This window comes from Hyperoodon ampullatus, assembly GCF_949752795.1.
Source record: "Hyperoodon ampullatus genome assembly, chromosome: 5".
Classification (NCBI taxonomy): Eukaryota; Metazoa; Chordata; class Mammalia; order Artiodactyla; family Ziphiidae; genus Hyperoodon; species Hyperoodon ampullatus.
The window spans coordinates 62,522,022-62,594,110 of record NC_136918.1 but is presented as its reverse complement, the minus strand read 5'-3'; the positions used below and the strand labels follow the sequence as shown (position 1 = coordinate 62,594,110).

Genomic DNA, 72,089 nt, shown 5'->3' with positions numbered 1-72,089 from the left:
GTGTTGGGACCTCAGCAGTGCCCCTTGGGTTATTAAAAATTCATCTGATGGAGAATGATGCAGTGAGGCCGGTTTCACCGAGACACACAAAGCCAGATCACCCAGGCCAGAACACCTGCTTCTCAGATGTTATAGGGAAGGACCTTCAAGGTGGTGGAGGAGTAAGACATGGAGAACAACTTCCTTCCAATGGACAAATACATCAAAAATACATATATATGTGGAAAATTACAAAACAACACTGAAAGAAGACCTGAGACTTCCCAAAAGGCAAGAAACTCCCCACGTACCTGGCCATGTGGCTGACAGGGCCTTGGTGCTACAGCCAGGGGTCAGGCCTGAGGCTCTGAGGTGGGAGAGCTGAGTTCAAGACATTGGACCACCAGAGACCTCCCAGCCCCATGTAATATCAATCAGCAAAAGCTCCTCCAGAGTTCTCCATCTCAAAGTTAAGACCCAACTCCACTCAACATTGGAGTTGGAAAGAACCCATAAGTTTAACAGCTGATCTTAAAGCAGAAACTCTGTAAGCCAGAGGGGAGTGGCTAGACATATTTAAAGTGATGAAGGGGAAGAACCTACAACCAAGATTACTCTATCCAGCAAGGATCTTATTCAGATTTGAAAGATAAATTAAAATATTTACAGACAAGCAAAAGCTAAGAGAATTCGGCACCACCAAACCAGCTTTACAACAAATGCTAAAGGAACTTCTCTAGGTAGGAAACACAAAAGAAGAAAAAGACCTACAAAAACAAACCCAAACAATTAAGAAAATGGTAATAGGAACATAGATATTGATAGTTACCTTAACTGTAAATGGATACAAAAACAAGAACCACATATATATATATATATGCTGTCTACAAGAGACCCACTTCAGACCTAGGGACACATACAGACTGAAAGTGAGGGGATGGAAAAAGATATTCCATGCAAATGGAAGTCAAAAGAAAGCTGGAGAGCCAATTCTCATATCAAACAAAATAGACTAAAATAAAGACTATTACAAGAGGCAAAGAAGGACATTACATAATGATCATTGGATCAATCCAAGAAAATATAACAATTGTAAATATTTATGCATACAACATAGGAGCACCTCAATACATAAGGCAAATGCCAACAGCCATAAAAGGGGAAGTTGACAGTAACGCAATAATAGTAGGGGATTTTAACACCCCATTTTCACCAATGGACAGATCATCAAAAATGAAAATACATAAGGAAACACAAGCTTTAAAGGACACATTAAACAAGATGGACTTAATTGCTATTTATAGGACATCCCATACAAAAAAACAGAATACACATTCTTCGCAAGTGCTCATGGAACATGCTCCAGGATAGATCATATCTGGGGTAACAAATAAAGCCTTGGTAAATTAAAGAAAATTGAAATCATATCAAGTATCATTTCTGACCATAGTGCTACAAGACTAGATATCAATTACAGGAAAAAAAATCTGTAAAAATTACAAACACATGGAGGCTAAACAATACACTACTAAATAACCAAGAGATCACTGAAGAAATCAAAGAGGAAATCAAAAAATACCTAGAAAGAAATGACAATGAAAACACAACAACCCAAAACCTATAGGATGCAGCAAAAGCAGTTCTAAGAGGGAAGTTTACAGCAATACAATCTTACCTCAAGAAACAACAAACATCTCAAATAAACAACCTAACCTTACACCTAAAGCAATTAGAGAAAGAGAGACAAACACACCCCAAAGTTAGCAGCAGGAAAGAAATAAAGATCAGATCAGAAATAAATGAAAAAGAAATGAAGGAAATGATAGCAAAGATCAATAAAACTAAAAGCTGGTTCTTTGAGAAGATAAAAAAATTGATAAACCATTAGCCAGTCTCATCAAGAAAAAAGGGAAAAGACTCAAGTCATTAGAATTAGAAAGGAAAAGGAGAAGTGACAACTGACACTGCAGAAATACAAAGGATCACGAGAGATTACCACAAGGAACTATATGCCAGTAAAATGGACAACATGGGAGAAATAGACAAATTCTTAGAAAAGCAGAACCTTCTGAGACTGAACCAGGAAGAAATAGGAAATATAAACAGACCAATCAGAAGCACTGAAACTGAAACTGTGATTAAAAATCTTCCAACAAAAACACCCAGGACCAGATGGCTTCATAGGCAATTTCTATCAAACATTAGAGAAGAGCTAACACCTATCACTCTCAAACTCTTCCAAAATATAGCAGAGGGAGGAACACTCCCAAACTCATTCCTCAAGGCCAACAACACCCTGATACAAAAACCGGACAAAGATGTCACAAAAAAGAAAACTACAGGCCAATATCATTGATGAATATAGATGTAAAAATCCTCAACAAAATACTAGCAAACAGAATCCAACAGCACATTAAAAGGATCATACACCATGATGAAGTGGGGTTTATTCCAGGAATGCAAGGATTCTTAAATATACACAAATCAACCCATGTGATAAACCATAGTAAAAAATTGAAGGAGAAACACCATATGATCATCTCAGTGGATGCAGAAAAAGCTTTTGACAAAATTCAATACCAATTTATGAAAAAAACCCTCCAGAAAGTGGGCATAGAGGGAGCTTACTTCAACATAATAAAGACCATATATGACAAACCCACAGCCAACATCGTTCTCATTGGTGAAAACTGCAATCATTTCCACTAAGATCAGGAACAAGACAAGGTTCCCCACTCTCACCACTATTACTAAACATAGTTTTGGAAGTTTTAGCCACAAGTATCAGAGAAGAAAAAGGAATAAAAGGAATCCAAATCAGCAAAGAAGTAAAACTGTCTCTGTTTTCAGATGAAATGATACTATACATAGAGAATCCTAAATATGCTACCAGAACTACTAGAGCTAATCAATGAATGTGGTAAAGTAGCAGGTGACAAAATTAATGCACAGAAATCTCGTGCAGTTGTATATGATAATGATGAAAATTCTGAAAGAGAAATGAATGAAACAATCCCATTTCCCATTACAACAAAAAGATTAAATACCCAGGAATAAACCTACCTAAGGAGATGAAAGACCTGTATGCAGAAAACTACAAGATACTGAGGAAAGTAATTAAAGATGATAAAAAGGGATGGAGAGATATACCATGTTCTTGAATTGGAAGAATCAACATTGTGAATATGACTATACTTCCCAAAGCAATCTACAGTTCCAGTGCAATCCCTATCAAACTATAAATGACACTTTTCACAGAACTAGAACAAAAAAATTCACAGTTTTTATGGAAACACAAAAGACCCCGAATAGCCAAAGCAATCTTGAGAAAGAAATTGGAGCTATACGAATCAGGCTCCCTGGCTTCAAACTATACTACAAAGCTACAGTAATCAAGACAGTATGGTGCTGGCACATAAATAGAATTATATATCAATGGAACAGGATAGAAAGCCCAGAGTTAAACCCACACAATATGGTCACCTTATCTTTGATAAAGGATGCAAGAATATACAATGGAGAAAAGACAGCCTCTTCAGTAAGTGGTGTGGGGAAAACTGGAAAGCTACATGTAAAAGAATGAAATTAGAACACTCCCTAACACCATACACAATAATAAACTCAAAATGGATTAAAGACATAAGTGTAATGCCAGAAACTATCAAACTCTTAGAGGAAAACATAGGCAGGACACTCTATGACATAAATCACAGCAAGATCCTTTGTGGCCCTCCTCCTAGAGAAATGGAAATAAAAACAAAAATAAACAAATGGGACCTAATGAAACTTAAAAGCTTTTGCACAGCAAAGGAAACCATAAACAAGACCAAAAGACAACCCTCAGAATGGGAGAAAATATTTTCAAATGAAGCAACTGACAAAGGGTTAATCACCAAAATATACAAGCAGCTCATGCAACTCAATATCAACAAAACAAACAATCCAATCCAAAAATGTACAGAAGAAATCAATGGACATTTCTCCAAGGAAGATATACAGATTGCCAACAAGCACATGAATGGATGCTCAACATCACTAATCATTAGAGAAATGCGAATCAAAACTTCAGTGAGGTATCACCTCACACCGGTCAGAATGGCCATCATCAAAAAATCTATAAACAATAAATGCTGGAGAAGGTGTGGAGCAAAGGGAACCCTCTTGCACTCTTGGTGGGAATGTAAATTGATACAGCCACTATGGAGAACAGTATGGAGGTTCCTTAAAAAACTGAAAATAGAACTACCATATGAGAAAGCAATCCCACTGCTGGGCATATACCCTGAGAAAACCATGATTCAAAATGAGTCATGTACCACAATGTTCACTGCAGCTCTATTTACAATAGCCAGGACATGGAAGCAACCTAAGTGTCCATTGAGAACTTAATGGATAAAGAAGATGTGGCACATATATACAATGGAATATTACTCAGCGATAAAAAGAAACAAAATTGAGTTATTTTTAGTGAGGTGGATGGACCTAGAGTCTGTCATACAGAGTGAAGTAAGTCAGAAAGACAAAAACAAATACTGTATGCTAACACATACATATGGAATCTAAAAAAAAAAAAATGGTTATGAAGAACCTAGGGGCAGGACAGGAATAAAGATGCTGACATGGAGAATGGACTTGAGGACACGGGGAGGGGGAAGGGTAAGCTGAGACAAAGTGAGAGAATGGCATGAATATATATACACTACCAAATGTAAAATAGATAGGTAGTGGGAAGCAGCCACATAGCACAGGGAGTTCAGCTCGGTGCTTTGTGACCACCTAGAGGGGTGGGATAGGGAGGGTGGGAGGTAGATGGAAGAGCCAGGGAATATGGAGATATAGGTGTACATATAGCTGATTCACTTTGTTATACAGCAGACTCTAACACAACATTGTAAAGCAATTAAACCCCAATAAAGTTGTTAATAATTAATAAATAAATAAATAAATAAAATAAATCTCCCCAATTAAAAGAAAAAAAATGATTCTGAGTATAAAATGCCTATGGTTTCATGTTGTTTTGTCCTGCAATGTTACTTTACAATCCTTGAGGGTAGTCGAGCATAAATTATATTCCATGGATACTATGGATATTCAAAAATGCACCATAACATAACAGCCAGGTTTTTTTTTTTTTTTTTTTTTTGATACACAGGCCTCTCACTGTTATGGCCTCTCCTATTGTGGAGCACAGGCATGGACACGCAGGCTCAGTGGCCATGGCTCACGGGCCTAGCTGCTCTGCGGCATGTGGGATCCTCCCAGACCGGGGCACGAACCCGTGTCCCCTGCATCGGCAGGCGAACTCTCAACAACTGCACCAGCAGGGAGGCCCCCAAGAGCCAGGTTTTTAACTTTCCCTGACACCATGATGGATATTCTCCTCTTGCCTCTCCAGATGCATTCTTCATATTCTTCGCATGCTGTGTGTCTCTGACTCTGCACCGTATTGAATGTATCAGTGACTTCCCCTGCCCTCTGGAAGAGTATCAGAGTCAAGGAAGAGAATACAGCCAGGGTATGTATTCTCCATTCCCCTAGAGCCATATTGGTATTGATCAACATTGGTTGGCTGCATCCAGTGTCTGAAGTGCACAGCTCTTGGACCTTCCATCAGGTATCCTTTCCATACAGTTACTTTTTCTTATTTCCAAAAGGTATTATTTCCTTGGCTACTCTGACCTAGGGCTGCTAATATTCTACCATTGTTTTTAGTTCTGGGAATAGCAACATCCTGTATTGGTCAAACCAGCCGCCATTTGAAAATGTCTCTTTATTGAAGGCTCCTTAATTGCTGTATTTGAATGTGCCTTCTTTTCCTGTCAGAACACTGGTGCAGTTCCAAGTGATTTAAATATTCATAGACTGTTGTTGGAGAATAAAAGGAGAGAAATAATCTAGGTGTAAATATATTTTGGAAGACATTGCTCAAATAAATCCAGGCTCTTCCTTTGTGCTGAGTTTAATTCCACCCTGGAATTGGCCTGCTCTGTTTGCTGAATTACCTGCAGGGCACTGAATGCTGATCGAGGCATGAAACATATTGATTAAATAGTGTTGGTTGGTAGCCATAGGTCTATGGAGTTTGGAGATGGTTTGTATCAGCTTGTCAGCATTCTTCTATTGATAACAGTGAGATTGATGATTTGCACCTGCTGTCTGTGAGGTTTCTGGGACAATTTTCAGTTGGGTCTGATTAGGTAGAATATGCTTACATGACCATCAGAAACCTCAAGGGAGTCCCCATTTTGGGTTCTGTTTCTGAGGTATTTTGTATACATATAATGGTCCCGATCTGAGAGGGAAAATCTGTTTGATAAACCCCACAGAAGCAGGGCAATTGTGGCTCACACCTGGCTTCTTTGGACACTTTCCTATGAGGTATCCTTCATCTGTGATACATATCCTTACTTTAATGCTGTCATCATATTGTATTTTTTCCTGCAATAGACTATGAGTATGTAAGTATTTTTATTTTGGGTCATATGATTCTTCTTTATCAATCAAACCTTTCTAACTGACACTGTTAATGTAGCCTTGCTTTCTTTATGTTGCCTGAGAAGTTGGCACACCTCACTGCATTTATGGCATCCAGCATAGTTCAGACGTCATAGGATAGAAACACTAGCAAGAGCTCTTTAGTCAGAGGGGCCTGAGAAGGTGTTGTTAGGTTTTTATGTACCAGTATGAGTAACATTATGTTTCAGTTGTGCCCAAGAAAGGTGTGGACATGGTGTTGGCAACCAGGTTTAGAGAAGTCTTGTGATTGGGAGAAGGAGGCCTCAACAACACTTTATATGGTCTGACTCTGTGAGACTTGGTGAGGATGGAGATGACTCAGCAGATGCCAGTGGGGTGAGGTGACTATACCCAAAGAACTTATAATCTCACCCTCCACGTAGGTTACTACCTAAGCCCCAGATAACAGAACTCACTATGGGGTGAAAGAGCCCTGTTTTGACTGGGGAAACACATAATGGGTTGAGATTTTCATTATTGATTGAATAATGTTTCTCTATCATGTAATGTAATAAAGCTCATTTATAAATTAAGTTCTTTAATAGAAAAGTGAAGTTATATTTGTAATACCTGAGGTTATAGCCTGAGATTGATATCCATTTAGAATACTGACTTTTTCCCCCAGGCCACACAGAACACTCATAAATTAACAGCCTCCAGAGAATCTTACCCAGTACACCATATTTAACAAATATTTATAGAATGTGTGGTAGGAAATGAATAATATTATGAACAAAATCCAAAAAGAGTGTTGTTGAAAATAACATGACAATCAAATCATTACAAATAAATGTATAATTTATTACTTAATAAATCTTCTGAATTATGAATACAAAGGACATGGTCCTAGGTATCTGTTTAAAGCACGGTCCTAGTATTGGAGGGGTGGGCCAATGAAGCTGTCTCTGCTGAAAAGACATTCGTGTTAAAGTGTGAAAGATCAAAAGAAGATAAATAGGCAAGTTTGAGTGTACTAAGACAGGAAGGATATCTGAGAATGAAAAACATTAAATATACATTAAGGTAATAGATGGGTGTTTCTAAATATCTCTGAAAAGAAATCCTGATACTATCTCACCTGCAACTGAGAATCTCTACACTGAGGGTGTGTATGGGAGTGTGTGTATGTGTTTGTGTGTGTGTAAATGTGTGTTTCAAAAACAACTCCAATTATAATATAATTTTTTACAAGAGTGAAAGAGGCTGTTTTTTTTAAACTTTGACTTTAGCCAAATGTTATAACTTAAATCATACTAGAAAATGGTAAACTGCAGAGCTCATGCTCATCTCGAACGGAGAGTTATTAATAATAGCACTGTTGAATAATCAACCCAGGCTTAGGACGATACCAAGTATGATGTGCTAATAATGGTGCTAAAAACTACAACCGTGCAGGGAGGCGATTAACATCATGTCCCTTCTTTAATGATGAGGAAGTCAAATCTAATAAAGTTAACTCTTTAATATTCATCCAGTTTTTAAAAGTATTGATCTTACACAATGAAACATATGATACCCGTATGAATGTTTATATTTATTGTGCTGTGTAAGTCTGAGATAGGAGCATTTATTTACTTTTACTAAACAGGGTAAGGAGTGAGTCTGTTTGGTATCCATGTTGCTTCTTCTCGGTGTACAAATGCTGCTTTCTCCTTTTGTAAGAGATACCTGATTGATGCACATATGCTTCCTCAAGATCTCAACCCATGTGTTTCAAGGGAAACTGATTGATGTGTTCAAAACAGTCTAATCTAATCCTGGTAAACACATTCCCCCTTGCAAGTATCTGACATACAAAAGGGCAAGCCTAAGCAAATTTGGTCAGTTAACCAGTCTTCATGGAAAGAAGATTCCTTACCATTAAAATACAACCTGAGGAAGACAGGCTCCCTTGCTCACAGCTATGCATGAGGAAGCGTAGCCCAAATAGCTGTTGCAGTTATGAAGGGTCCGGTCTCAGGATGTAGCAAACATGCTGGGGGCAGAGCAAAGCCAGGATTTTAGCAAAACAATTTGTCCTTGCTTTAATCATCTACCTGCCTTCTCTTCAAGACTCTGGTTCTGTAAATTAACGAGTGTATATGTGTGTGTGTGTGCGTGTGTTTTAAGTCAATTTAAGTTTTAATTTACTTCATTTATTTAACTAACTTACTAATAATGTAGGCAATGTCAAAAGTTAAAGAAACAGGGCTTCCCTGGTGGCGCAGCGGTTGAGAGTCTGCCTGCCGATGCAGGGGACACGGGTTCGTGCCCCGGTCTGGGAGGGTCCCGCATGCCGCGGAGCAACTGGGCCCGTGAGCCAAAATTACTGAGCCTGCGCGTCTGGAGCCTGTGCTCCGCAACAGGACAGGCCGCGATAGTGAGAGGCCCGTGCACCGCGATGAAGAGTGGCCCCCGCTCTCCACAACTAGAGAAAGCCCTCGCACAGAAACGAAGACCCAACACAGCCAAAAATAAATAAATAGATAAAGCAAACTGTCAACAAGTAAAAATAAACACTATAAAAAAAAGAAAAAAAAAAAAGTTAAAGAAACAGTATTTGGAAGAGAGTTTTCAAGCACACAGGAAAGGAAAAGGGATTTTAGGAAGATGAAAAGGATGGAAAGGAAAGAAAAGCATGTCAAGTGGCCTGGGAACAAAGGAGTTTCAGTATGATTAAAGCAGAAGTTAAAATTAGGATGGAGATATGTTAAAATTTAGAAAAATAGAAATAAAGTAGAAGAAAATACAAAAATCTCAAATTGCTGCTCGGTTAGGGAATTCTAAGGAAAAGCATTTACAAATGCAAATATACATGTACTTTAATAACTATGTACATTTAAAGAGCAAGGAATAAATAAAATCTAAAGAGTTATAGCAGTTATGAAAATAAAAAGGGAAATATGCATAAATTCCTATAAACAAACACAACACTAAATATTTTATGAGGATGGATATATACCCAAGGACAGAATTGAAATATATTAGAGTATGTGCATTTGGTGAGAGAAGACAATGATACTGGAGGTCAGGGATAATGTGGAGAAGAATATCTCTTTAGGATAATGATTTTATTTCATTGGATATATACCCAGAATTGAAATTGTTGAATCATTTGATAGTCTTATTTTTAAGTTTTTGAGGAAACTCTATACTGTTTTCCATATGGCTGTACCAACTTACATTGCCACCAATGGAGTACAAAAGTTCCTTTTTTTCACATCATCACCAATACTTTTTTTTTTTTTTCACTTTTTGGAAATGACCGTCTACCAGGTGTGAGGTGATATCTCAATGTGGTTCTGATTTGCATTTCTCTGAAATAGTAGTATGTTGAGCATCTTTTCATATACCTTTTGGCCCTTTGTATGTGTTTTGGAAAAATGTCTATTTAGGTTCTTGATGAATTTTTAAGCAGATTGCATTTTTGGTTTTTTTTTTTTTTTTTTTTTTTTTTTTGCTGTTGAGTAAATGTGTTCCTTATATATTTTGGATATTAACCCCTTATCTGATACATCATTTGAAAATATTGTCTCCCATACCATAGGTTACCTCTTCACTTTGTTGATTGCTTCTTTTGCTGTGCAGAAGCTTTATAGTTTGATGCTGTCCCATTTGTCTATTTTTGCTTTTGTTGCCTGTGCTTTCAGTATCAAATTTTTAAAAAATTGCCAAGATCAATGTCAAGGAGTTTGTCCCCTTTGTTTCCTTCTAAAAGTTTTATAGTTTCAGGTCTTACGTTTAAGTCTTTACTTCATTTTAAGTTGGTTTGTGTGTATGATGTAAGATAAGGGTACAATGTAATTATTTTCCATGTTGATATCCAGTTTTCCCAACATCATTTTTGAAGATAATATTCTTTCTTCCCTGGGTCTTCTTGGCTATCTTTGTTGAAGTTTGGTTGGCCGTATATGTGTGGTTTATTTCTGGGCTCTCTATTCTGCTCCATTGATCCATGTGTCTGTTTTTTTGCCAATACCATACTATTTTGATTACTATAGCTTTGTAATATAGTTTGAAATCATGACGTGTGCTGCCTCCAACTTTGTTCATCTTTTTCAAGATTCTCAAGATTAATTCTCAAGATTAATCTGTATATTCAGGATATTTTTTGGTTCTATATGAATTTTAGAATTGCTTTTTGTACTTCTATGAAATATGCCATTGGAATTTTGATAGGGATTGTTTTTACTTTACAAATCACTTTGGGTAGTATGGGTAATTTCCAATAATTTGTCTTTGAGTTTACAGATTCTTTCTTCTGCTTCATGTCTGCTGTTTACACTCTACATTGCAGTTTTAAATTTTTTCATTAATTTTATTATTCAACTCCATAATTTCTGTTTGGTTCTTTGTTATGGTTTTAATTATACTTCTTTTAACAATTGTAAATGACTTATGTCTCTCCTTCTTTAAAATAGAATTATCTCATTGTTTTTCATTAGCCATTTATCCAGATGAATTATGCATGTTTGTCTACATTAATATACCCTAATTGAAGATATCATTTTTGAAATAATTGTTGAGCTTTCTTAAACTACAAAAGCGATAGTGTTCATAAAATAGATGCATTTGGTTCAGAGTCATACAAGTGCATATTTTTCTGTATGAAATATGACAATACTTGTGCTTTCATAGTAAAGGTTATTCTCTGAATTTAACAAGGCATTATTAAATATAAATCAACTTTGCACTTTTTCAAAAGATGAAAATATGACAAAGTATTTTGTCCTATTAATCTAAAGAATGAAAAGATGTGGAACTTCATTCAGAAGAGACTGAATTTGGGGGGAGAAACAAACATGAAAAATAAATAATTCAAATACAGTTCTCTAACTGATATATTAAAAGCAGGTACAAAATGCTGAGAGATGATATAGGAGATAAGAGTTAATAAATGTGCTCATGTATATACATGTTCTTTCATAGGTTCAATTTCTTTCCAAGTTTAATTCTTCCTTAGAATGTGGTGAGTTGTAATCATCAAATCAAATTATTCCCAGTGTCCAAGCAGTTTCATTCATAACAACTCTCAATAGGTCATAAAGGTAATTTTGAAATATAGAATTGGCTTACTATTTTATAACAAAAATAACCTAAAATGTGTATAAAAGCACATTATATATTATAGAATCTATAATTTTAGTCAATTACTATATTTAATTGTCGACTTTAGTATTTTCAGAAGGAAGGGAAAGAAGTAAATAAGTTGTAGTGGTGGTGGTAGTGAGGGTATTATCATTGTATCTTACAACAAACACAAATCCTAGACATATACCATCTCGGGAAAGCAAAACTATGTTCTGTCCATGCTTGCAGTTTTCAGTCTAATGTTTGTCAAGTTCAGTGCCTTTGCTTAAAATCTTTTATCTCCCCTTTTTGTCCCCATATCTATGTGTTCAAGTTTTACTTATTTGTCAAGACCTATTTCTCCTACAAGGATTGCTAGATTGTACAAGTTAAAATTAATTACTCCTTTATAGCATTCTTAAATCCCATGTGTGTATTAATACTATTCATTATAATCTGTAATGTGTTTCTTTTACGGTCTTATCACATTCATCTTTGTAGTGCCCCATGGCAAACATGAGTCACAAATGTTCACTATAAATGGCTGTGACTAGTTTTAAGAATTCATTTTGCCTATGGTAAGAGATAATGACAAATTGTGATTAGATTTCAGATAGATTGCAAAAATATTTAAAAATAGAAATCAAATTAAATCAACCTCAGGTAGCATGACATAATGTGTAAAATAACATGGCTTTGGAACCATACAGCTTTACATTATAGACCTAGCTCACTAACTTAGTTCTGTTATATAGGTCAAGCTATTACCCTTGAACTGTAGTGCCCTTCTTATTTGTATAATAGGGATAATATTTTATAACATTCACAGTAGGTCTGATAATTATAAATCATAAATGTGAATAGCTGGAATAGCATCTCTTACAAATGTTCAAAAATTGGTGGCTAGTACCAGGAGAAGTAATCACAGTCTGTATTATTGGTCATCTAAAGACTGGCTAGACGAAAGCACCAATAAGTCTATCATATTGGAATTAAGATAACTATCAATCTGGTTAAGTCATCAACACAAAATATTTGTGGTAGTGTACTTATAAATCTAAATTAAGTGTCTGATAGAGCTTATATAATGTTTGTCAAACATTAGATCCTACCAGCACAGAAGAAGCTTCAAATAATAGACAGGTGTAGCTTGATCAGATGTTTTGTGGTTTTGAGGTAATGAAAACATTAAAATATGTAGTCACAGTTGATATGAAAATGTATGCTATTAACTGACAATATAAGCTTGTTTCTCTTAATTGATAGAGCTAAAATACTTAATTGTTTGGAAGCTACCCATGTTGCTTTGTATAACTGGAAATGCAATTATATAAATATCCCAAATATCAGATACATGAATATATGTATCCAGCTCTTTGAGTTCTACCTTATTTCTTTATTTGGGAAAAAATCTTTTATATCTCTATGGTGTGTGTGTGTGTGTGTGTGTGTGTGTGTGTGTGTGTGTGTGAAAGAGAGAGAGAGAGAAAAGAAAGGAGAGAATGAGAAAGTGTACCAGGTAGAAATAATTTTTTAAAATAATGAAATAAAATAAAATGAATTGCAGAGACTACATCAGAAAGTTATCACTAAGAAATAGAGTATAATACTAATGGAAAACAACTGTTGTCTTTCCCTGAGATTTACATTTTGGGGGGACTTTTATAAAATATTCTCATAGTAATAGTTCTCAAAACATAGTACATACTTACTTAAAAACTACATAAGTATACTTAAAAATGCTCTGATTTTCATAACTCATTTCTAAAGTAATTGTTTTCTAAAAGCTCCTCTTGTGCTGTCAGAATAGAGTTAGCATTCACACTGTTACATTCAATTCCTCAGAAGCATAAATCCTCCCAAAGGCAAGAGGATCCTAAAAATAGTCACTGGCCAGTAAGGATTAATCAGACTCTGCTCACGTTATCATTATTTATGTACCATTTTCCCAACTGAGCATCCCTACCGCCATAATGACCTGAACGCATGCAGTGCTCAGCTGCCAGATGAGAGCTTACAAGCAGATTTTATTGCTTTAGACACGTTGAACAAAACAAGAGCCCATCAGCACAGGAACATTAGGATGCCAGAAGTGTGTTCCAATCATTTGCAATAGGAAATCACTCTACAGTATGAATATATATCAAACCTTGTGTATTTTTTTTCACAATCTATAACACCCAATAAACTATATCTTAGCAGCAGTGATAAATGCATTCTCCTGATTTGCAAATGATATTTCTTTTTTTTAATTGAAGTATAGTTGATGTACAATGTCGTGTTAGTTTTGTAAATGGTATCTTAATTTGATATTTAAGTTAAATTATCATCACTCCCCACAAATGGTTTTATAGTTAACCTCTTTGCCTTTTTGGCACTACTGAAATTTGGAGGCATATTGAATTGTCTTCTACCAAATAAAAACAATAATCTTCATATCTATGATACAGAATAGTACTTTTATTTTTGGGGTTGGGTCCCAGACCTTGCATAGAGTATTCCTATTCATATACCATAGTAATTTAATTTGTGTTCACTGTGAGTCATTGAATTAGACAGTTATTTATATTTTATTCATCTGTCCTTGAAAAATAAAAGGGTTTTTAAGTGTGTGTATATATATGTATATATATATATATATGTATCTGTAGTATATCCATTCCAGAAGTCAAAGTAAAGATGGGATAATTATGTCTACTTCACAGACTTACATCTAAAGATTTTCCTCTTAGAAATTTCACATATGCCAATTTATAGTCAATACGGTTGATGATTGCATATTGTGAGGCCCTTATCTTATGCAAAATATAACATATATTTAATTCCATACCATACTAGGAGGCTGATAGAATTAGAAACTGTCAAAAAAAGTATCACTGTAAGCAATTATTTTGATATCACTATGTATTTTCTTACAACATAAAATCTCAGATTGGCAAAATCTAAATTACTTATTCATTGTCATAGCTTCATTGCAGATGATAAAACTATAATGAAATTTTAGTTATTTTGAATCAAACAGAACACCTATTGTGTTTAATTTTATGTTGATGACCAGCAAGAATCAAAAGCTTTCAAATATTTGACAAAACAATTGCAAATGAGTAAATCAAAAAATAAATTTTGAAAACGTCAACTTTCTTCCATTTTTTCATTGCCATGATGATAAACACCTCTATATATTTAATTCATGAAATTTGTCTTTGTCCATAGCTTTTTTTCAGATAATAATGTGAAGTTGTTTATTTGAGCCTATTACCATAACTTGATCAATTTACTAATACAAATGCAAATAGTCTCATTTCTATCTTAATTATTTAATATTAAATTGCAAGAAATAACTGATAGAAATAAATATGGTGAACAGTATGGTCTGTTCAAATGCTTGTTTACCTAATAAGGAGTGCAGCTCAAATAAACACATTAAGCATAAATCTGAGTAGTTGTAAATGATAGAGCAATACCTAATTGAGAAATACTCTGAGTCATGAATTGTCAGAGCATCTAGCAGAGTTCATGGCTTATAGCATGTGCTTAATAAAATATTCTTGCTGAATTAACAGTACATTATAAACTGATGTTTAGAACACATTAGAGAAAATACTACATAAATACATTTAAGGGTCTTATGGACTTGTCAAATCAATTACAATTATAATAGTTAATTAACATTTAAATATTTAAGTGTGTTTTTTTTTACCTTGGACTTTTAATAGAATTAAACCAATTTAAAATAGTTCAAAATAATTTAGAGTGAAATAATATTTGGAAGTATTCTCTTAGGCAACAAAATTGTACTAGATGCAGAGATGGAAGTGATGGTATGATTTAGGGAATGGGCAACGAATGTCAGGCAAAGTGAAGTTTGGGGGTAGTGTGCCCAAATCAATAGAATTAAAGGGCCAAAGAATAAAATCATTTGTAAAACCCAATATGCAATTAATTTTAACATTCAGTTTAGAGGATGGTGTGACCAAAGGTGGATGGTAGTTAAATATATTTTCTCACTGTGATCTTGTGTCATGTTGACCAGGACTCTTGGGCATTTCTCTTTTAAAAATCTTGGGTGATCCAGGAGAAAGACCTGAATAGCCTATCACTGCAGAAAACATCAGCTGTTAATTGGATAAATAACAGAGTAACTATAGTTTAAAAAGAGATTAATGATTTTGTCTAAAAAAATAAGATGAACTATTGTATGCAAAACCCCTAATGGAAAAAAATGGTGAAACAATTATATAATCTGTAGGAACTATAAAACAGAGATATTCCCCTGTGGAAACATTAATGAATGTCATTTTGCCATCAGCATTTGGTGAGCGATAGGTAAAAGAGATAGAATGAAATTATAAAAAATATTCAATTAATCCAAAGAGGTTAGAAAAACGAGGGAAAATGAACTAAAGCATATGGGACAAATACAAAGGAAATGTCAAAAGAACAGACCTAAACTGAAAACTATAACATATACATAATAATGTTAAATGTAGAGTATCCAAACACCCCAGTAAATGGCAGAAATTGTCAGACTGGAGCAAAAAGGAAGGCACGACTCTATGCTACCTACTAGAAACCTACTTTAAATATAAATAAACAAATAGATTAAAAGTAAAAGGATATAAAATGACACACATGCTCACACTAATTGAAAGAAAAAGTTGGAGTGACTACATTAATATCAAACAAAGTAGGTTTCAGATGATAAAATAATGATAAAAGCACTAAAGAATCTTATTTCATAATGTTAAAGTATTCAATTTATCAAAACTTATCTTCCTGAATGTATTCTATGTACATAATGGAAATTAACCATAAATAACTTGAATGCATACCTTGCCTCATATATAAATTCAAATGGAAATTCAAAATGGATCGTAGACATAAGTCTATACCTAAAAGTATAGAACTCCAACAATAAAATGAGAAAATATCTGTTACTTTCAGTGACCAAGATTTTTTAGTTTCAGTACAAAAAACACAATCCAAAATAGGAAAAAATTATAAATTTTGAATTTCATCATTGAAAGACATTTTTGATTTTAAATGATGTCAAATGAAAGAAAAGACAAATAATATTCATAGAATGATAGAAAACATATCCAAATCATTTATCTGATAAAGGACTTTGATCCACAATATACAAAATTTCTGAAAAAATCAGTAAAGGAACCAGAAAGCTCAAAAATGAGAAAAGTATTTGATATTTAGATGTCAAATCATATCCTATTTGGATGTCAAGTGATATTTGGGTCTCATAAAAGCTCCTTCAGAGATGCTCAACAAATACTTGTAAGGAAAATGCAAAATAAAGCCACAATAGGATACACGAAAACACCTATTAGAATATTTATAATGAAACGGATTGACCATATTAAGTATTGGTTGAGAATTGGAGAAACTGCTCCAATTGGAAAATAAGCTCCATGCTTATAAAATGGTGGTAGGAAATGTAAAATTACACATTTTGGAAAACAGTTTGTAGTTTCCTTAAAAGTCCATTATTGTCCACACAAAAAACTGCTCAAGGGTGTTTATAGCAGTTTTATTCATAATTGCCCAAACTTGAAAGCAACAAAATGCCATTCAGTAAGTAGGTAAAGAGATAGCCTGTGGAATATCCATAAAATGGAATATTATTCAGCAGTAAAACAGAATGAGCTATCAAGCATGAAAGGAAATTTAAATGCACACATGCTAAGTAAAATAAGCCCATCTGAAAAGGCTACATACTGTGTCATTCCAACTCTGTGACATTCTGGAAAAGGCAAATCTATGGAGACAGTAAAAAGATCAGTGGTTACCAGGGATTAGGGGGAGAGAGAGATGAAGAAGCGGAGCACAGAGGATTTTTAGGGCAGTGAAAATACTCTGTATGATTCTATAATAGTGAGTATATGTCATTATACATTTGTCCAAACCTATAGAATGTGCAACACCAAGAGTGAACCCGAATGTAAACTAAGGTCTTTGGGTGACAAAGGTATGTCAATGTAGATTCGTCATTTGTAACAAATGTACTGCTTTGGTGGAGACTCTTGATAATAGGGAAGGCTATGTTTGTTTGGGGGCGGGAAGTATATGGAAAATCTCTGTACTTTCTGTTCAGTTTTGCTGTGAATGTGAAATTTCTCTAAATATTAAAAAAATATATTTTTGCATGTTTCCCTGCCTAAAAAGGCTGACTGAAAAAAAATTTAAAGTCAATGTTAGTGGTAAAATAAATAGATCGGCAATTATCTTTGGAAATTGTCCTGATTCTGGGCAAGTCACTTACTCTTCTCAGGTATTGAGGTTTTGTTTTGTTTAGTTTTTTTCCCTTTGTAAAATGAGGGATTAGGAATCTGTGATCATCAAGAGTTGTTCTTGCTTTAAATTCTAGGACCCCATGGTCTTGTCTCTTTTTGTATTGTTTTCCTTGCTCATCTGATTCATAACAGATGATAATTCCTATGAAAGCAAGCAGGTATAAAGCTGACTCCTCATTTTAAATCTAAGATTAAAACACAACTAGACACTGAAAAGGAAAGTCAGTCACTCATCTGCTATGAGACCTAGCCATTCCATTTCTAGATATTTATTTATCTGGAAAAATGAATGCTTATATCTACACAAAGACTTTTGCACAGATGTTCATAGAAGCCTAATTTTCTGTTTTAGCCCCAAACTGGAAACAACTCAAATAGCTATAAGTAGAAGGATGGATAAACAAATTGTGGCAAATCTGACAAATGAATTATACTGTTTGGCAATATAGAGGAGGAGACTGTTAATACAACAGTATGGATGAAGCTCAAAACAATTATGGTGAGTGAAAGAATCCAGATGAAAAGAATGCATATTATAGAATTGCACTTATATAAAATCTTATACATGCAAACTAACATATATTAACAGAAAGCAGACCACTTACTACAAGACGTCAACTGTGGAAAAGGTCAGGAAGGAAGGATTAAAATAAGGCATGAGGAATCTTTTGGGGGTGATGGGTATGTTTATTATCTTGATTGAGGTGATAGTTCGCAGTTATATGCATATGTCAAAACATCAAATTTTACACTTTTTCCATGTGGACTTTATAGTATGTCAGTTTTACCTCAATAAAGCTGTTACAAAGTAAGTGTAATTCATTCCAAAAGAAAGAAAGCTGAGACAATTCATTACAACAAATATATTTCTGAGGGTTGAACTACTGGCTAATGTATGGCATAAAAATGAGTAATTTAAATTGGTAGAATCAGTGAAACTCCTGAATAATAAATTATGAGAAGATATAGAAGTCAAAGAAATGTGCTACTGATAAAAAAGAGAGTCAACAACTTAGTGAAATTCATAGCCCCAAATAATCCTTAATATACTTACTATGCATATAAAATTAATTTATGACAAGACGATTTACAAATCAATGAAGAAAGGAAGAATTATCCAACAAATGATGTTCAGATAAGATGTTAACACTTGGATAAATAAATCAATATAGATGCTCAGATCAATTTCAAATTTTATGTAATTAAAATATAATAAATACCAAAAACTGTCTAAAAGTAGAAGAAAATAACTTTTATCAAATACACAAAGTCATTAGAAATTGCTGAAGGAAAGAGAAAAGAGGTAAAGAGAAATTCTCTTGTCTACATGAAAATGAAAAACTATTAATCAAAGAAGAAATACCTTAAAAAATGGCTAAAAATGAAACAGGAAAATATATTTGTAATAAATTATTTAAAAGGATATTTCAGTGAATTTGTCTGTATTTTGTGGTGGAGCTTAACCAATGACTTAGGCCTAAGATTGAGGGAATGAGGGCAATCCATCTTTCAGGCCATACGTATCAATTCACAGATGAATATATTTCTCCAGCCAACCCAAGGGATCATCTTCAGGAAGTATGCTACAACGGCTTTCTAAGAAATGATCTGAGTTTGATGGTATAATTGACTGTGTGGATCATGGAATCCAGAGCTGCTGAGGGCCATTTTTAGTACCACAAAGAGAGAGACTGTTTGAAAATGAACACATAAAAATAAGACTACATTTGAAAGATAAAATGGAAGATTCTTAAAATATCGCTTGAACATTTGAGTCTATGTCTGGAATTTTTAAATGCCTGGCCCTTCTGGCTCTGTGAATTGGTAAGTTCCATTTTAGCTTCAGTCAAGAAACTTTTTGTCATTTGAAAATAACAGTTATGAATCATACTAATATCATATTTTAAAAATGAAGAACTCATACAAATCAATGAGTGGAAATCCCCGTAATGAATATATGATGAACAGATAATACATGCACACTCATATACACTTCTATTTATCAATCAATTGAAAAACTGTTGAAATTCATTTACAATTGAATCTAGAAAACTACACCAAATTTCTTAATTGAGGTATAATTGAAATACAACATTATATAACTTTCAAGTGTACACTATACTGATTTGATATTTGTATACACTGTGAAATGATCACCAAAATAAGTCTAGTTAACATCCGTTACCATTCATAGTTATAAATTTTCTTTTTTTGTTTTGATGAGGACTTTTAAGATCTACTCTCTTAGTAACTTTCAAATATGCAGTGCAGTATTATTAACTATAATCACCATGCTGTACATTACATTGCCATGACTTATTTATAACTGGAAGTTTGTACATTTGACCTCATTTTGTACATCAAATCTTAACTGATTAAAATAAAATCTGTTTTAGTCGTGATTTGGACTGCAGTTTGGAAAGTCCTTGAAAAGGAAAGCTAGGCTCTGCTGCCCCTGGAGCAGCTGGAAGGCTGCTGCTTGCTGTAATCATCTGATGAGTTGTTTACTCATGTGTCTGGGACCTGGACTAGGAGGCTTTAGAGTTGGGCCTCCTTGACCATTTTCCTCTATCTCTGTTCAGTCTTTCCTTGCGTCTGTCCAACATGGAATCTTTAAGGTAGTGGTTTTGTTTTGTTTTGTTTTGTTTTGTTTTTTATGCATTAGCTCATCTATCCTGAGGTGAAACTGCATTGCCTTTTAAGACCTAGAACTCAGCAGCTATGCAGTATCGTTTCTGCTCCATTCTATTCAATGTCAGTTTCAAATACAATAGCAGGTTCAAGGGAGAGGAAATGGACTCTACCTTTTGAGAGAGTGACAAGTTTCTGAAAGATCATGTGAGACTACAAATTCTCTTATGGTCATTTTTGGAAAATATAATGTACCACAAGTAGATCAGTGCTAGAAGCTTTCACTATAAAATCCTCCCAGAGATTCTCTCCTCCCAAAACACTTTGATACATTTCCTTTATGACATGGTCTTATCACTGAATGAATGTGATTTTAGTAATTTTGCATGTATCTGTCTCTCCAGATACACCCATTGTTTCTTGACAATAAAGACCATATCTCATTCATTTATATGTGCACATGTATGACAATAGTTGGAGATTATATCTGTATCTATATCTATATCTATATCTATCTGCCATATTGTGGCAGTTAGAAAATGTACCTTGTGATGGATTAACTATAATTGAACTAAGGTACTACTAGTGCTATGGGTCTTATTTCATTTCCTCTGGGTGCAAGAGTTAGTAGATTGGTAGAGTTAGTGTGCCATGTTGGGTCCTATAAGAAGTAGAAGCATGGAGAGAATTAAACATGAATGGGATTTATTAAGGTTAATGTCTAGGAAAGGTGAAGAGGAGAAGGATCAGGGGTTGGCAAGAAAAACTTTCAACGAACATCTGATAGCTGTGAAACAAGAAGGTGAAGAAAGGGAAAGTAGGTGGTAGGAAGCACTTTAGACTACAGCTATAGTACTTCTAGTACATTTTCCATGCTTAGACATTGGCTGGGGGCAGCCCAGAGAGAATATGGCCTTGGTGCTACAGTGAATCAAAAGAAATATATAGAAGCTGGAGGCTGTTGTCTATAGTTCTCAGATCAGTTTCTCACTTGAAGGGAGATCTGGTTGGCACACTTATTAGCCTGTATAGCTGACTTCTTACACCTCTTGAGCTGCATCAATCCTCCACATTTTTTTTTAGCAGAGAATTCTCCAGGTTTTCTGTAGCCTGTCATCTGAGGAGAAACTTAGAAGAGGGAAGTTAGCTGGACAAATTATAGCTCATGTCACTAGTGATGGTCTTAGGGCTGCAAATGTTAATCATCTTCTTCCCCGCACTATTCATTCTAAATTCCCCTTATTCAGAGCTATCACCTCTGTAGGTCTTTATTAATACTTTCCTGGTAATGTGATCCAAATTTTTATTCACTAATCCTCTGAGCCTTAGATAATATTATGCTTCTAAAGGCCAGGGTTGCTGTATTTGTTTACTCACCGTAGCTATTAGGCAAGAGAGAATCAAATGGCAAACAGGTAAATCACTGGGGTTCTATACTTTCTGGCTCCAACTGTGTCAAAACAGTCGGCTTCTCCTGTTGATAAGAATCAATTATTCCTGCCAAAAGGGTGACTCTTCCCACCCACTAATCAATGGATTCAAAGAATTCAAAGTGCCCAGATAGCAGCTATAATATACATTTCAATAGGATACTTACTATGTCCCCTGGCAAGAGTGTGGCCTTTATGGAAACCAGCACTCCTAATCATTCAGAGCTTAGAGTTTCAGGGACAGGAGGCCAAAGTTCTCTAGTAGGAGGTCATGGGTAGGGATGATAAGTGGGGCTGTTCTTTCTTCCTATTTTGGTTGCCAGAATCATGTATTCTTCCTTTCAGGAATGCATACTAAGGGCCTGCTTTTAGCATATATAATGTACCCTAGAGGATGGTAACCTCTCCTTTTTGAGTATTTCCTCTGGTACTTGAGTATATTCTCTGGCTGATGCTACAGTTTTGTCTCCCATAGGTCATTCCAAAGATTTATCAGGCCGATTGCTTCTTGATAGTGTGTCATATGATACAACCAGCAGATCAAAAAGTCATGTTCCCACTCTGCACCTCCACTGTTGTGAATGGCTCCTAGCTGGATGCTAAGGTCTATAAGATTCTATGGCTATGGGTCAAACACTTGGTAGGGACCCATTCAGTGTTGCTAGATGAAACTCTGCAAATAAGAAAAGGAAACCTATACCCAGAAAATGTATCAGTCCCTGTGAGGATGAACCCCTGGCTCTTCTAGTAGGGAAGAGGCCCAAAGATATCAACTTGCAACCAAGTGGCTGGTTATTCTCCTTGAGGAATAGTGCCATATTGGGGGAATCTGTATTAATCTCTGCCAGACTAAACATTCACATGAGGCGATAGCTAGACTGACCTTGGTAAGGAGGAGTCTATGCTTTGGGGTCCAAATATAGCCTCTATATCTGCCACTGTGATCATTCCATTCCTGTGGTCATCACTCCATTATGGCTAATAACAAAGGCTGGCTGATACTGATTAGCCAGTTCATTTTTGTATTCTTGGTTTTCCAGTGTGTCTTCCATGGTGGATATTTTCTGGTGGGCCTTAACATTAATATATAAATGCTCACACTTTTTGTCTAATCCCATATGTCCATGTACATGATTCTATTCCACCTCTTTGTCTCAGATCTTCTAGACATTGTTATTCTAGAACCTGACCAGCAGTCTACGTCATGAGCCACTGCCCAGAATTCTGTATATATTCTTACCTCAGACCACTTCACCTCTCACGGAAGTGGATGATCAGTGCACTTCTTGAAACTTTTCATTCATTGAATGAACTTTTTGTTCATTGCTAAGAGTTTATCTCAGTATTACCTCTCAAGGAAAACCCTGAATGCCCCTGTAATGTAGCTGCCATCCATTTTTCAGCTACATGCACCCATTGAGCAGACTTATCAACATAGCTCAAGATTTTCTTCCTCATTCAGCTAGCTGAATGGGAACCAGCCCCCTTCTTTGTAGCCATATATGTAAGCTAAGGACCCTTTTTTATACCATGGAGTTTCATGCAAGTCTGAGCTACTTGCTTGTATTGTTTACTCATGCTCTCTGGTCTTCTTGGGGCTTGACACTATATGTACCATTTCCATCATATGATGGACTAATGCTGAGCTGGTCCATCTTCATGTCTTGGGAGGTCCAATAGAATTTAGCTCATAATGAGCAGTTCCAAATGAATGGGCACTTAGTAACCCAGAGTAAAACATTTGTCTCTATCAGAACTACTAACATACTAAAACCTATTTCCTGAAAGGTGTAATACTCCAGTACAGGTGGCATGGCTTTGTTCCAAAGGTCCAGTGGCTCACATTTTGATTCTGCCACTGGGTCTGGCCACCCATTCCATACTGGGTCGTATCCCACCAATGATACCTCTAACAACATAAGGTCTCCAATTGTGTAGCCCAAAGGGGTAAGGCTATTTGTATTGTACCCTAACTTAGAGAAGAGCCCTTTCTTACATTTGACTCCACTGAAATCAGGCAGACTTCCATGTCACAGAGAACAGGGGCAGTTGCAGTATCCCTAGCTGTAAAATGTATTACCTCCAAAATGTAAAGAGGCTTATCATGCACTGTGGCTCCTTTGCAGTATATGATGCAAAATGCAGCAAAGTGACTTTTACTTTGGAGGGAATTTCTTGCTGTATTCCGTCTGATGTATCCTTAAATAATTTACAGAAGTTGCAGATCCTTCAATCTTCAAAATGTTTATCTGTCGCTGTATGGAGTGCATGTAGCTTACAAAAGCCTTCAGCAGGCTAGCTATCTCATGTTTATCTGGCTTGATCAACATGATGCTATTGATATAATGATTCAGAGTGATATTCTATGGGATTTCCAGATGGTCTAGAGCACTTTGAACAGAGGAAAGGAAATATAACATAGGCCTGGGGCAAAACTGTAAATGAATATTGTTGTACAGTCCAGGGGTTATGGAATGATTTGGAACTTCTTCTCTGTTGAGATAAAAATAAATGTATTTTCCAAATCAACAGCTGTATACCATGAATCTGAGGTCTATTTAATCTATGGCAACAATAAATATGTCCAGAATGGCAGCTGCAACTGTGGCTACTATTTGTTTGAGTTGCAATGGCCACCAAGATCTATCAGATTTTGGCAGAGGACACACTGATAAATTGAATGGAATTACATTAGGACCACCAAGTTTGAATACTTTAGAACTTCAAAGATTACACCATTATTTACCATTACTCACTCTCTACCCCCATTCCTTCATGAGATGCATTATTGTTTTGACTTACTCTCTTGCCTGAAAGTGAACAATTTCAGAGGTTTTTATTTGGTCTTTCCCTCTATTACACCTTTACCCTGTAGGTGAAGGACTTAAATTGCTAAGGATGTCAGTTCCAATTATAACACTCAGGGGCTGGGGAAATAATAACACAAGTTTAGTTAATATTTCACTTAATACCTGGTCCCTGCATACCTCCACTTAAATATGGGGCCTTTATGCACTTCAGGTTTCTAGGTATAAATCTCAATTATGACCCTATATCCAACAGTCCTCAAATATCTAGGTGTTTGCCTTCATGTGGTTTGCAGTCACCTGGGTAAATATCCATAGGCTCTTTTGGGGAAGAACTGGAGAAATCATTTCAGTACATACTGACTTAAGTCAACAAGTTCTAGATCTGAAAATTGGTTCATGTCTAAGAACTGAGAAAGGGATCATAAGTATTTTTGGGGAAACCACCTTCAAATTCCTACTGTTCCATTCATGCTTTCTTCTGATTATAGATATTGAAGAGCATCTTCATTCCCTGCTTGATTTGCCCCAGTAATGTTGTGTTCTATTAACTAACTTAACTCCTTCTCAGTAAAGTTCTCTTTATCATTCTCCAACCTTGAACTTTTCAGCAATTTGTGACTCTCTGGCATCAGGTGGTTAAGCAACAACACCTGGCCTCTATTATTCTGAAGACCCATTCTTTCCTTTTTATTAACACACAAGTTTTGTGGCTACATCTTCTACCGTTAGCTCCAGCCTGTGGAGGAGAGCCTCCTCTCAGTGATGCTAGTGTCCCTTTCACCACTGCAGTTATTAAATCTTTGACTAAATGTGAGTTCTCTGGTCCTTCCTATGGCACATGCTCTTTTGTGGGTCCTCTGGTCTTACATTACATAATTATTTTATACACATACCCCTTGAGTGTTTTTATTCCTTTATCTAGCATCTGCCAAGGTAACTCAGGCACTTCAACCTCACTAGGGGTCATCACTTTTTCTAGGTTTTATAATTGCCACCCTAGAAGCTCATTTGCATAATCCCTAGGGTCCTTGCCAGGGAGTTAAATATTCTGTTCCATAAAAGTGCCCCTAAGTCAATGAATTCTTGCTTTTTAGTTCCTATTCCAGGTCCCTTGAAATACAGCAGTAGAGGCCAGTGGTGTTACTTAACCACTGTAAAAATCAGCAAGGTCAAAGGAACAGCCAAGAGGGCTTTACTGACAGGAATCTGATGAGTTAGTTAATAAAACATAGTGTTGCTAGGGACAACATCCAATACCGGGAATACTCCCTTGGATCCTGTTGTTACATGCTAGCTAATTTTTACAGCTCCTTTGGGTTGTAATCTTTTTTCTCTATATTGAAGTTAGCATATTGCCAGCTTGGTTATGCCGAGATTTAACTGCAATTATCATCCTGGGACAGCTCCTGAGGGGAATACCTATTAGTCCACAGTATCTCCTCAAGCAAGGGAAGTGCAAGTTCTTAATACATTAGATGGGCCACCTCTACAAGCGCCGAGTGTTCAGAGAAGTCTGAGGAGCCTCGGTGATCAGGGGAACCCATCTTGATGTCTTCATTCCTTTTTTCCATGTCTTAGGTAAGAGGCCTTCCTTGGCTGGGAATTTAGTCAGCTCTGGATCTCTATGGAGACAACTAAAGATCTGAGTATAACATCTGCATGGCTACCATACTGGATAATAGTATAATAAAAGATTTTTTTCTTGGTTCAGGTGCATTAATGTTGAAGAACCAATATCATTTACCTTACAAATTTATATGCCCACAAAAAATGCACTGATCCATGTTTCTAGGGTTTATGCAAACAATCAGAATTGGTAAGCGTTGGTGAATTTAAATTTGAAAACTATTTGCTCCAGTAATTTTTTCCCCTTCTCCCCAAAGAAGATCAAGATTCCCCAAGACATATGTTTAATTTATCTACTGACCTTTGATTAGAGGGAAAACAGAATTTAGACTAAAAGTTTAATTTTTCAGAAGACCACATTAATAGATGAAGTGAAATAATATCTTCATATTAGAGTTTCATTTTTAAAATTATGTTTTGTCTTCACTTTCCAGTGACATAAATTTAATTTATTAGAAATGATTTATATGAACTGGTTAACCACTTCTTGGTAGAAATTAGGAGTATTTTGAGGTTGAAACTTGGAATGCTTACTGACATTTTGTATGCCAAACTTTCTGAGAGATTAAAGTTTCTATAATTTTCTCCTTTCTTTGGAAGAAAATAAGCTCCCTTTAATTAAAGAAGTTCCCACTGGTTTATTCTTTAATTGTCTATAATATTAATAAATAAACTATATAAATTATTAATATAATTGGATGACACATTTTAAAAGTAGAAAATAAACAAATTTGAAATACTATAGCTAGCAGAGAAAACTGTATTCTTAAATGAACTATTTGATACTTACTATATTATAAGTACAATTCAATTTTAAAGATTCAAAAACTGAACATTTCTTAAACAGAATAGTATAAAATGAAAAATATAGGAACCAAGTGAAAAAACGAATCAGAAAACTTGAATGAATTGGGCTCCATTAATCCATCAATTTGATAGCTTTCTCTGGGAGCCTTGGATTTCATTCCCTTATTCTATCACACTAGAGATGGCTAATTAGATTTTAGTAGAGAAAACCTATACATTATCTATTATGAAACAAATATAATATACATATATATTCTTTTATTTCTAAAAATATTTATCTAAAAATTGATCCTATATCTAGTACAAGACATGATAGGGCATGGGAAAACCAGATTTTTACTAATTAAGCAATAACAATTTCCTCCAATAATATAAAGTATAAAATAAATTTCTATTTATTCAATGACACATAAAATCAAACCTCCCCACCTCATCCACATATAAATAACATTTCTTTGTTTAAGATGATTTTCTATAATGTCAATCACATTCTGGCTAAAGTGAAAAAGACAAGATTTAGATGAATAAAAACATGACTTTTATATATATTCATCTCTAACATTGCTTTGTGTTTATGTATTATAGTGTTCATTTCTATTCTATATTGACTTATAGACCTATCTATAAGTTTATGAAAATTATGTTACAATCAAAATACAAATTGTGTTATATTTTTGAAATTTTAAGTTAATTTCCAAGATAACACAGGTGAAAACAGAATTTGGTTTGCTGTTACATTGTTCAGCTAATATCAATCTCTGATCCACAGAAAAAGGATCATAAGAAATAATGGTTGTTGTCATTATAAAAATGTCAAACGCATGTGGGATTACTTGACTTTTTAGAACCTTCTAAATCATTTGCAGAATCTCCCATTTACAAGCCATTTTGCATATACATATATCTCTCTCTTCATGCAAATGTTTCAAGGCTGATGGCTTACCAGAAAAGTCATAGAAAATGAAATGGTAAAACAAAAATAGAAAATCGTAGTCAAAGAAGAAAATAGCAAAGGTACCAAGCATGCATCTTAATGCCCTTTTTATGTATGAGCTTAGATGTCCCAGAGTTTCATAGAAAACAAAGCACAACAGGAAAACATAAGCAGTTATCTAGTTTTCATTGTTGGAAAAGATGATGAATGCCAATTCTTTAGGAGAAAAGCTCTCTATCACTAAAATTATGAATAATATCCCTCATCTGCAGCATTACAGAAAGGAAAATTGTATAAGAATATAATATATTATTAATATTTCCAGAAATTTTAAGTTCTTTTCACTTAGTATTTTTGTCTTCTATCAATATTAGATCAATGTTGAGGGAATGACATCAGTATGTAAATGAATAAGGACATGCCTTCTGTTAATTCTTATTAATCTATTTTTGGAGCTTAGAGAAACTTAAGGCCCAGAAAACTTATATTTCCATAAATACCAGTTATGTAATTTTATTGAGTGAAAGACCTAGAATATTAAGATGAATTATTTATTTCAGGCTACAGAAAAAGTCAGTGATGGACCATAGTGTCTGCTACAAAGACATATATGACTTTACTCATTGGGTTCCACTTAGTTACACACCTTCCTTACAATCACAGACCAGTAGGAAATTTACCTGATTCACTTTGAAATTCTGTAATTTGTCCTTAAATCACAGGTACAGACATATGAAAGGAGGTGATGGTCCTAATGAAGAGATAGGTACAGCATGAGGAATGAGAAGAATGGAAGGAGTGAAGGATTAAAAATAGGGGAAAAAAGTCAACAAAATAAAGGAAGCATCAAAATGAATGAAGGTCAAGAAAAAAGAAGTAGATCTTGACAGGAAGAAAAGAGACAAACCTAGTAACATCAAAGAAAGGGACAACATGAAACAGATTTTACTCACCACTGCTGCACTTATAGCATGGGACAAACTCTGAGTAAATTTCATATCCTGAGCTTTCTAATATACCTAATTCACTGAAACAGCAGAAACAAATCCAAAATAACTTCAGCTATTTCAATTACCTGAATTAAATATAAAATAAATATGTTTGGTACATTTGCTGCATTAGAAGATAAGACTAAAATTGTAAGCTTGGGAGAAGAATATTTGAAGAAAAAATGAAATGAATATATAATAGGGTAGTTCAAATTTCACCCTCAATGATGGATCAACTAGCAGATTAAACACAGCTAAAGAAACAAAAACTGAAAAACATAAATTGTATAGAATGTAGTCTAGGTAGACAGATGGAAGATATGAGAGAAGGTTAAATAGTATGAAGGATAGTATGAGATTGCTGAACACATACCTGATTAAGCGGAATATAGAGAATGGGAAAGAAGAGATGCTCAAATAATGGCTGATTTTTTTCATTTTTGTTAAAAGACAATAACCCCCAAATCCAGAGGCAACCCAAGGATTTAAGACATACCATGTTGGCATCTAGGGACAAAAGAAGGTGTATATATCCTCATGGTGGAAAGAGTGATTGATCATTTGTACAGTCTTTTTCTGTTGCCTGCTCACTCCACTGTGAGTCCATTTCCTGGATTCATTTCAATGCTTTCTATTGCTGCTTCTCCTAATAAAAATTATTTATAGTTAATGTATGGTCTCTTATCTGGATGTAGTCAGGGCCCACTATCTTCCAGTCTGTCCCCTGCACTTCTCCCTGGTTCTGCAAATACCAGATTCTTAGCTATGTCCTCTATATGGTCCTTGCCTAAATTATACATTCCACAGATTCTAATTCAAGGTCTCTTCACTCAACTACACCACCCTTTGAAGGTCAGGGCTCTCTCCCAAATCTCAGCTATGTTTGACCTTCCTCCCTAGAACCTTTGGATCCCTTCCGTGCCACATAGTACTCAAAGAAAGGTGAGGTACCATAATCTCTGAACCAATCCCTGCCTACTTGTATTCTGCTTCTATTTCTACAATGCTAAAATTACACTATATTCATGTGGGTTCCGAGGATTCCAACAGAAAATACCTCCTGAGTCTCCTCTGCTTGCCTTTGCACTCATTCTATTTGGCTTCCATTCTCTCATAGACCACCTTCGGCATCGCTCAAGGTCTAGAGTGGCAGAGAATGTGCATACATGAGGTAATGGGTTAAAGCTCCATGATTTAGTCCTATTGTTAAAGGTTGCAAAGAAGGGAAAAAGAAGCTGATTTCCAAAAGAGGAAACATAAAGAGGAATGTGACAACTACTTTCCCTATGAGAAAAAAAATTCCATGAGCAACCACTTCTTTCTTTCTTATTTAAATGTGTATTTTACAAAGCTTGCTTTTAATTTAAAGCCAATAAAAATAACTTTCAAATTATCAGAATTTTCATAAAGGGTATGTACAGTAATTGTTTCCTTATGACTTAATCATTAATATGGTATAAATTAAGACAAATATTTTGTAAGGGAAAGAAGAAAAAGAGATACTTTAATTAATTCAAAAAAATTTACTATGTAGTCATTACATTTGATTGGGTTCTTGATAAGTAACAAGCAATGTTCATATATTTATGATGTTTTCACTAACTTATGAAATGGCATCTTATTTATATGATATAAAATTTAATGATAATCCATTATTGATCTCAAAAAGGACAGGACAATAATATTTTATGTTATCTAAAGACTAAAATATTTTAATAATAGATGCATAATAATTTACATATTATTAAATAAAATATGAGGTCTATCTGTTATTACAAAGAATCAAGTTGCATTAAATCCTATTATATCATTTTATCAGAAAACTAAGATATAATTATTAATAAAAACTTGTGACATAATGATTCAAAGATATTAGAAATTAACCCCTTGGAAAATCTATGAAATTTATAATTATTTTAAATGCTATTAACCTTCATAAGCGCAACTATTTTGCATATATCAAAATATCTTCATTTTTCAAACATCTTAAGGTCATTATTAGGCAAAAGACATTCCAAACCCAAACAACTTCATCAGTTTCATGAAAATCACATATTTTTGTTATTAAAGCTATAATCCCAGAATCCTGATGTGGCTTTGAGGTAAATATTCATCATTTTCCCATTTAATATTTTATTTTAATGAAAAATTCTTGTGATGCGGGAAATATCTTATATCAAATTCCAGATAGTGTGAGGGGGATATAATACAAATCATATATATTTAGAACTTATTTAGAACTTGTCACTGAAAAGAAATAATAAAACCTGATCAGATTTTCAGCAAATTTATGACAATGTTGGAGAGTCCTACAATTTCAGATATGATCCCCTTCTAACAGCATTAGCAACAAATCTCAGTAATGTTTTATCAATTCTCAATAAATGGATACTTTACAAAAAGGCCTCTCCCTACTACAAATTATGGTTACTTTTAATTGGGAGTGGGCCATTGTGAGCAAGGATGTGGAAAGGGGAAGGGGGACTGGATAAGAGGATACAGAGGAGAATTAAATACAATTTTGTGTTATCCCAGAAGCCTTGAAGAAGAAGCGCATTCACGCCTTCTGCTTGTAGTGCAGTGTGGAACGTTTAGGCAACGTGGGCTGGTTCTTTGCAGGATGGTGGGCGCCCGCGACGTTGCAGGCCTTGGGGAGCTTCAGATTTGGTCTTTTTTCACTGATATAAGAGCTCGGGGGTGGACCGTGCAGCGCCCTGACCCGTCCTCACCATGTTGGTGCTGTTTGAAACGTCCGTCGGCTACGTCATCTTTAAGGTAGGTGGTAGATTGAGCCGTTGCAGGTGGAAGGTGGGTGTTGGGTAGGAGAGGAGAGGGAAAGACGTAAGGAGAAGACGACAGTGCTCAGGATCGCGTGGGTGCCTTTTCTGTCCCCCTGCTCTGAAAGGAAGGGGGAGGCTTTGGGCCTGGGAGGCGCATGTTTTGGTGAACACGTGGCCGTGCCGTTTGGGGTCCTGGGTTCAGTAAGAGGATTTGGCCCATTTAGAGAGTTGGGCAGAAGCCCTTTTAGAATTTTACAGGTTCTGATAGGAGTTTGGGTTTTGTTCTGAGAGTTTTGAGGAATGATTGAAAGATTTTAACAGAGGAATGACCTGATCTAACTCTGTCTTTTTTTTTTTTTTTTTTTTTTTTTGGTATGCAGTCCTCTCACCACTGTGGCCTCTCCCGTTGTGGAGCATAGGCTCCGGACACGCAGGCTCAGTGGCCATGGCTCATGGGCCCAGCCACTCCAAGGTACGTGGGATCCTCCCGGACCGGGGCACGAACCCGTGTCCCCTGCATCGGCAGGTGGACTCCCAACCACTGTGCCACCAGGGAAGCCCTAACTCTGTCTTTTAATGAAGTTGTTTTGCTCTGTGAAGAATAGATTATGGGGGATGGGGTGCAAGAAGGGAAGAAGGATATTTTTGCATTAATCTAAATGAGATGAAGTTGCTTGGGTTAAGGCTGGCATGGAGGGAAAGAAATATAGGGAGGAAATTAGAAGGTAGAACTGACAGGATTGGCTGGTTGAAGAATACGAGGTTTTGGTTTAAGTAAGTGGGTTTGTGGTGGTAGGGAAGGGAAGAGAAGGTTTAGGGATTTGGGGGCTGGGAATGGGGAGGATACTAAAGAATTGCAGTTTGGGCTGTGTGAATCTTTCGATGTCTGTTAGACGTGGAAATACAGTGGTCATTTCAAATTTGAAGCCCAGGGGAGAAATCTGAGCTGGATATAACCAATTTGAGTTTTGTTTTTTTTAATAGGGAAAGTTTGAAATTAACTTCAAGTCCATCAGCAAGGAAATAATTGAACAATGGGACATTCGTGTAATAGGGTGCTGTTGAGATGTTAGGAAGCCTGAGGTAAACTGAGTTCTATCTACGTGTCAGGGACTCTTGCGTTCAACGAATATAGCAACGAAAAACAAATTTTTCATATGTACTGACAAGTCAAAAAATTCTAGATAAACTATATATAGTGTGATTCTAGTTATAAATCAAAAACCTATGTGGTATTGGTGCAGAGACTCAGGAAGGGTACGTACCAAAATGTTTATTTGGGAAAGTTTTTCAATCTATTTTCCAACTTTCTCTTTTGACGTTTGAAAATATACTTCCATTTGCATGTTACATTAAATACTTGTTATTTTTAAGAAAACCAATAAGATAACTAAAAACCAAAAGATGATTTTGCTCATTTTTCCTCTCATTAGAATTGTCTGAGATTGTAGTATTAGCAATTTTAAGGGACTAAAGGGGTTTAGAGCCGGGCAACAGGTCTATTAGACCTTCCACAGCTTTTTGCAGTCTTTTCTAAATTCTTTTATATATATATATTTATTTATTTATTTGGTTGCAGCAGGTCTTAGTTACAGCAGGCAAGCTCCTTAGTTGCGGCTCTCAGGCTCCTTAGCTGTGGCATGTGAACTCTTGGTTGTGGAATGCATGTGGGATCTAGTTCCCTGACCAATGATTGAACCCAGGCACCCTGCATTGGGAGTGCAGAGCCTTAACTACTGCACCACCGGGGAGGTCCCTCTAAATTCTTAAATAGAGTTCTGCACATTCTCTTAGCCAGCGAAGTCTTTCATATTTTGAATCAGTATCTGTGGATGAATTTCATCCAAATTGATGTTATGTATACTGTCCTAACCTGGATGCTAAGAGGAGAGGGGTAACTTTGTACTGTCCAGTGATTGCTTCTAATAGTGGGGTGGAGTTAGTTTAGCAATTGAATGGTTTTTTCTAGACCTGGGTCATAAAGTATAAAGTCATATGATGAATTATTGATTTCTACTAATAAAGAGTATTCTCCATTAAAAAAAAGAAAATACAATTTTATGACTGATATTTTATTATTAACATCTCCATAAATCAAAAGATCATGTATTTTTTTTCTTTATAGTAATTAAGTGACAGACTGGAGTTCTATCTGTTACAGAGTTTCACAGCAGTTGTGATTCAATCTGAGGAGATACTTGCTTGTATATGGGAAAGGACCTTTTGTAACCTGAGTAATTTCATTGGGTGACTGTAATTTGAGACTAATGTATATGTAATAGCCTCAGTTTCTCTCTATTCTTTTCACTCACAAAAACACTGAAAATATTCTACATAAAAAAAAATAATTAAAAGTCGATTTCTCAGCCTGTAAATCTAGAGGCTCATATCAATTATCTCATATATTTGAAAATTCAAAGCATGATTTATGACCATAAATTCTCATGAGAGTCTTTATGTGATCTTATTATTTAATACTTAAACTATTTCTTTTTATTAAGAGATATAAAAATAGCCATAATTACATATCTATATGCTATGGAAAATATTTAAATTTGACATATCTATGTAGCTATATTGAGAAATATGCAGACAAAAGAAATAGCTTGAAAATTAAAGAGTTTTTTTTTAGTCAAATTGTGTATTAAATCAGTAGAATGTAAGCACTAAAGTAAACAACAACAGAAAAATAATAGTATTTATATTGCATGAAGACCCATGTGGGCAAAATGGTGACACTGAGGATGAAATGCCTATTTTCTCTAATACCATCATCTCTTGCCTTTCAGCTCTCCTCTCTCCCCTTCCCTTCTCTCTCTCTCTCTCTTTCTACCTGTGGAAATAGAAATTTATGTTAAACACATCTACTTTAATTTCCAGTTCCAATTTTTAATTTAAAACATTATTAATTAATTGTATGTGTAGCCTCAAATGAAGCATATTTAATATACAGCTTGTTTGTGTTTGTATGCATTTGATGCTCAGATTTCCAATAGATAGGTAGATGGTATTATAGGTTTAATTGAGTGTGTGCCCTGTGACTGGTGCTTTACATTCTCAAAGTCTGGAAACTAAAACTCAGAACTGAAGCTTTGTTATCATTCACCTTACACTTATGCAGTCACACGAAGACTTCCCCTCCAGGAATATACCTGCTCTGACTACATAACAAATAACTGGATCTAATGTTTAAATCACAATATTTAATTCCTTCCTCCAGGAAATTTGGACTTAATAAATCTGAGAGTTTCTCTAAATTTGTTTTCATTTTGTTCCTCAAACCCAAGAAATTCTGTTAAAAGTTTCAGGTTTGGGAGCTCAAACAAATGTCAACCAACCAGAGTTGGTACTTCCTGCCCCTCCTTCAGAATCTATGAAACTAGTTCACCCTCACCTTGCTGACAATGATACAGTATCATTTAGATTTCTTTGCTTCCAAGCCACAAGACTGATTCTTGATAACTGAATCAAAACCCATAACTATACATTTTTTTGCCTGACGAGTATTGGCTGCAAATATGTGTGTGTACATCTGTACATGCACATAAGCATACTGTTGATAGTATTTCCTTATAGTCATTTTTATTTCTGGAAGGTCAGTAATAATGTTCCCTCTTTCATTCCTGAGTTTAAGAATTTAAGGCTTCTCTTTTTCCTGGTTAGTCTAGCTAAAGGTTTGTCCTTTTTTATCTCTTCAAATAACTACATATAGAGAGATAAAGACTGATGTACATTTGTTAAATATAAATACATAATATCTATCTGTCATCTATCTTCTATGTATGTATGTATCTATCTATCTAAAAGATTGGGGATTTGCAATCATTCACAGAGTCTACTAGAAGGATAAAGAGCAAGGCTCAGAGAGTTTATGAACTATGATAATACTTGGTATCATGTTATTTGGACAAAGAATACATGTTGATTTTTTAATCTCCCAAACTTGGACTGAAACTATCACTGATACTAAAAAAATGTTTAGGCGACTGTATGGTAGTCTGTGAAAAGCATCATTAATGAATCCTTTTGAAACTTAGATGAAATAATAACAGCATCACATTGTCAAAACCTTTAATTTATGCATTAAAACGATTTAGAAAAACATTTTGATTAGCATAAACTTTTACTTGACAAGGCTTGACTACAAATCACACAGACCACTTTAGCAAAGTTAACTGTATTAAGCTATGAACTTTTTTGAAATCCAACATACTAATTTAATCTTTCTCTAACAGACTCCATCTTTTTTGACATTTGAAGCTTCCTGTAGGAAATAACATGTTCTCCACTGGGAGTCATTAATTGGAGGATTTGAACAAAACTTTTGTCTAAAAGTATAGCCTATTTTATTAATATACTCTGCAATATCATTTAAAATTATGTTTGGAAAAATTTTATTAGTGTTATTGGTGCATATATTGATTGTATAAAACTCCCATTTTGAAAACAGCTTAATTTTAACCTACGTAAATACAATTTCACATTCTACTTATTTGTGACAGGAAATAACTCTTGGCAGTAGTGGTCTTCATTAATGTCAATGGCCAAAAGACAAATACAACCTACTGCCCTCTAAATCTATTAGGCACACAGGCACGAAAAATAAATAAATAAATAAAATAAAGCAAAAACAAAGAAATGAAAAACTGGGGAAAATGTGAGTATATAAGTTAATAATAATTTAAAGGAAATTAATAAGTAATATTATTTCCTTTTACCTTCCTCCAAGGACCTAAAAACATTTATTAGAATAACCTATTTTTTCTCTGTTTTAAATAATGCCTGTCATATTCCTTAATTCTTTTTAATCCTTAAATCATGGTATGCCTTTTTATTGGATTGCCTTCTTTTTTTCTTTTCTTGAATTGTAGGGGTTCTAACATTAACCAGTATAAGATCTCAAATGACTCTTATTAATACTAGATTTAATAGAGAATAATGGCTCATTGAAAAGATTAATTTTGTTTTCTGTGTTCAAATAAATTCTTTTTGGAGTCAAATTCTTTTATTTAGAAAAATCTTATCACTTTTTATAAAGCTAAATTTAAGTGGTTAAGTGAAATGTTTAAATATATCAGGGAAAGTTGATGAAGATAGGTTTAATTTTTTTTAATGGAGCGATTTTTCCCCTAATTACCTTAAAAGTATTTCTTTTGTTCCTTAGCTTGATATCTCAAATTTTAAAATCTTTAAAACCTGCTTATAGTTGGATTAAGATATCTAACTCCAAGACTTGCAAAATTACTATTTTTGGACTAATACTTCTATTCCCTTTCACCCACCCCAGAAAGTCATTAATGATGAAAGGTGCTGTATTTATCTTTAACACATATTATAAAGGTTATTAATTTGCTTCCCCACCTGTTATATACACATGTGGTAATACAGAATAATATATATAGTCAAAAAAAAAATTCTTGCTTTTTGATCCAATACTGAATACTCACTGGGGTGATTAATATGCACAGACAAAGACTTCTTATTTTGTAATGAATATATGTATTTCTAAATTAAATTTTCTATCACACATGGAAAACTTTTTGATAAGTATGTTACACATATAGCCATATAAAAGCTACTATGTTATTCCTATTTATATATTTAGTTCTCACTATTTCTTAGGCACAGATTGACTAGCAAATTCAGAAAAACCAGTTTCCCTTTTCTTCCTGTCTCCCTTGAGCTTAGTTACGACCAAATGACTAAGCCTTGGCCAGTGAATTATAAAGAGCAGTGATGCACACCTCTTCCATGCCATTTCTATATGAAACTTGCCGCACGACTTCAACAGTCTCTTTGTCCTTCTCAATCCTTGCTGAATTGAGGGTGACTCTCAAGGAAATTTTAGTAGCCAAATGTAAAAGCATATTTTCTAACTCCTAAGTCACTAAACACCTAAAGGACTGTGAGGCACAGTGACAGCTCTTACCATCAAAAATCAGAATAGTGAAATAGAAATAAACTTATATTACATTAAACTATTATTTTGGGGTTATCTGTATAGGAACTTCTATTACCATAACTAATACAAATTCTAAATTATCATTAACTTATTTGCATCTATATTCCTTTGGTATCTTATGGTTTCCATGGACATTATTTTATTAGCCAATTAATCTAAAAATAATGGTAAGTCATTTATGTTATGGCCTTATCTAAAAATAGAGATAGAAAGGACAGAATTGATTGTGAATATAATCATTGTTGAAGTGGTGGGTGTAACCATCATTTTTCATTTACTCATACTTTGGAAAAATGGATTATAATAGAGGAAAACAAGAAAAACAAACCCGTATTTACCGAACACCTATTATGGGAAGCTACAGTATGCCATTTGGTTTGCCTGTTATCGTACATTGATTACCTCATTTCATTATCATAGGAGTCCGCTTATATATAGTCCAGCTATATATGATATAGCTGAGGTTTAGAAACATAAAATAAATTGTAAATGGATGTGCTAGAACTAGAATTACAACCAAGTCCTAGTTATGTTATTATTGTTTTAAAATATAAAAAGACATAAGTTAAGGGTTCATAATACTGTTTTACTGTTATTTTATAAAATTTAAAATGTATTCTGGTGCTTTTAACTTTAAAAGTTTCTTTTCTTACTTTTATTTTCCTATTCTAAAAACACAAAAGAGTCATAGATATTTTCCTTTTTTCATAATATTTGTAAAGTACCTTTCCTTTAAATATCTTGCTGGTTTCTGCAAAGCTTGACTATTCTTAATTGCTGACTGCCATCATTCAGCTGATAAACTGTTTCAGCAACATCATTTGGTTTGGTAATCATTTTTTTTCTTTTCGGGATTGCAGAAAACATGGAATTTGTAAAGCTCATTTTGCAAAATGATACATTCATGGGAATTTTAATTCACATTACTCATTTATTTTGTATCTAGCACAAGGACCTGAGAACATACATTTCATATATTCTATAGATCAGGAGATATATTTTCAGTGATTATTTTAATAGTTTTAATTAATATGCACATAAATAAAATATTTCATGCATGGAATATATATCATGGGAGATTCACTAAAGAGAATATTGGAATTCAGTTTCAATATCTGATTGCAGCTTAGCACTTAATTTTTAGTCAACCACCTATATCTATAGTTATTGTCTACATATAAGAGAAAGGACACTAGTAAATATTTATTTGACAGTAATTCTGAAATTCAGGTGGAGGCCCTAAGGACCTTCGTATTAGAGTCTATCCTTATCTTCCTACTCCAGCATCTCCCCATTACCATTTAGAAATATTAGGTCATTCAGTAAATAAGGTAAATGCTTAAAAGCTTGACACGATCCATACTAATGACTTCAGTTGCGTATTGGAATCCACTTGAATTGATGTTTCCTTAGTGTTGATATTGCTCTACAAAACTTAGAGGCCTGGCTGCTGAATTTCCAAGTAGGTCATGCTTCTTCTCCATCTGTTTCAGATTCTCTGTCATAATTAGAAAACAAAGAGAGAAGAGAGGCTCAGCAAATTGAATGAACTAATTAAAAGGCAAATGTAGAGATGATTTTCCTTCATACATGTTACATGACCAAATTCTTTTAAAAAGTGCAAGTGCTTGAATGAGAGCAAGAGTATAAGACAACAGATTGTTCAAACACATGATCTTGGATTTTTAGTTGTCTTTGACTATTTTAGAGAAAGTTTAAGGCAGTTTCATTCCATGAAGAATTTCCTTCCTATGTATTTAGACATAACTAAAAGTTATTACAGTGTCCAGAGATGACAACTACTTAAATGTTGAGAGAAATTTAGCACAGGTACACACCTTGAGAAAATGCTGTTTCAGAATAAACCAGTTTTCATAAATGTGGACTCAGTCCATGTATGAAGAGAGCAGCAACTAGATTAGAAACTTTCATTGAATCAAATAATTCAAGAAATATTTAATGAAGAGAGTTTCAGAATGTACCTTTCAATATATAGATATACATCACCTTTTATTTCAGGAAAGTTTTCTTCTATTAGCTAATTACCTGCCCTGAACTCTTGAGTTGGCTTTCCTTTGCAAAGATCCCAACTATACATGTTGCACCCTCTTTAATTATGCTCTGCATTTATTGCTTCCTTTCAAATCATTTTTTTCTTTTAAATTTTAATAACACAATTTCCTTTTCTATTTTCTAGTTTATTTATTGTGCTTTTTGTGGTGTATATTTTTATCTTATTTTTCTCCTAATTTAAACTTCATTTCTAAAATGAGTCTTATTTCTTAATACTTCTTGATTTTTATCAGTTCTCAAATTTTTCAACATCTGTACTTAAAATAATTCATATACTCAATTCCTGCTTTTCTCACTCAGAGAATCCTCTCCTTCTGGGCATGAATTACTTGTTGGAGGGTTTATTATTCCAAGCTCTTAACACTTGGTAGCATCTTTTCACCAGCTCTTGCACAAAGCTGCTGATGCTGCCCATATTCTGCTTTTTCGGATGGTAGTTTGGGCAAACACGGCTAGATATAAGTAGTATTTTGTGTTGAGTAATTGTATAATAAAGGAGTCCCCATCTCATAACTTCTACTGTCTCTATAAATCAGAAAGCAGAGTAATCTTCTGAGAATGAAGGGAAGAGTTAGAAATTTCAGACTGAAAAGAAAAAATTTGATTTAGTCATTGTAGAGAGAATGATTAGAGAGATGGTAATACTGCTTAGTCTTTCTAATGGCTTATTATTATTTGTTTTTTCACAGATTTATGGAAGAAACAAGTTGTCTCTTAGTATGATTTTTTTTCCTAGAAGTACTAGTTTGCTTAAATGTCAGTGTAGAGAATATCCAGAATTAGGTTCATTCAATATTGGGATTTTTTTAAACAAGGTTCGAAAAAATTTAGGCCAGCAAAGAATCTTTGTGAATTAGCAATCTAAGCTGGATAATGAGAAAATTAAAAATAAGAGGATAATTATAAATAATGTTAATGGAGCGGGAAAAAGTAGAGAAATGGATTGCACATCTTGACAAGGTTGAAAAGAAGAACCAGAGAAATGAGCAAGCTGGGAGTAGCCAAGAGTTTTTTCAGAGTGGGATGACTGAATCATATTTGGAATTGGATTGACTTAATTTGTTGACAGGGCTCCAGGTGTGAGCGTGGTAATGACTGGTTGAAGTGGGAAAGATTAGAAGGTCAGTGGTTATGAATAGGCTAAGGACTTCACCGAACAGAGAGATTGATGGAATATTCAGCTGCTCATAGAAGTTGCACAGAAACAAAGCAGGACTTGGAATTTAAGGAGAATAAATCTCATGCCGTTGATGAACTGTTTGTAGCAGGAATAAATGAGGGCAACCACAAGGATGTGAGAAGAACATGGCAGGTGTCTTAGTCCATTTGGGCTGCTATAACAAAATACCACAAACTGGAGAACTCATATAGAGCAGAAATTCATTTCTCATGGTTTTGGAGCCTGGAAGTCTAAGAAAAGGGTACCAGCATGGTTAGGTTCTGGTGAAGGCCCTCTGTTGCATTGCAGACTTCTAATTGTGTCCTCCACATAGTGAAAGTGGCTAAAGAGTTCTGTGGGATCACTTTTATAAAAGCATTAATCCCATTCATGAGAGTACCACCTTCATGACTTAATCACCTCCTAAAGGCCCCACCTACTAATACCATCACACATCACTTTTGGAGGTTAGGATTTCAACATGGAAATTTTAGGGGGACACAAACATTCAGACCATGGCAGCAGCGTTTCTTTAAAACTTTGGAATTAACAATAATCTCTGAATATTATCTGCAGAGATAACAGAGGACACTGAAATAAACCCCAAAATCTACAAAAAATCAGTCACTCAAGAACATTATTGAACAGCCACCAGTCCAGTGATATTCTCAATAATGATTCATTGAAAGAAAGAATGGAAGTAGAGAGAACTTTTAGATGAGAGATTAAAGTTATTAGAGGATTTCTTAATTATGGTGCACAATTCTTGAGAGTACAATGAAAAAGTTTAGGATTCAGGTAATAAGGAAGATCAGAACACTTAGGGTGATAGAAGATAGGTGGTCAGGGCCATGTACACTTTAACATTAACTGGTACAGGCAGGAATAAGTGGTGTGGAGGACTTAGTCTGTTTTAGAAGAGTGGACCCTGAGCCATATATCCAGAGGCTCTGCCCCAGTATAGAGTGATGAGTAATGATGTATTTTGAAATACATAGAGCATTTTACTAGTGCAGAGAACTATGTAAGCTTAGACAAGTTACTCAAAAGATGAGTTTTAGTGTCTTCATCTAAAAACATGACTATAATATCTATCACAAATAAAATCATATTAAAGCTTAATAATAAGTATTTATACTATTATTACCTGGTACTTACAATGTGCTTAATCTTTTATAATTATGCCATCAGTTCTTTTTTCTCAATATTTCATATCTTTAGTTTAAGACCTAACTCAAATTATATGGAAATAGTAGGTTCTTTATGTGAAAAGGGATAGCATTTTATTTTTTATGCAACTATTTATTTTCAATATTGTACCCTTCAGGGATTATAACTCGTGTTAATTATATATTTTAAAAGGGGAATCTATGTTGTAGGCTGAAAGACAGATCAAGGTGGACTTTCTGGATCATGAACTTAAGGTGTTAATCAAAGTATCTACTCAGAAAAATGATAATTTAATTGCTCAAGACATTAAGTGTATATATTGTCAAAACATTTGTGAGAGTGATTTTTAGGTCATGATACAATCAAACAATTCAAGGAAATTTTACTGACTCTACTAATAAATATTAAACAGTATAGTCATGAGGCTGCATATAAAAAATAACAAATTTGTTTTCTAACTCAAATTTATTAACCCCCTTTGGCAGCTTAGTTAAGAATTTTCCAAGCAGTAATGCTAATATAAAATGTATTAGCTTTTGTATTGAAAGCCACTCAGGGCCCTCTTGTAATGCCAGAGTTAATTTTTAACAATACATTGGCAGAATTTTCCACTATTGTGAGATGTGAAAAAAATGATCCACAAATATCTTCCAACTTTAGCATACCTAGAGAAGTTTCAATACATTGATTCATAGATAATACAGATGCATATGTTACTTCACATTTCTTTGCATGATAACAGCATTTATTCTGTTAAACTGATCACATGGCTTTCGAACAAAGGTACTATGAGTGGGAGGATGCTGTGGGAATACTGTCAGTATGAGAAACTGACCTTGATTTTACAATAACTCATTTATTAGGCTGGAGGTCCAGAGCAAATAATGCAGAAAAAATTTTACATGCCATAGCACAGATTTACTCTTTAATTACAAGTTTTTCTCCCATGTTCATTGAGGCGTTTCTCCCTCCAGAAAAATATAGTTTTTTTATGCCTCAGTCATCAGCAGATTTTTAAAATTCAATTAATATCTAGTTGTTTGAAATATAAATATTGACTTCCAATTTATTTTACTTCTTTGATATATTTTCTTCAAAAAATATCCATTGCCTAAATTTTGAATGGACAGCTTTGTATTTGCTGCCTTTAGATTACAGGAAACTTTCTGTATTTGCATTTAGGCCTTATACACACACATGCATGTGTGTGTGAACACACATACTTTTGAAGTCTATGTTCATGTTTATGAAGAATGGTTAGTCAATGTTGTGTCTGTTTAGATAAAAGAAATCTTATTGGCAGACTAATTTGAGATACACTAAATTGCCAACACTACATAATAGCACCTATAATGGCTAAAATCATACAACAAAGACACATAATATTGTAAAAATTCTAGGTGAGAAATCAGGAGAACATAGATCTTGATCTTGTTTTGCCAATTAACCATGTGATCCTTAACAGTTTTTCGTTCATTTTGTTTGGGACCTCTGTTTTCAAATTGGCAAATGAGAAAGATGGAATAGATGACCTCCAAGAGTGATTCAGTCCCTGAAATATTTTAATCTTTATTGGGAAGTTGGTTTGGCATACTGCACAGTCTCATCACTTCTTATTATAAGTTCCTCTGACTGTAAAAGACGGGTTACAAAATAAAAATCACTGTAAGATGTAAATGTATAAATATAAGTACATGGTATTATCCACTTCTTCAGGGAGGGAAAACTCAGTATACAGAAGTTAAAGTTGTTTAAAATTCTAGTTATTTTCATATGGATAAATAGTTACATATTAAAAATTTTATTCCCAAGTAATCTTGAAAGAGCCCACATGGACTTAGTCTAATAAAATTCTAGTCTCGCTCTCGGCCTTCAAGATGGTGAAGTAAAATGTGGAGATCACCTTCCTCCCCACAAATACATCAAAACTACATCTACATGTGGAACAACTCCTACAGAATACCTACTGAACGCTGGCAGAAGACCTCAGACTTCCCAAAAGGCAAGAAACTTCCCACATACGTGGGTAGGGCAAAAGAAAAAGGGAAAAACAAAGACAAAATAATAGGGACAGGACCTGCACCTTGGGGAGGGAGCTGTGAAGGAAGAAAAATTTCCACACACTAGGAAGCCCCTTCACTGGTGGAGACTGGGGTGGTGGGGGGGGGAAGCTTTGGAGCCATGGAGGAGAGCGCAGCAACAGGGGTCCAGAGAGCAAAGCGGAGAGATTCCCACAGAGAGGATCCGTGCCGAGGAAAACTCACCAGCCTGAGAGGCTTGTCTGCTCACCCGCTGGGTGGGGGGGTAGGGGCTGGGAGCTGAGGCTTGGGCTTCAGAGGTCAGATCCCAGGGAGGAGATTGGGGTTGGCTGTGTGAACACAGCCTGAAGGGGGCTAGTGCACAACAGCAAGCTGAGAGGGAGTCTGGGAAAAAGTCTGGACCTGCCTAAAAGGGAAGAGACCATTGTTTTGGGGTGCGCGAGGAGAGGGGATTCAGAGTACCACCTAAACGAGCTCCAGAGATGGGCACGAGCCGCGGCTATCAGCATGGACACCAGAGACAGGCATGAGATGCTAAGGCTGCTGCTACGGCCACGAAGAAGCCTGTGTGCAAGCACAGGTCATCATCCACACCTCTCCTCCCGGGATCCTGTGCAGCCCACCACTGACAGGGTCCCGTGAACCAGGGACAACTTCCCCGGGAGAACACATGGTGCACCTCAGGCTGTTGAAATGTCATGCCGGCCTCTGCCACCACAGGCTGCCCCGCATTTTATATCCCTCCCTCCCCCTGACCTGAGTGAGCCAGAGACACCTAACCAGCCGTTCCTTTAACCCCCTTCTGTCTGGGAGGGGAACAGACGCCCTCAGGCAACCTATACACAGAGGCAGGGCCAAATCAAAATTTGAAGCCCAGGAGGTATGGAAGCAAAGAAGAGAAAGGAAAATTTCCCCAGCAGCCTCAGGAGCAGCAGATTAAATCTCCACAATCAACTTGATGTACCCTGCATCTGTGGAATGCCTGAATAGACAATGAATCATCCCAAAACTGAGGTGTTGCACTTTGGGAGCAACTGTAGACTTGGAGTTTGCTTTCTGCATCTAATTTGTTTCTGGTTTTATGTTTATTGTGGTTTAGTATTAGAGGTTATTATCATTGGTAGATTTCTTTATTGATTTGGTTGCTCTCTTTTACATATATTTTTTTTTCCTTTTTCTCTTTTTGTGAGTGTGTATGTTTCTTGGTGTGATTTTGTCTACACAGCTTTGTTTTTACCATTTGTCCTAGGGTTCTGACTGTCCTTTTTTTTTTTTTTAGTACAGTTTTTAGCACTTGTCATCATTGGTGGATTTGTTTTATGGTTTGGTTGCTCTCTTCTTTCTTTCTTTCTTCCTTTATTTATTACTTTTTTAATTTTAATAAATTTTTTCTATTTTAATAACTTTATTTTATTTATGTACTTTTTCTTTCCTTCTTTCTTTCTTTTTCCTCCCATTCTTCTGAGCTGTGTGGCTGACAGGGTCTTGGTGCTGTGGCCAGGTGCCAGGCCTGAGCTTCTGAGGTGGGAGAGCCAAGATCAGGACACTGGACCACCAGAGACCTCCTGGCCCCACGTTATATCAAATGGTGGAAAGCTCTCTCAGAAAGCTCCATCTCAATTCTAAGACCCAACTCCACTCAACGACCAGGCAAGCTGCAGTGCTGGACCCCCTATGCCAAACAGCTAGTAAGACAGGAACACAACCCCATCCATTAGCAGAGAGGCTCCCTAAAATCATCATAAGTTCACAGACACCCCAAAACACACCACAGCATGTGGTTCTGCCCACCAGAAAGACAAGATCCAGTCTCATACACCAGAATACAGGCACCAGTACCCTCTGCCAGGAAGCCTACACAACCCACTGAACCAAACTTACCCACTGGGAGCAGACACCAAAAACAGTGGGAACTAGGAACCAGCAGCCTGCAAAAAGGAGACCGCAAATGCAGTAAGTTAAGCAAAATGAGAAGACAGAGAAATACACAGCAGATGAAGGAGCGAGGTAAAAACCCACCAGACCACACAAATGAAGGGGAAAGAGGCAGTCTACGTGAAAAAGAATTCAGAGTAATGATAGTAAAGATGATCCAAAATGTTGGAAATAGAATGGAGAAAATACAAGAAACGTTTAACAAAGACCTAGAAGAACTAAAGAGCAAAAAAAACAAACAAACAAAAAAAAAAAACCAATGATGAACAACACAGTAAATGAAATTAAAAATTCTCTAGAAGCAATCAATAGCAGAATAACTGAGGGAGAAGAATGGAGAAGTGACCTGGAATATAAAATAGTGGAAAAAACTACCACAGAGCAGAATAAAGAAAAAAGAATGAAAAGAATTGAGGACAATCTCAGAGACCTCTGGGACAATATTAAACACACCAAAATTCTAATTATAGAGGTCCCAGAAGAAGAAGAGAAAAAAAAAAGACAGAAAATATTTGAAGAGATTATAGTTGAAAACTTCCCTAATATGGATAAGGAAATAGTCAATCAAGTCCAGGAAGGGCATAGAGTCCCATACAGAATAAATCCAAGGAGAAACATGCCAAGACACATATTAGTCAAAATATCAAAAATTAAATAAAAAGAAAAAGTGTTAAAAGCAGCAAGGGAAATGCAACAATTAATACAAGGGAGTTCCCTTGCATTCCCATACAAGGGAATACCCATAAAGTTAACCACTGATCTTTCAGCAGAAACTCTGCAAGCCAGAAGGGAGTGGCAGGACATATTTAAAGTGATGAAAGTGAGAAAACTACAACCAAGATTACTCTACCCAACAAGGATCTCATATAGATTCGACAGAGAAATTAAAACCTTTACAGACAAGGAAAAGCTTAGAGAATTCAGCACCACCAAACCAGCTTTACAACAAATGCTAAAGGAACTTCTCTAGGCAGGAAACACAAGAGAAGGAAGAGACTTACTATAACAAACCCAAAACAATTAAGAAAACTGTAATAGGAACAAATGTATTGATAACTCCCTTAAATATAAATGGAATAAATGCTCCAACCAAAGGACATAGACTGGCTGAAAGGATACAAAAACAAGACGTGTATATATGCTGTCTACAAGAGACCCACTTCAGATGTAGAACACATACAGACTGAAAGTGAGGGGATGGAAAAAATATTCCATGCAAATGGAAATCAAAAGAAAGCTGGAGTAGCAATTCTCATATTAGACAAAATAGACTCCAAAATAAAGACTATTAAAAGAGGAAAAGAAGAACACTCCATAATGATCAAGGGATCAATCCAAGAAGAAGATATAACAATTGTAAATATATATGAACCCAACATAAGAGCACCTCAATACATAAGGCAAATACTAACAACCATAACAGGGGAAATCAACAGTAACACATTCATAGTAGGGGACTTTATCACCCCACTTTCACCAATGTACAGATCATCAAAAATGTAAATAAATAAGGAAACACAAGCTTTAAATGATACATTAAACAAGATGTACTTAACTGAAATTTATAGGGCATTCAATCCAAAAACAGCAGATTACAATTTCCTCTCAAGTGCCAATGGGATATTCTCCATGATAGATCATATCTTGGGTCATAAATCAAGCCTTGGCAAATTTAAGAAAATTGAAATCGTATCAAGTACCTTTTTTTGACCACAACACTATGAGACTAGATATTAATTACAGGAAAAAATCTATAAAAAAATACAAATGAATCGAGGCTAAACAATATACTACTAAATAACCAAGAGATCACTGAAGAAATCAAAGAGGAAATCAAAAAATACAAGGAAATCAAAAAATACCTAGAAACAAATGACAATGAAAACACGATGACCAAAACCTATGGGATGCAACAAAAACAGTTCTAAGAGGGAAGTTTATAGCAATACATCCTACCTCAAGAAACAAGAAACATCTGAAATAAACAACCTAACCTTACACCTAAAGCAATTAGAGACAGAAGAACAACAACAACAAAAAAAAAAAGTTAACAGAAGGAAAGAAATCATAAAGGTCAAATCAGAAAGAAATGAAAAAGAAATGAAGGAAACGATAGCAAAGATCAATAAAACTAAATGCTGGTTCTTTGAGAAAAAAAAAATTGATAAACCATTAGCCAGACTCATCAAGAAAAAAAGGGAGAAGACTCAAATCAATAGAATCAGAAATGAAAAAAAAAGGAAGTAACAACTGACCATGCAGAAATACAAAGGATCATGAGAGATTACTACAAGTGACTCTATGCCAATATAATGGACAACCTGGAAGAAATGGACAAATTCTTAGAAAACCACCACCTTCTGAGACTGAACCAGGAAGAAATAGAAAATATAAACAGACCAATCACAAGCACTGAAATTGAAACTGTGAATAAAAATCTTCCAACAAACAAAATCCCAGGGCCAGATGGCTTCACAGGCGAATTCTATCAAACATTAAGAGAAGAGACAACACCTATCCTTCTCAAACTCTTCCAAAATAAAACAGAGGGAGGAACACTCCCAAGCTCATTCTATAAGGCCACCATCACCATGATACAAAAGCAGACAAAGATACCACAAAAAAAGAAAACTACAGGCCAATATCACTGATGAACATAGATGCAAAAATCCTCAACAAAATATTAGCAAACACAATCCAACAGAACATTAGAAGGGTCATACACCATGATAAAGTGGGGTTTATCCCAGGAATGCAAGGATTCCTTGGTATACACAAATCAATCAATGTGATAGACCATATTAACAAATTGAAGAAGAAAAACCATACGATCATCTCAATAGATGCAGAAAAAGCTTTCAACAAAATTCAACACCCATTTATGATAAAAACCTTCCAGAATGTTGGCGTAGAGGGAACTTACCTCAACATAATAAAGGCCATACATGACAAACCCACAGCCAACATCATTGTCAATAGTGAAAAACTGAAGCCATTTCCACTAAGATCAGGAACAAGACAAGATTGCCCACTCTCAACACTATTATTCAACATAGTTTTGGAAGTTTTAGCCACAGCAATAAGAGAAGAAAAAGAAATAAAAGGACTCCAAATCGGAAAAGAAGTAAAAATGTCACTGTTTGCAGATGATATGATGCATTACATAGAGAATCCTAAAGATGCTACCAGAAAACTACTAGAGCTAATCAATGAATTTGGTAAAGTAGCAGGATACAAAATTAATGCACAGAAATCTCTTGCATTCCTATACACTAGTGATGAAAATTCTGAAAGGTAAATGAAGGAATCATTCCCATTTACCATCGCAACAAAAAGAATAAAATACCTAGGTATAAACCTACCTAAGGAGACAAAAGACCTGTATGCAGAAAACTATAAGACACTGATGAAAGAAATTAAAGATGATACAAAGAGATTGAGATATATACCATGTTCTTGGATTGGAAGAATCCACATTGTGAAAATGACTCTACTACCCAAAACAATCTACAGATTCAATGCAATCCCTATCAAACTACCAGTGACATTTTTCACAGGACTAGAACAAAAAGTTTCACAATTTGTATGGAAACACAAAAGACCCCAAATAGCCAAAGCAATCTTGTGGGGAAAAAAGCAGAGCTGAAGAATCAGACTCCATGACCTCAGACTACAATAGTCAGGATAAAGCTACAGTAATCAAGACAATATGGTACTGGCACAAAAACAGAAATATAGATCAATGGAACAGGATAGAAAGCCCAGCAATAAACCCATGCACCTATGGTCAACTAATCTATGACAAAAGAGGCAAGGATATACTATGGAGAAAATACAGCCTTTTCAATAAGTGGTGCTGGGAAAACTGGACAGCTACATGTAAAAGAATGAAAGTAGAACCCTCCCTAACACCATACACAAAAATAAATTCCAAATGGATTAAAGACCGAAATCTAGGACCAGACACTATAAAACTCTTAGAGGAAAATATAGGAAGAACACTCTGACATAAATCACAGCAAGATCTTTTTTGAGTCACCTCTTAGATTAATGGAAATAAAAACAAAAATAAACAAATGGGACGTAATGAAACTTAAAAGCTTTTGCACAGCAAAGGAAACTACAAACAAGATGGAAAGACAACCCTCAGAATGGGAGAAAATATTTGCAAATGAATCAATAGACAAAGAATTAATCTCCAAAATATATAAAAAGCACATGCAGCTCAATATTAAAAAAAAAAAAAAACTGCCCAATCTAAACATGGGCAGAACACCTAAATAGACGTTTCTCCAAAGAAGACAAATGGATGGCCAAGAGACAGATGAAAAGGTGCTCAACATCACCAATCATTAGAGAAATGCAAATCAAAACTACAATGAGGTGCTGGGAACTACAATCAAAACTACCTTACACCAGTTAGAATGGGCATCATCATAATATCTACAAACAGCAAATGCTGGACAGGATGTGGAGAAAAGGGTACCCTCTTACACTGTTGGCAGGAATGTAAATTGATACAGCCACTATGGAGAACAGTATGGAGGTTCCTTAAAAAACTAAAAATAGAGCTACCATATGAACCAGCAATCCCACTACTGGGCATATACCCAGAGAAAACCATAATTCAAAAAGACACATATACCCCAATGTTCATTGCAGCACTATTTACAATAGCCAGGTCATGGAAGCAACCTAAATGCCCATTGACAGACAAATGGATAAAGAAGATGTGGTACATATATACAATGGAACACTACTCAGCCATAAAAATGAATGAAATTGGGTCATTTGTAGAGATGTGGATGGACCTAGAGGATGTCTTTCAAAATGAAGTAAGTCCGAAAGAGAAAAACAAATATCATATATTAACACATATATGTGGAATCTAGAAAAATGGTACAGATGAACTGCTCTGCAGGGCAGAAATAGAGACACAGATGTAGAGAACAAATGTTTGGATGCCAAGGTGGAAAGCAGGGGTGGGGGGGGATGAATTTGGAGATTGGGATTTACATATATACACCAATATATATAAAATATATAACTAATAAGAACCTTCTGTATACAAAAATAAAATAAAATTCAAAAAAGAAACCAACAGAAATGCACATGTACTATTCATAAGAGTTAGTTTGGTGCACCCAATCTGAAGACAAATCTGTGAGTACTTAACCAAATTTAATACATTGTAATCTATGATCCAGATTTCCTATTCCAGAGAAAAAGCATATATATGTTCATAGGAGAGCATGTGTGAGGCTGTTCATCTTAGCACTGTTGTGGTTACGAGGATTCTGAGGCAATCTAGAAACATTAAACATCTATCTTGAAAGATCAATACATTTTTCATTTTCTTGTTATTTACTTTTCTTCTATTTTTTAAAACACTGTAAAACAAGTAATCTGTAGCCTGTGGACACCTTTGGTAACCTACTCTAGTAACTTTTCATTTTCCTTCAAAACCTTATTTGTATTTAACTTTATATATGCTCTTGTATTCAAAACCATGTTTGCCTATACTAACATATGTGAGTTGAGGCAGAGATCAGAGAAATACATTACAATAATATTTTATATAATATAAATCAACTATACTTCTATAAAAAGATTAAATAGATTACTGCTTTACTCTTTTCTCTTTTTATACATATTTGTTTATTATACTATTACATATTATTTGTGGTATTGAATATGTAAATATTTTATCTTTTATCTTCTCAACTGTTAGCCACAAAGAACTTAAATTTATTTCCTTTCTTCCTTTCCCATACTTTTCTTGCTTCATCTCCTCACTTTCATCTCTCCTGCACTTCTTGATCATTGTATTCTTTGAAAGTATCACTTCTTAAGGGGATACAAATCTATTACAATTTAGAAGATGTTATTCAATGCCTTTATTGAAGTTACTAAAACAAACCCACAAAAAACAAACAACAAAAAAGTGAGCCAGTTATATAATAGCCACTTTTGGAACACTAGCAAAGAGAACTTTTGCTGAGGTGCAAGAAATGAACACAATTTGTTTACAGAACCTTCCCAGTATATCACATTCACTGTTACTTAAGTAAATAGATATTTCACAATAAATCAATTGTGAACTGGAATTAGGTTGGTAAACTCTCTGCATACAAATGTATGAATTAAATAGAAGTTGCCCTACATGTAAGGCAACAAGTATTTCCAAAGAGAAATAGAGAAAAAAAACCTTGCAAACATCTAGTTAATATAAAGGTCATTTTTTTCTACCTTTAGAAAAAATAAACTACACAAATCATCTAACGCCTAATGCAATACAATGTAATTTTAAAATAGCTTAGAAGAGTAAATTATGTGTCAGAACTTTCTAAAAGTAACTAATCAAATTAGCTTTTAAAAATAACATAGGAATGATGATTATAATTCTGAATATCTCCAGAAGGTGAAAAATCAATATCATAAAATTTAAAAATTAATTTTCTTACTAAAATTCAAGGAAATAATTTTTATTATATAACAGGAAATTATCACACACATACACATAAACCTACAGCAGATTGAGTGGAAATTAGTTCAGTTTATTGTATCAGCCAATCTTATCCATATGACCCCAAGTAATAGACTTTACTAATTGCACATTAGTTTATAGAAACCAGGAGAAACAAATCAAACCAATATTTTCATTTATGGATGGTTTTGTCTTATTTGTATATATCAATTAACAGAGGCTTTATACAAGTTGTCATTGGAAGGTAAATCAATTAAACATTTCTTTTCCATAATCTACCAATTATATCATGAAATTGATCATTATAATGATAATGAGATTTTGAACATTTAGTTTGCTTCCAAAGACTATATTTTATACTTCATGTTTATTATTACACATAATAATTTTTGCTCAGAGCAACCCTTAATTAGAGTTATTTATTTATCCCCATGTTACAGATGGGAGAAATGGGATGCAGCCCTTGCCTTACTTATCATTATAGAAGGTCCATACGAATAGCCAGTGTTTGAATCCTGGCCATATAAAAATACTATCTTGTGCTGTAATATAGGCCAATACACACTGTAAAGCAATTTGGAAACAAGTTTGACAATTCATTACCATGAAAATTGAAAACACATGTTCAACAGAGTTATATGCACATATACATAGAAACTTTATTTATAGTAACCAAATATTGAAAAAAATACATGTCCTCAACAGAAGAATAGAAAAACAAATGTGGTATATCTATACAGTTAAATACTACTCAGCAATAATAGGAACAAACTACTGCTACATTCAATATCATTTTACTGAATAAAAGAAGACAGAGAAAAGATTGTTCATCATATTATTATATTTCATAAAATTCTAGAATATGAAATCGATTCAATGGTGGCACAAATCTGATCAGTTTTTGCCTGGGGTTGGGATAGAGAGAAGGATGCATTAATAGGGCCACAGGAACCTGCAGGGTTTGATAGAAATGTTTAGTACTTTGAATACGATGGTAATTTAGTATTTTATGAATATATTTAAAAAACACCAAGATGTATAATTTAAATATAGGCAGCTTATTGTACATAAATTAAACCTCATTAAAGCTGTAAAAGGATTAAAGTGTTTAAGATTATATGCCATGGGCTTCCCTGGTGGCGCAGTGGTTGGGAGTCCACCTGCAGATGTAGGGGGCACAGGTTTGTGCCCCAGTCTGGGAGGATCCCACATGCCACGGAGCGGCTGGGCCCATGAGCCATGGCTGCTGAGCCTGTGTTCCGCAATGGGAGAGGCCACAGCAGTGAGAGGCCCGTGTACTGCAAAAAAAAAAAAAAAAAAAGATTATATGCCATCTGACATCTGTGACACATTAAAAGTTTCAAATTTTCTCTTTATTTTCTTGAAACTTTTCATTTATTGGGAACAAGAGGTAATGGAGACACTGTGCATTTCATGGCTATTATAGTAAAATAACTAGGCCTTTGAATCACAAAGATTTGATTAAGTGTTTAATTCCAAGTACCATGTTTCCCCAACAGAGGGGTTACACAAATCCACCAGTAATTTGTCCTGCCACAGAAACATGTATGATATGGAAACATGACTCACAGTGAGGAACTCTAATGCTCTGCTGCAATGTAGCTCAGAGCCTAGGCTGGTTATGCGAGGTATCACATACAGTGACAATAGATGAGTATAGAGCCTGAAAAAGTGCCAGCTTATTCAAGGGAAAGGAGAGTGAAAGAAATGTCTATAATCAAATGGGTGTAAATAGAATGCCTGGGATGAGAAATCGGAGTTAGTTCTAACTGGTAAGAAATAAGGTGGTACTTCAGTGAAATTAGTAGCGAAAAATAATCACACTATGAGTAGAAGCATCTAAGTCATTGACTGCATATGGATCTGGCAAAAACAACAAAAATATACAATTTAAGTGACCCGCCCCAAAACGGTGTACAAGGTTATCCTGGGTTAGTTATACAGTGAACATTTTACTCTAGAACAATTTAACTGAATCCTGATAGAAGTGTAGGATATACAGAGGAAAGGCATCTTCCAGGCAGATGAAAAACATGGCTATTGACCTGAAGGCATAATACAGTGTAGTATATTTTGGAAGTGGATGTAGCCAAATAGTACTATATTTTGAGAAGTGGAAAGAAAACAATGGGGTAAAGATTGCAAAAGAAGGAGTAAATCATAAGGAATCTTTTATTCCATTTCTAACTTAAGATCTATTTTGTGGTGAACAGAAACCGTTGAATGATTTTAAGCAGGGAAATAAAATAACTCAGTTTGCATTTTAGAGTACCTAGTTTGCAGTTGGGAAGAGACATTTGGTGGGGCATTCCTGACCATGTGACTTTACATTATATTATACACTATGATACTAGATACTAATATCCAAGACACTGTGAGACCAGAAACTGTGGAGGTGGGAATAGTCTTTATATTAAGTTGAATATACAGAACCTGATGACATATATATTTGAAAGAGGGGATAAAAGGTATAAGAGTAGTGTAAATTGCTTCAATAATTTCTGGTTTGAGCAATTTTTTAGCTTATGATGTTGTATGTTAATATTGGAAATAGTGAGGACAAACATTCTTCACATTCGGCATGTTTAGTTTCACATGTCTATAGGAGGGCTCAGAGAAGATGGATAGTACTGGAACCCAGGATAGTGACCTGGACTAGAGATACAGATTTAGGAGGCTTTAGAGTATGACTAGTAAACCAAGGAATTTATGAAATCATTGAGACAGTCATTTTAAATTGAGGAGACTGAGAGAGAGACAGAGAGACAAAGACAGGGAAAGAGACAGAGATACACAAAGAGGGAAAACAACAGGAGAGCAAAAGAGGAGAAGAGGAAAGAGATGTGTGGATTGAAAAGGAATGTTCATAATTAAACAATAAAAACTCTACAAAACTGGTTTTTCATAAGCAAAATAGAAAATTTCCATGAAATTATGAATAATTGTTTACAATATACAAAGAACAAGTAAAACATAAAGATTGAAATAATTCACTAAAATGGGCAAATTTCAATGGTGAAAGATGCCAGATTAAAGTAGGCTGGATATTAACTAGAAAGTATGAGGCCATGATTTTCAGTTTGGCTTTGTCCTGTTTGATGTTGAGATATGAAGATGAAAAGAGGGAAGGGTAAATAAAACATAATCAGAAACTGGCACAGAGTAGAGACCAGAAATTTTACTTATCTAGTAGTTTAATTTTAAGTTCATAAGCATCCAATATTTACTCACTACTAGGCATTTATCTTCACTGAAGACACAAATCAACTGACCACATTTTTCATCCTATTCAGTAAGAACTGCTTGAATGGAATCTGAATTAGTTTATCCAGTTTCAGGATCAAAAGTTCTCTGTTCAGGGAGGTGGTATAGAATGACAAAAAAAAAACAAGAACTGAATTGGAAATGAGTAGGTACGTTAAAAACAAGTCTCCGAAAACAGGTTTTATTATTTTTGTTGAAAATAAAATAAAAAATACTCTAACTCATTATACTATCCTAGCCTTTCCTTATTTATCAACTTTATATTACAATTCTAGAACCAAAAATACATCATGAAAATAGGAAGAAAACTATATACAGAACCTCTAACATTTGATAAGAATTTATTAATATGATTTCCATCAATATATTGCTCTCTATTTCAAAAAAATTTTCCTTTTATAAAGGTCTTTCTTGTACTATCTCTTTCATCCTAAAGAAAAGTAGGTAATTAGAATACCATTTTGGAGGGGATTTTGTTTTAGGTGAAGTAATTGAAGTTTCAGGGGACCCAGGGAGGTGATTAAGATCTTTTATTCTGGAGCTTGAGGCTTGAAGATTATATAAGAACAATAAGGCTACAGACATTACTCATATAGACTCCTAATTTATTTAAGTTTGAGGGAAAAAAGAATGTAAGCAAAAACTATATTGGTATTCATCTTATTATGAATTTCCCAGTACACTCTCTTATTTGTTTAATGATTCTTTGAAAATGGACATTTAAAGCAGGAAACAGAAAAGATACACTGTAAGAAGACTATGGAGGAGTTATATATGGGGGTGGGCATGAATCATGCTCACCATGTAGAAAAGTGCTTGCTGAGCCTTTGAAATACTCTGCAATTTGTTTATAAGTGGCATTTGCAAAATTATTATTTGCCTTGCTCTTGTGTCTACATTTGTGCTTGTGCCCTCCAAGTTATGATTTGATATAAAAGATATTTTTATATATATTTAGTCTTAGAAAAATATGAATTTAAGTTTAGAATCAGTCCTCAGTATAGCCTATTTTTCTTCTGATATATGCCAACCTGTTAATTTAAGATGATGTTGAAAGAGGACTGGAATTATATTTAGGTTTTTCCCTTTCTGGATGTCACTTGTACCTCTTATTACATAAGCTTGGATAAGGCAGTTGAGTGCTTTGATTTTGATTATTTTTTTCTGTAATTTTGAGAATACAGTAGGTTTTTTTAACTTTTTATTTTATATTGGAATATAGTTGATTAACAATGTTGTGTTAGTTTCAGGTGTACAAAAAAGTGATTCACTTATACATGTATCTATTCTTTTTTTTAGCTTATAAAAAACAGACATTTATTTTTCACAATTCTGAAGGCTAGAAGTCCAAGGTCAGGGTGCCAGCATGGTTGGGTTTTAGTGAAGGCCCCTTTCTGGGTTGCAGACTGCCTATTTCTTGCTGTGTTCTCACCTGGTAGAAGGGGCTGGGGATCCCTCTGGAGCCTCTTTTATAAGGCACTAATCCCATTCAGGAGGGCTCCCCCCTCATGACTTAGACACTTCACACAGGCTCTACCTCCTAATACCATTCTAACTGGGGATTAGAATTTCAGCATATAAATTCTGGGGGGACACAAACATTCAGACCATAGCGTCTTCCCATTGGTTCTGTGACATCAACATGTATCTATTCTTTTTCAAATTATTTTCCCAATTAGATTATTACAGAATATTGAGCAGAGTCCTAAATACTTCACTGGGCTATACTAAAAATCAGATGAGCTAATGAATGCATAATTAATGGAACATATAGCTGAAGCAACATGGTATAATGGTAAACAATGCATGCTGAAGAACCAAATTCTGTGTTTAAATACTGATTTTGCCACTTTTCAGCTGTGTATGCTTATCAAGTAACTTAGCCTCTCTCTGCCTCAGTTTCCTTATCTGTAAAATCAGTATGATAATAATACTTCTGACCTCATGTGACTGTGAGAATAAAAGGAAATAATCTATCCAATGCTCTCAGAGCTGTATCTAGAGTAGTAAGAATTATTCAAATAGTTAATGATGATGATGGTGATGGTGATGATGATGATGACAATATGCCAGGCACCAGGATACAGTGGTTAAGAAATCACAATCATTTCTTTCAGTAGGAAAGCTGAAGAGACACAGAAGCTTAAAATTATAGTGCTGAAACTCTATTAATAAAACCTACAATATTTCTGAAATTTAACTCACAAAGCCTACTAATAAATTTAAACTTCCTTGAATGATTTGCATGCTAAATCATGTTGAACCACTTTTAGGTGTTTTCTTTTGACAGAATCCCTAGGAGACTATGGGATGTGATGCAAAGTTCCAGGATCTGTCTCATCCAACATTGTGTTGAGATCTCCTCATTTATAAAATGAACTTGCTGAATAACATGTTTTCTTAGGTTTATTACAGGCTGAAATTTAATGCTCTAGTGATTCCTTTATGTATAATTCTACAATTGAGAATGCAATAATGATAATTATTGCTTTGCAAGCTACTAGTTTCATTGCAAATGTCATTACTTATAATAAATACAGGATAGTCAAAAGAAGTACTTTCTAAAATATTACATAAAATCAAAATGGGCATATATTTCTTTTAAAATAATTATTCTTGAAGTAGTAACATGTTTTATAAAAAAGTTCCAAAATAAAAATTTTGGAATTATCTCTACATACATATTCCAAGAGGCAAGCATTCTCAAGGACCATTATTGAATGCTTAGAGATTAAAAAATAAAAAGGAATATAAGTCAAAACAATACTTAAAACAGTATTCTAAAAATTCATTTGTAGATTATGATATTATAAAGAAGAAAAAGAAAAAAATTAACTACATCTCTTCTGGGGTATGTGTGACTCCCAGCTTGAATTTTTAAAAATTCTACTGAATACTCCAATTTTGTCAAAAACAAAACAACAATAAGAAACACATACACAAAACTACCACAACACTCCCCAAACTGTACAGTGCTCCAGTGGCATATATTCTCACAGTTCACAAAGCATTTCCACAAACATTTCCTGGGATGCTCACCAAAAAACCCCGTGATTTAGGCAAAATATGTCTCTCAATCTCTTTCCATACTCCTACATTTTCTCCAAATAGATTATGTGACAATGAGTGTCACTTCAATATCAGAAAAATAAACACATACAGCTACTATGTGTTACATCTAAAGAATGGCTTAATTATAATATTGTGGGTCAAAGACTGACTTTTCCTTTTTCTACAGAAAAGAAGTGTTCACTCTGCCAAATATTTAGAGTATAAACCTTCAACATCTATAAAATATGAACAAAAAATAATTACCTCAATTGCTGCAAAAATTCAATAACATGCTTAGAAATTTTCACATAATAATCTGCAGACAATAAATGCCTCTACATCTTAGTGCTTTTCTTCTCTTCTGAGAAAACACTAAGAGATTTCATTTGTACAGTAGAAATGGCTTAATGATCAGGAAATTGGGATTAACATTCTACCACGGACTATCATAATATGTTACTGAGTTTTTGTGGCAAGTAAAATTCAAATAATACTACCTTCAGTGTTACTAACACTACTAGTAGTAAATATAATATTATCAGCAGAAATAATATTAATAATTATAATAATAATGACTAGATTTTATATAGTGCTTTTTTTGTGTCTGATATTAGTCATTTCTATTTTCACGATAACCCTATGTTATTATCCCATTTTAAATACGAAAATACTAAGGGACTTGACTTGCCTAAGAGCAAAGTTCTTGTTACTAGTGAAGCTGAGATTTGAACCTATGAAATTTTCACCTTCCGGGCTCATGCTCTTTATAATTGTTCTATAGGTTATTTGTAATAAATAGAAGCTCTATAATAGAGTTATGATTATATTTTTAGAAAAATTGACTGCTTGGCTAAACATATGGAATTGCTTGCCAGTTTAAGCATTTTTCAGGCAGACGCAATGTGAAGTAAATACATTAAATAACATTCATATGAGCTTCTTTTTTGTTGTTGTTTTTTCCTATTTCCATGTAGTAGAAGTAGGATCTTATTTTTTGAAGAACAGAAATGTTAAAATTGACAAATAATTTGGAATAGATAATAGTGTGCCTTTTGAGTGCCTTAATTATGTAATGAACATTTGCTGTTTGTACATATTCTACTTTATTTTACCACTTCAAATAGCCAGTAGATATAAATAATGTAATAATTGTGAGGAGCTTTGCATTTCTGGAGAGGACATTACAAATAAAATGATCAACACAATAATTCAAAATTGTGTGAGGCATAATATTTTCCAAATTTTTAATATTCTATAATGTAACTATTTCCAGTGTCTTTCAAGATAATGAGAATCAATTTTTCTTGAAGATACAGATTAGGCAACTGCAAAGAAAAATTCAAGTGACCTAAGGATTTTCTCTTCTTAGTCATTCTTACACTGATTGTTCTAGCTTTCCACAGAAGGTAATAATATCTTTTGAATTACTGAACCATTAGTTCACTCTTAACCTTGATGAAAACTTCAAGAAATGTCTTATTACAAGAATAATTGTGAGGGAACATAAGGTGTTATTTTGGTTTGCACTTCATATTTATATTATAACAAATATAGCATTAACATTAACAAATATGACATTATTGATGTTGGAATTTTTTTATTTAAGCTCTTGGCAAGTTTCCATACTTTTATTATAAAAACTACAAGCTTTTTCGAGAAAAACAGAAGCATAAAGAAGCAGAAGAATTTTAAAATACGTTCTAACCAAGGTGGCTGTTATCACATAACACACAAGATAAAATAATGAACTTTACTGAATTTTTTCTTGTTTCTAATTGTTTATTCTAATATTTTCCAAGATGTTCATTTTATATTTTGAATACCAAATTTTAAATTTATATCTATAGAAATATATGTTTCAGTTATGAGTTTATGAATTTTTATGCAACTTGCATTTTTACTTAATTCATTCTGTAAATTTTTCCATATCAATAAATATTCCTAAAAATAAAATTGATAGAGCTTGTTATTTCCAAAATTTGCGTGTCAAGCTACAGTTGCCCTTTAGATCTTTTAACTGATTTTCACTCCCAGCTGCAGCTGTAAGGAGTCCCTCTCCTTACCTTGGTTAACGATGTGCTTCATCATCAATCTAAATATCTTAGTGTAGAAGAAAAAAATAAAGAATTTGCCCCACTTCTTCATAGTTATTTTTGAATCATAATATAAAGCAAAAGTTACAAAATAAAGGTAATTATATTTCAGGTATTAGAAATTCTTTAAATGAATATCTACAAAGAATTTGGTGTATACACCTTGCATTAACAATTATTATAAATATTGTAACTATAATTTTAATACCAAGGATATTATAAACAAAACATTTAAGTGTATGCATATGTGTGTACATGTATTTGCACATATGTATAGGATGAATATAGAGTCTATGTTTATTCCTAGTTGCATTAGATGTGAACTCTCCCTTAATTTTACAAAAACTTATGTATAGATTTTTATGTGTATTCCTTTTTTATTGGGATTCGAGTTTTATAAACTATTGAAAAAACAAATAATTTGTTGATCAAGCAGAAATCTTGCTTTTTGTGGTGGAAATGGCCCTTTATCACATATCATCATCTGATGAACAAGACAATTCTGTTAGATCTACTGTAATGGGAATTTCTCTTTGGTATGTGGTATGTTGAAGATCAGAAAAAACAAAAAAAAGTTGTCTAAGGTTCAACACTAATATGTGCCAGAACTTTTTCTGGATTCTATAAGTTTCAACCCAACATTTTATTTGCCATGTTCCACCAGAGTGAGTAGAGATTTTTTTTCACCACTCTATTCCATAAGCTCTTGAAGCTCATGATAGAGATGAAGATAGATAGATAGATAGAGAGAGAGAGAGAGAGAGAGAGAGAGAGAGAGAGATAGCTAGAGATAGAGATATAAGTAGAGAGATATATTAAATACTTAGTGTTAAAATCCGCAAAAGAAACCATAAAATCCCTAACAAACTTATCATTTGATTTTGTTTGATAATTAAGCTGTGCTGGAGCTCTATATGGAGTTAATTTTGAGGCTGTGAATTTTCCTTTGGTGATAGCCCGTAAGAGGATAAACTGTGGAATTGAGTATGAAATGAGGGAGGAGGACCACAGGGATGAGACCTAGGCACTCCAAAGCCTCAGAGGACTGCTTACCAACTCCAAGAAACAGGAGAACTTGAGGGACCTTGACCTGCAGATTCTAGCAAGAAGCCTTTCTTTTCACTTTGGGCAGACCTTATGATTCTGTTTTAACTTCATGAACTAAAAAAGAATAGCATAGGTATGCAATCACATCTCTGTAAGAAAAATATTTTAAAAAGTAACATCAAGGTAGCAACATGATCATATTTAAAATTAACAGTAATTACTTACTACCATCACATATTCACTCAGTATTCAAATTTTCAATTGGCTGATAATGTTTTTGAATCATAATCCAAATAAGATCCTCACGTTAGTTGGTGTCTCTTAAAGTCTATCTGTAGCCTCCACTTCTTTCTCTCCCCCTGCCTCCTCTTATAATTCATTTGTTGAGGACATAGATTTACCTGTCCTTAGAGTTTTCCACTGTCTGGATAATGTTGATTGCATCCCCATGGTATGATTTAACATACCCCTCTGCCTTCTTTACATCCTGTAAATTCTTAGTTAGATCTAGAAGGCTTTTCCCTTTTGGACTATTATGTCATAAGGGCAGCTGTGTTCTTCCACAAAGAAAGTCATGAAGCACTACTGTCTTTTATTTTATCATGATAATAGTCATTGCTGATTAATATTAGGTATAGAAAAATAATGATATTTTAATTCTATGATTCTTTTTCATTTATTAAGTAGAATATTTCTATAAAAATTCATCTAATTTGCTGTATGTCTTGAATACACACACACACAACTTCTTTCTCATCATTTTACCTTTTTAGACATTTCTGGGCTTTTTTTCACTTTTATTTTCTAAATCCCATGTTATGATTTTGATTGCATATATTCTCCATTGGGCACCTTTGTCATTTAGCCTTCATTCCAGAGATTCTACTCTTTTATTCTCATTTCTTTAATTCATTCAATTCTTATTTTATATTCTTTTATTTGTCCATTTGTAGTCAGATTCTTTGTATTTCTGATTTGTGGTATTATTTCAATTCTGCAAATGCTTGTTTAATTACATTTAATTCATGTCAGACTGTTGTCTTACACTTTTCTTTTTTGTTCTTAGCTTAGTTTAGAGAAATTTTTGCCTAAAAATATTATGTTTATGTTCTTTTTTAATTATGGTAGCTCTGATGGGATCAGTGTTCACATTTTGTTGATGTTTTTAATTATTGTTTGAGTTTTCTGGGACTAACAGCAGAAAAATTATATAAAGGTGAGGTTTGGTGGCATACTTCATTTCTTAGTTCAAGAGAAACCTTTCCTGCTCTTACAGTGATTTCTTCAACAAATGGAAATAGAATCTCTTCTGTTCTAACACATTTTGATTCTTTGCTGTTTTCTAATTCCAGTAAGGTTTTGATTTTCAGCCATCTTTTTATTTCTGTTTACCACCAAGCCTCCAAATATTCCCTTCCTGAGGATCCTCCATTGCCTTCAGAGTTTTTGCTTGTATGACACTGCCATTTTTGGTCTCACATAATTTAAATCCATTCTGTTTAATTCCCTATTAAATGTTCTCTGTGTTTTCTTACCATGGTTAGGACCCTCTGCTTCTAAGTATAAATATTATTAGATGTTTTCTGCGGTCATCCCTACTAGAACCCTACAACACTCTTCTGTGTTCATCACAATTGCCTGTTAACCTCGTTTCAGGCGTGGGCTCCACTTAAATACAGGCATTAAACACACTCTGTGGTCTTGAGTGGCTATGCACCATTAAAGTAAACTGAAGGTGTATTCTCTGTATCCTAGTTATGCTGTTAATATTAACTATGCAAGATTTTCTTATCTAACTTTGTTGATCAGCAATTTTTCCCTGGAGGATGTGTAGAGATTCAAATTTAAAATGCTCCCATTATCCTTGAGGTACTTGGAAATTCTACAATAATATTTTGAATGGAACAAAGGTGCCAGAGTTTAGAAAGAATTCTAAATCACAAAGTCCTCCCGAGAAGGAAGACAATTGTAATTTACAAAGCAAAGCGTTTATTCTTAGAATAATTCTTCCTCTCATTCAAAGACCTTTCAATAGGCAGAGTATGAAAATGAGAGTATTCTAAGTGAATAGTGCACTGGAATCTAAGCATGATGAATCTAAAAAAGATAAAGGAGAACTGGGAATACTTTATTTCATCAAAAAGCAGAACTTGCATGAGTTAAAATGCCTTTAAAATATAAATAGCTTAAGTTTAAATAGCTTTAGAACATTTTTAATATGTTGTTGAGAATAGATATTATATTAGAATTAAAGAAATAAGATAAAATATTGAGTTAGTTTATAACAATCTTTCTATAATTCTTCTTAACTAGTATACTTCAGAAAGCTTTTCAACAACTGGAAAAATTGGCCCCCAAATATCCCATATTTGCCAAAGTGCTCTGCTGGACTAGAATTACTTAGCAGGTATGAAGATACATAGGCTGCACTTCACAGAAGAACCAAAGAATGTGCCGGTGCTAGAGAGCTGGTGGATAGCAAGGTGGTTATGCTTTCAGCACACTGGGAGAAAAAGAAGACAGAGCTAAGAGCTACAGGTGCATCCTCAGCAACTTCCAGGTTTAATACCAGATTTAGAATTTATGACAGCAAACCTGACATATTTAATGGCTAGTTTTTAGGAGATAAAAACCAGCTGCTGGGTCTTCCCTGGTGGTGCAGTGGTTAAGAATCCGCCTGCCAATGCAGGGGACACGGATTCGATCCCTGGTCCGGGAAGATCACACATGCCGCGGGGCAACTAAACCCGTGCACCACAACTACGGAGTCTGTGCTCTAGTACCACAACTACTGAAGCCCGTGGGCTTAGATCCCGGGCTCTGCAACAAGACAAGCCACCATGGTGAGAAGCCCGTGCACCACAACGAAAACCCAATGCAGCCAAAAATAAATAATTAAATTAAAAAACAAAAAAGAAAAAACAGATGAGTTAACTGGGTAGGAAACACTTGTATTCTCTCAAGGATACCCCCTCCTCAGGCTCTCCAGATTTCAGGACTTTCATCTGAATTCCTCTCCAGTTTAAAAAAAAAAAACAGAAAACAAAAAAAAACCACCTGCTGAATCTGGAGGTTTTATGTGGACAATAGAAAGATAAAACATAAGCAGTCCCAATGACTGGAAAATTACAGGAAAAATAAGAGGAATGAACTTGAGATCTTCAAAGTTGAACTAGCTGCAGAACACACCCAGAAGGTCTTGGAAATGGAGCGTACCCAGCAAATGAGGCTGAAGGAGCAGCAGAAGGTTTTTGAGGAGGCCGTCTTGCAGGACGTGGAATAGTACCTTTCCACAGGTTACCTGCAGATAGCTGAGAGGTGAGGCAGTTGGGGAGAAGTCCCCCTGGCAGCAGAGACTCTCCCTGGGTGTGCAGAAATAGTTTTAATGCCATGCTCCCTAGAATGGAAGGGGCATGGAATAAAGTCCTCATAAGTCCTGTTTTATTGTTAGACCCCGAAAATCAAAGAGGATGCATCATGCCATATTTGTCTTGACATTGTTTTGCCTTATTCTATAGTTCTAGGCTTTAGTTGAAGATATTTAGAAAATGCAGAATATGTTTTTTAAAAAAAAGTTAAAAAGGCAAAGCAAATATACACATAATCCTACATCACAGAATAATCCTTAATACTATTTTAGTGTAGCTCTTACCAGTTTGTGCATGTGAAAGAGTCAGTCTATTTGAGATGTTCTATTTATGTAATTGGTATAAAAATGTATATATACATCTGGCTTTGTGTCTAAGTTTTCTTAACATTATATGGGAATCTTTCCTTCTATATTATTAACATTCTTGAAATGCTAAAAAAATCATTATATCATTTCCATCTCTGTATAAAACTTTTTATTTTTCATTCTGTAATAATTTTTGTATAATTTTGGATTAATTTTATTTATTAATAAATATATTAAAATAATCATACATAGTCAGCATTTTTCTTTAAATTATTCTTTAATTTTTAATCACATATGTTCAGCATTTTTATTTATCATGTTTCTAATTTTTGAAATATTAAAATATTTAGCTTCATTTTAATTAATTTCATTGTTTATTATTATTTTATTTATTTTATGAATTCCAAATAATATGCAGGATAGCGCTATTATTGTTTTGGTATTCTGAGAAACATATATATAAAACTTGCTTTATTATTTTTTTCAGTATTTAAATCAATAAATAGGACATATGCTTTCTAACTTTAAATAGTACAAAACAAATTTAAATAATCCAACAAAATTTTAAAAAGAAAAATTAGACTACATGGGTGAGCTTCAAACATACAATAAACACTTGGAATAAATATAAGGACAAAAGAAACCACAATAAACGTGCAAATGTTAAATAAAAAGATTCAAAATAGACATACCTACACTTTTATATAAAGCATATAAATGATGAATAATCAAAATATCCATGTATATATACTTAAATTATACATACCTAAAGCTATCCCAAAAAGAATAAAAATAATGAAATTCATAGAAGGCACCAGGTAAATATTATTCAAAAGCAAGCAAGTGTAATAAAAAATAATGTAAGTTTAAAATTCATAATGTAGCTCATATGCAGAAAATTTAACTTTCTTCCCAGACATATAATAAAGTTAACTTAGTTAACTACTTCCATTTCTACCTGTGGTAGAAAATTTAATCTTGCCAAATTCATTCTATTTTTTAAACAGTCTAATTTTGGGTAAATATTCTTCGAAGTTTAGGGTTCAGTTCTCTAATCTTTTACCAATCCAATTATTTGCAGTAGTTTATGTATTGTCCCAGGGGAGTAATGGAGAGTCACTCATCCACGTGCTTTACCCTTTCCTCTGGCCTCCACCTCTGTGTCACGGTTCCTGCCTGATTTTTATGACATGGAATAATGTCCACATGCATCAATACGAGCTCCACGCATGAAGTTCATTCTGTCTGCAAACTGTCTTTAGTCTTTTCCAGTTAATCAAACCTCCTAGAATTTCTACTATCATTGTAGTATTTTGGTCATTGAAATTTTGTTCTAAGATTCACATGTAGAGAAAGCCCTCAGCGATCACTATTCTATGTTACAGGAAACATGTCCAACATGGATATCTCCTAAGTGATTCAAAATCCTTTCTCCACATCATAAAAGTAAAACAAAATTCTCTTCTGCTTTCAGGTTTTCCTACAACTTCTCTGGACTTCTATTAAATTATCGTAATAATTTCCATCACTGGGTGTAAATTCAGGGAGGTAATGTTTCTGGGCCCCTTTAAAACCTAAGTCATAATGACTTAGATTATCTTCTGCCATCTGGTTTTCAAAAGTTCATTTATATTTGTGTGGAAAAATGCTTCTTCTGTCATCACATAGTTGTCCCTATTCTATAGACCCAGGAATAAACTATGATGGTCCAGGTGCTTAAATCTCTAGCTCCTTGGAATCTAAAATTTATCTCTTTCTCCATCAATTATTGGTCTTGCAAATGGAAACCTTGTTTTCATGGCTATTGTTCCTGCAAAGTGCTTCAACTATTATTAAAGATTTACTTGTCTGAGATTATATGTGTATGTCTGCAGGACATGTATTTCCACCACATAGAATAAATACTATCATTTAGTCTGCTGGAATTTGCTGTTTATCCTCTTTATCAGATATGCAGATTGGGAAAAAAGGAAATACAGAATGCTCTGTGAGAAATACTTATAGCTCAGTCATAGAGGTAGTATATATCACTTTCCTCTACATTCCATTGGCCATAACCTAGTTTTATGTATGTCTCAACTTCACTCCAAAAGGCACAGAAAATATATCCTGACTGTATTCCCAGGAAAAAGAGTACATTGGTTTTTATGCACATAGATTAATCTCTAGCAAAATCTAACATTTTGCTTATCAAATATGTATTTTACTCCCACTCTTTTGTTTAGAATGTGTTCAACCACTTGTCAATGAAGAAACACCACAGTTTCATCCAATTCCTACATATAATTCACATTCAAGGATTTCTAGAGGATATACGGTCCTCTCTGTCAGATGGCAACATGGATCCTTGTGGTTGGCCAACATAAGAACTACAAACTTTTCTTCACACCACCACTCCTAAACAATCAAATAACAGTAATGAGGCAGGGAGAGATAGCTATAGAGAAATTAATGTAATGGAAGAGTAAAAACTAGATTACAGCAGTAAAGGTCACTAGCAATTCTTAAATCTTGCTGTTATGTATGAGTTTCATTTTAGGCTCTGATTCTACTCTCTGGAAGGAACTGCTGTGTCTATTTTTCTGTTGCTCTTGATTCTACTCTTTTGGAGGTTGCTACTCATGTACTGGCTTCTCTGGCTATATCTGAAATGAACATAGGCTAGTAGCCTCTCATTTTTTATTGGGCAGCCTCCACATGCTACTCCACAATTGCTTAAGATGAACCAAAGAGTCACGGAATGTTTTAGACCAGTCTTATACTCTCCTTGGCAATATGATTCTCTCCAAGTTGAAGTCTTAAAAACAAAAACGAAAACAGCAAAAAAAAAAAAAAAAAAAAAACTAATCTGATTGTTGCTGCAGGGTATTAATAAGTTTTAGTGTGCCTCTACCACTCAAAAACTTCCTCAAGCTTATCTCTTTTAGTTCTAGAAATGTCAAAATTTCCAAACTTTTATGCCCCAAACTGTAGGTCTTCTTCTATTCTGTTTCTTTTAAGTGACCAAGTTTTCCTGAAATTATATATATTTTGTAATGCTTTATGAACGGCAGTCCGTAGTAACCAGTGCACAAATCCTGATGTTGATTAGTTTTCAAACGTTTAAAAAATTCTAGAAAACCCTGTTGATTTCCAGTGTAAGTTCATTCTACTCAGAAAAAAAAACTTTATTTCAAAGCTTTTAAATGTTTGAGACTTACTTTATGACTTAGAATTTCTTATATTTTTGGAATGTGGACCATATTTACTCAAGAAAAGTGGTTTGGTAGCTGTGTTTAAAGGTATAAATTATGTCAAGTTGATTAATGTTGTTTGCTAATTTATATATATTTATTGACTATTTTGTCCACTTGTTCTATTATTTATTGAAAAAATAGTGTGTTAAAAATATCCAACTATAATTTTGAATCTGTTTATTTCTGCTTTAAATATTTAAACTCTTGCTTTATGTATTTCAAAGGTATCTCATTCGGCTCATACAAATTTAGGATTCTTATGTTCTTTTGAATAATTCCCATTTTCACTATGAAGTTTTCCTCTTTTATCACTGATAACATTCTCTCATTGAAGTATATTTTGCTATTAATATATTTTTTACCATTTTTGGCTAGTGTTTTCAATTTTTTTTCTTATCCATCTTATTACTTTCAAAGTTTCTGTATTTTTACATATAATGTATGTCCACTACAAATGAACCACATTTATTTTTAATGTAATGTGGTGATATTTATCTTTTACTTGGAGTGTTGAGTTCAGTTATATTTAGTATGAGAGCTGATATAATTGAGTACTTTTGTATTCAATTTATATTTGGGGGACTTCCCTGGTGGTCCAGTAGTAAAGAATCTGCCTTGCAAAGCAGGGGACGTGGGTTCGATCCCTAATCAAGGAACTAAGATCCCACATGCCACGGGGTAACTAAGCCAAGGTGCCACAACTACTGAGCTCACACGCCTCAATGAGAGAGCACACATGCTGCAAACTACAGAGCCCACACACTCTGGAGACTGTGTGCCACAACTAGAGAAGAGAAAACCAGCAGGCAGAAAACTAGAGAGAAGCCCCATGCCACAACGAACAGCCCATGCCACAATGAAAGATTCTGCCTGCTGCAACTAAGACCCAATGCAGCCAAAAATAATAAAATTTTTAAAAAATTTATATTTGATATCATGGTCCTGAAGCCAAAACTGGGCATGGAAAATAAATGCATTTACACTAAATTTTAAACATGAATACAATTATACAAAAAAATCATACCAAAATCGTATATTAAACATCATGAGCAAGTAGACTTTATTTCATGAATTCAATAAAGGCACATTGGGAAATTCTCCCAAATTAAAGGATGATTAGCATAATAAAATCTCAATAAGTAAAGAAAAGGCATATTATAACATTAAAAACATTTCTGATGTTTTCTTTATAATTGCAAAATGGGGATATAAATGACTTAATATATTTTAAAGAACCACAACAATATCATATTTAATAAAGAATTAATTGAAAGCATTCACACTAAAGTAAAAAATAAGAAAAGATGCTTCTATTTCCAATTAATGTTAACAGTTGGAAGTTCTATGAATTATCAGGCAAAAAAACAAAAATTATACACATTTGAAAGAAAAAAATTATTATTGAAATAGAGACATTTAATGATAAGAAGCTAATAAGTCTTTCCTTAATAAAAGAGTTTAATGAGTATGACAAATGCAAAACTCACACACAAAATCAATGTTTTTGATACACTAGTAATAATAAAATTTAAATACAATGAGAGCAATAGCTACCTTAATGTATATGTTTTAAAACTAAAATTGGCCACTGTGTACTTGCATGGAAAAATGTCCTGTACATATTGTTAATTTAAGCAAACAAAGTGAAAATTTAAAAATGTTTAAAAACAAAATAATCTAAATTCCTTTAAAATTTCATTTTACTATTATCCTGTTTATTTAAAACACAAACAGTCAAAACAAAACTATATATATGTACATGTTTATAGAAAACCGAAAAATGATAACAACAGTTAATTGTGTTTCCACTTGGGGATGAGAGTAGAATTTGGGCAAGGAAGTAGATCAAAAGATATACACTTATATTTTTTAATGTTTATGAGAAATCATTGTGAAATTAAAATTATTTTAAGGCATATTTCAGTCCAACAGCTTTGGTAAAATCTTCAATAAAAAAGGGGAGATTTTCATGACAGTTTTGAAAGCATTCTGATCTTTTAACAACTGAGTATTTTTACTGGCCAAATTTAGCCTCAGTTACCTGCCTTATAATACATTTCTCTAGCAGCCAATAAAGTCTCACTACACTCCTTTTCTTCTTCTGCCAAATTTTTGTTCTTTATACAGAATATTTTAGTTTTTCTTGATTCCTCCTCTGGCTTTCATGGTGTTCCATCTACTAATGGTTGGATGACATGAATTTGTAGCATATGCAAGTAGATTTTTTTTTTTTTTTAGTGTATCCAATTCAGTAATATTCTCTATGGATAGAAATCACTCAAGCGAAAATTTTATGGTCCTTTTCTGCAAAAAAACCCACTTCACATTCGGGCATAAAAGGTATTTTTCTTCTGGTTATGTAATTTAATAGGAAATTATAAACAGAGATACACTGATATAATAACCTAATATACCTTGTCCCTAATGGACAATCTTAAAATGTGATCAATAAAGAAATTCACTTGTAAAATCTTTATCAACTGTTGAATACCCGTGAGTTCCTATAAGTTAAACCATTACATAGAGTCTATTTCTTTTGTTGGTGCCACACTTACCAAGTTGTTTTATTGTGATTTATTTTTCTTTACACATATTCACAATGTTTTGAAATTGATAGGTTTTTATGGAATGTATTTAATTCAATATTTTAATTTTTCACAAAGGGAAATTAATGATTACATATGATAAGCAACTTATCGATGATTAAGTTGTCAGTTAATGATATCCATATATTTGAATTTAGTTCACCTGCCTGGTACTGGTAAGAAAATACCTCCATTTTATTTCCTTGTGTTTTTCTTTCTTTTTTTTTTTTTTTGTGGCTAGGTATATGTTCTTGTTAAAATGAAAATATCTTAATTAAATAAGAACTACCATATAACCTACATAAATCAGTCATGATCAAGGAATCATATTTGAAATTCATCTTGAAATTCTATGCATTGAAAAAATTTATGAATCAATTAAATTTATCTAAATATGAATCTTCCCAAAAGAGCATTACAGCAAAACAGTTACAG

General features: G+C 34.2%; 1 pseudogene across 1 annotated transcript; it reads left to right on the top strand.

The window, feature by feature from the left end:
• The first annotated feature begins 21,158 nt into the window (after positions 1 to 21,158).
• Positions 21,159 to 65,479, top strand: LOC307053743 (dysbindin-like; annotated as a pseudogene). Its single transcript has 5 exons — positions 21,159 to 21,297; positions 31,653 to 31,851; positions 35,520 to 35,530; positions 64,471 to 64,776; positions 65,197 to 65,479. The product of its transcript is annotated as a dysbindin-like (transcript).
• Positions 65,480 to 72,089: the final 6,610 nt, after the last annotated feature.